Genomic DNA, 63305 nt, shown 5'->3' with positions numbered 1-63305 from the left:
ATTTCTATAACACCTTTCACGGTGCCCCAACAACCCTCACAGCCAATGACGCACATTTGAAATCTACTCGGTGTTGCAATGTCAGCAAAGTGGCAGCCAATTTGTGCACAGCAACTTTCCCCAAACAGCTTTGAAATCATATCCAAACAGTCTGTTCTTTTGTAATATTTTGGGGTAAATGTTGACCAATCTGCGTGGGGGAGGGAGGAGATGCAGGGACCTCCCTGCTCTTCCTCGAAATAGTTCCACGAACAGCGCTGAGCAATGTCATAACAAGTGGGCAACCCGCTTATTGGCTAAGAGATAAATACTAACTGGGACAGTGAAGGAAACACGTCTTCGAAAAGCTACTATGGGATCACTTACATTCAAGTGAGAGGACAGTCTGTTCAACATCTCATCCGAAAGATGTACTTTTAGCAGTGCAGCGCTCCCTCTGCACTGCACTGGGAGTGTCAGTGACCATGTCTGTGGAGCGGTGATTAGAACCATGTGATCTATTGACTCCAAGTTGAGGTGGCTATTCGCTGATATTACTAACATTGCCCTCTTAGCGATGGCCTTCAGCTGTGCGGCTACAGCCCGTCACGGCCAGTGGGGGTTAAAGTGACCTTCACCGTATTACCACAGAAGGGACAGCGTCCTGGGTGTGTTCGGTGGCACAGACTGGCAGATACTGAAGTAGCCCCTGGTATGGGGACACAGTCTGGAGGGGACTTCCTTCAGACCCGTGAGCGTTGAGCCCCCTGCCTCCCCAGCCCAAGGGGCGACCCCCCCCCCCCCCCCCATCGGTGGCAGCCGACACCCTAACCGGGCCCTCGCCCTGCTCCCTGGGGTGCTCCCACACCCCCGATCACTGGGGAAGCACTCACCTCCTCCGATGCCCACAGCGGCCATTGTGCCAGCTTCATTTTTAGAAATAGGTGTTCTGGTCAGATGGGCGGCCCTTCCTGCTAATGGGATTGAGATTGGCCTTAATTGGTGAATATCGGTTACTGGCCTGAGGATCCTGAGGAGCGGGCTGGTTAGATCGGAAACCGATCGGCGCTTGGCACGTTTCCTGATTTCAGACCCTCTCTGCAGCCTAACCAGCCAGCGGTTAGATCGCGTCAATTGTGGCAACGTAATGGAGGAAAAATATTAATATTGTTAATAATGTCGACTTGGACCTTTTGTCTATTTGCAGCTTACTTTAGACTTTACCTGTAAATAGAAGACTTTCTGCGCGATTTAAAAGCCCTTGCTCGGGACTGCAATTTTCAGGCTGTAACAGCCGCCCAGCATATGGAACTCGCTGTCCGTGATGTATACGTTGCAGGGCTCCGGTCTAACTATGTGGGCCAGCGATTGCTTGAAAAAGGGGCCCAGAACTTGGAGGACACTGTAGAGTTAGCTACAACTAAGGAGGTCGCATTCCGCAGTTTGAACTCATTCCCCGCGGACCAAGCAACCCCATCGTGGGCCCCCGACCAGCGAGTGCCCCAGGCCTGCGCCGCACGGCCACCCACCCACTATGCAGCACCAGCGTGCCATTTTTGTGGCCAGCCCCAGCACCCACGGCAGCGCTGCCCGGCCGGCAACGCGACCTGCAGCAGCTGCGGTCGCAAAGGACACTATGCCCGAGTATGCCTCGCAAAATCAAAGTCAAAAACTCCAAACCCCCCCGCAGTCCAGAGCACTCGCCTCCCAAACTCACAGGCCCCGAAATGCTGCAGCGTGTCTGCCGACTCCGCCCCCACCCGACATGTGCGACTCATGGGGGCCGCCATCTTGGCAATCCTCCTCCACGCAGCCGGCCACGTGCGACTCATGGGGGCCGCCATCTTGGATGCCATCTTCTTCAGCACCTGCCACGTGCGATCAACGGGGGCCGCCATCTTGGCCATCAACCGAACTGAACCTCGACGACTACGCCCTCAGAGGACAGTCATCGCGGGGCCACTCCAGCACAGCTGATCGAGCCGCCGACTACCCGCAACTCAGCGCAGTCACGTTGGACCAGTCGCGTCCGAAGCACCTCCAGAGCTCGACGATGTCCGTTCAAATCAATGGGTACAGGACACCGTGCCTCTTCGACTCCGGGAGCACCGAGACCTTCGTACATCCTGACCTGGTAAGACACTGTTCGCTCCCTATCTTCCCTGCACGGCAAACTATCTCCCTCACCTCAGGCTCACACTCAGTCCACATACAAGAGAGCACCATCGCGACCCTAACGATTCAGGGCGCCAGCTACTCTAATTTCCAGCTGTACGTACTCCCCGACCTCTGCGCCCCACTCTTACTTGGACTTGACTTCCAATGTAACCTCAAAAGCCTCACACTCAGCTTTGGCGGACCCCTACCTCCACTCACTATCTGCAGTCTAGCGACACTAAAATTCGACCCCCTTCCACTCTTCGCTAATCTCACTTCGAACTGCAAACCCGTAGCCACCTGCAGCAGGCGGTATAGCCTGCAGGACAGGGTGTTTATTAGATCCGAGGTCCAACGGCTCGTATGAGGGAGTCATAGAGGCCAGTAACAGCCCCTGGAGAGCTCAGGTGGTGGTCGTCAAGACCGGGGAAAAGTTCCGAATGGTGGTTGATTATAGCCAAACCATTAACCGGTTCACGCACCTCGATGCGTACCCTCTCCCCAGAATTGCAGACATGGTTAATCAGATCGCCCAGTATCGCATATTCTCCACGGTGGATCTGAAGTCTGCTTACCACCAGCTCCCAATCCGCCTGGAGGATTGCCATTACACGGCATTCAAGGCCGATGGCCGCCTCTTCCACTTCCTCCGGGTCCCCTTTGGCATCACGAATGGGGTCTCGGTGTTCCAACGAACAATGGACCGAATGGTGGACCAGTACGGGCTGCGGGCCACGTTTCCATACTTGGACAATGTCACCATCTGCGGCCATGATCAGCAGGACCACGACGCAAACCTCCACCGATTTCTCCAAACCGCCCAGAAACTCAATCTCACCTATAATACGGAGAAATGCGTTTTCCGCACTACCAGACTAGCCAACCTCAACTATATCGTGGAAAACGGAGTCCTGGGCCCCGACCCGGACCGTATGCGCCCCCTCTTACAACTCCCTCTCCCTCATTGTCCCAGGGCCCTCAAGAGGTGCCTGGGATTTTTCTCTTATTATGCCCAGTGGGACCCTCAGTATGCGGACAAAGTCCGCCCACTATTTAAGACCACACTCTTCCCACTGTCAGCTGAGGCCCGCCAGGCCTTCAACTGCATCAAGGAGGACATCGCCAAAGCCGCCATGCAGGCGGTGGATGAATCCGTCCCCTTTCAAGTGGAGAGCGACGCCTCAGAGGTCACTCTCGCCGCCACTCTGAATCAGGCAGGGAGACCAGTCGCCTTCTTCTCCCGAACCCTCTCCGCTTCGGAACTTCGACACTCCTCGGTCGAAAAAGAAGCTCAAGCCATTGTGGAAGCTGTACGGCACTGGAGGCACTACCTCGCAGGTAGGAGGTTTACCCTCATCACCAACCAAAGATCGGTTGCCTTCATGTTTGACAACTCGCAAAGGGGCAAAATTAAGAATGATAACATCTTGCGGTGCAGGATCGAACTCTCCACCTATAATTACAATATCATATATCGACCGGGGAAGCTCAACGAGCCCCCAGATGCCCTGTCCCGCGGCACGTGCGCCAGCGCGCAAGACGACCGCCTGAAAGCTATCCACAACGACTTCTGCCACCCGGGGGTCACCCGGCTTGCCCACTACTTCATAGCCCGAAATCTGCCTTTCTCCAACGAGGAGGTAAAAGCCATCACCAGGGATTGCCCGATCTAGCGCGGAGTGCAAACCGCACTTCTATAGACCAGACAAGGCCCACCTGGTAAAGGGATCCCGGCCCTTTGAATGCCTGAGCATCGATTTCAAAGGGCCAATCTCCTCGACCAATCGAAATGTGTACTTTCTGAACGTCATCGATGAGTTCTCCCGTTTCCCGTTTGCCATCCCATGCCCCGATATGACCTCCCACACAGTCATCAGAGCTCTGCACAGTATCTTCACCCTGTTCGGTTTCCCCAGCTACGTACACAGCGACCGGGGTTCGTTCTTTATGAGCGACGAGCTGCCTCAGTACCTGCTCGACAAGGGCATCGCCTCGAGCAGGACTACCAGCTACAACCCCAGGGGGAACGGGCAGGTGGAGAGGGAGAAGGCGACGGTCTGGAAGACCGTCCTACTGACCCTCCGGTCCAGGAATCTCCCGACCTCCCATTGGCAGGAGGTCCTCCCCGACGCGCTCCATGCTATTAGGTCCCTCCTATGCACCGCCACCAACCAGACCCCTCACGAACGATTATTTGTTTTCCCTAGGGGCACTACCACGGGGGCTTCACTCCCATCCTGGTTGAGGACACCGGGCCCGGTTCTCCTCCGGAAACACGTCCGGACACACAAAACAGACCCGCTAGTGGAGAGAGCGCTACTGCTTCATTCAAACCCCCAATACGCCTTCATTGAATACCCCGACGGCCGTCAGGACACCGTTTCCCTCCGGGACCTGGCACCTGCAGGATCCACCACCACCACCGCCGAGGTACCCCTCACACTACACCCCACCCAAACCCCCATGTCCTGCGCCTCCGAGCCTGTAGGTTCCCTGCCCACACTCGTCGCCCCCGCGCCTATAGGTTCCCTGCCCATGCTCGGCACCCCCGCGCCTATAGGTTTCCTGCCCCCCCCCCCCCCGTCGCCCGTTGCACCGGTCAGGAATGAAGCTCGGACCGAAACACCCCCGGAGTCCGCCCTCGTACCCACACCAATCGTCACCACCCAGCCACCCGAAGAGGCTGCAACCCCGGTGCTCCGCCGATTCCAAAGGACGACTCGGCCACCGGACCGACTCAACTTGTAGACCCGTCACCCCCGCCGGAATTGATTTTTTTACAGGGGGTGAATGTGGTGAATTATACTGTATGGTAATGTATTGCATTGCATTGTATTATGTCCTTGTGGGCTCTGTATGTGAGCCGTTGCGCGGCTCTGCCCATAGGGGGAGATGAGGAGCTTGTACAGGGTTCCACCCTTGGCTCCGCCCATGGCTCCGCCCATGGCCCCTCCCACTACCGGACGTATAAAGTGCTGCAGCCGTGAGCCTGCCCTCAGTTCCTCTGGTCGCAGGCTGGCACAGTTGTAAGACTATTAAAACCAAAGTTTACTTCCAATCGTGTCTCTAGTGAATTAATGGTCACATCATATCCCTGACTCAGACAGTATGGGAAAGTTTGGGCAGCCGTTCGCTTTTAGAGGCCATAAGTAGAAAACGATCACAAGTATATCGGGTGGCACGGTGGCAGAGTTAGCACTGCTGCCTCCCAGAGATCCAGGTTCAATTCCAGCCCCTACCCAGAGAGGGAACGTGGTACTCAGTACCACTGGGACTAGATGAATAATACATCTGTGTATGTAAAGGGATAAAGCATATGAGGGCGGAAGGAGATGAAGTATAGGGTGAGGTGAAATAGGGTGGATGGAGACTCGCGTGGAGCATGAGCGAGCACAAGCGTGGAGTTGTTGGGCTGATTGGGCTGTTTCTGTGCTGTTAATTCTATGCTCCAGCCCCGACCTAGCGGAACAGGAAAATTTGGAGAGCCACTAAAAGCGAACGGCTGCCCAAACTTTCCCGAACTGTCTGAGTCAGGGTTGGAAAGTCCCCGACCTATGTTTCTGCTACTCCAGTTCACAATGCAACGCACAGATTTATCTGGGTGGAGTTTCAGCGTTTGGTACGATGTGGAGGAGTAGGAGAAAGGGAGAGTGGAGCTTTATGGGGTTGGGAGTGTGTTACAGGGAGTCTAACAAAACTTGCGGTAAAGTAGCTGGAAGAATTGTTACAAGTAACTAGTGGAATTTTTTGCTCTTTGGCTTCCAATAAAAATATGACATGTTTGGAAAATTTCCAACCAATGCTTGTTGGAAAGTAATAAGAGGGGTCTGAAAGTTAAATCAGCTGTTGTTCATTTTCATCTCGCTGTTAATGTCGATGTCTTCCTCATTAACTTTTTTTAATAACATCACCTCCAGAGCAAGATCAATTTGATTGCAGGTTTGAAAAATTGTGCTGATGATATTGAAGCGGAACTGTATTTGTGTGGTCCCGGTGCCAGGAAACTATTCGCCTTGGCTGAAGTCTCGCATAGCAGAGGAGGCATCATGGAAAATAACATCAGTCACTCTGTACCTGCACTGCAGTTGACCCACATACAGAGCAATTGGCAGCATTGAAACATTATGGCCCTGCTCCATATCACAGTGTGATAGTCAACAACAACTCTTGGTTTGCAGCTAGCAACAGTATTTTTGACCGTCTGGCTATGTTTTGCCTTGAAAGCGTGTATAGGGCCTTCCAACACACTCTCTCCAGCAGAGGGAGATTCAGTGAGGCGCAGTTAATGATCTCACCCCATGCAATGTAAGTTATGTTTGCTGAATTAAAAGCAATTGATGTGTTGGGTATGCTGGGTCTGCGAGGGCTGCGTTTACCAGAGCAGTGAGAGAGACAGGCTACCAACACTTGTAGAAGTACAACTCTATTTTATTTAGCTAAGAGCTGTTAAACATACTTGCACTGTGGGTCAACACTATGTTAGGCTGACTGAAGACCTATGGCTAACCTGACCAGACTATACTGCTTAGCACATGGTAGATATTCGTGCTACTGATTACGAGCTCTGGCTGTCTCAGAGGCTGCATCCCGAATGAGCGGGAAAACTAGTGCCCTCTGGCTTTAGAGTGACCGTGCCCTATCTGGTGATTGGCTGCTGTGTTCTGTGTGTTGATTGGTCTTGCAGTGTGTCAGTCAGTGTGTGTCTCTGCACCATTATATACTGATGTGTATATTATGACAGCAATGGCTCTCTGTACCTGATCTGTGTCTCCTTTAAATACCCATTGTGATAACGGCGCTCACCATGAGGCAGCTTAGTGCCCAGTAATCAAATCCTCTTCCCTATATTATTCAGAAGTTATCCAGCTTGTTGCTTTAACTCTAGTCCCTAATGGTCACATGGTCACCACAATTTCTGATCTGAATGTGAAGTTTTAAAAAAATATATGTTTATTCAAGGCTTTTTTTTCCCTTGCCCCCCCCCCCCCCCCATTCCCCCTCCCAACTGCACCTCTTAAAATCCACCTTCATTCCCTCAGCCAATCGTACATTGTTTAATTTGTGTAGCCAAGCGCCCAGCTCTGCGCCACTTGGATTCCGAGATACCAAAATCTCTCTCCCACCACCCTGAACGTTAACTCCCCCAACCTCCTCTCTTGCCCTCTGGCATTGGTCGGGAACACCCCGCTCTTCCCCATGCTCAACTTGTACCCCTTCATCATCCAAATTCTCTCAAAATCTCCATTATCCTTTCAATGCCGTACACCGGGTCTGAGATACATAATCACAAATCATCTGCATATAGCAACGCTCTATGCTCGGTACCGCCCCCCCCCCCCCCCCATCCCCGCTCAATCTCTTTCCAATCTCTCGAGCCCTAAGCGTTACTGCCAACGCTTCTATCACCAAGGCAAAAAGCAAAGGGGAGAACGGGCAGCCCTGTCTCATCCCACGATGTAACCCAAAGCAACCCAAACTCATCCAGTTCATCCCAACACTCGCCATCGGCGCCCTGTACAACAGCCAAACCATATCCACAAACCCCTGCCCAAACCCCAACCGCCCCAGCACCTCCAGCAAATATGCCCACTCCACCCGATCAAAGGCCTTCTCCGCGGCTGTCGTCACCAGTACTTCTGTCTCCTGCCCCTCAGAGGGCATCATAATTATGTTGAGTGGCCTGCGCACATTCGCTAACAGCTGCCTTCCCTTCTCAACTCCCGTCTGGTCCTCCCCAATCATCCCTGCACACAGTCCTCAATTTGTGATGTTAGCACCTTCGCCAACAACTTTGCATCAACTTTCCGCAGCGATATCAACTGCTCTGGGTCCTTATCTTTCTTTAAGATCAGGGAGATGGACGCCTGCGACAATATGAGGAGGAACTCCCCCCCCTATCCCTCACCTCATTGCATGTCCTCACGAACAACTCTGCACCAAACCTCTTATGAAACTCCACTGGGAACCTGTCTGGCCCTGGGGCATTTCCCGCCTCCATCGCACCAATGTTGTCCATCACCTCCCTCAATCCAATCTGGGCCCCCAGCCCCTGCATCCTCTCGCCCTCCACCTGAGGGAACTCCAACCCATCCAGGAACCACCGCACCCCTTCCTCCCTGGCCGGGGGCTCTGACTCATACAGCCTCCTAAAGAAGGCCTCAAATACCCCATTCACCTCCTCTGGATCCGTCACCACCTCACCCCTCTCATCTCTCACCCTTCCAATCTCCCTCGCCGCTGCCTGCTTCCTCAGCTGAAGGGCCAGCATCCTACTCATCTATTCCCCGTGCCCATACACTGGCCCTCTGGCCCTCCGCAACTGCCCCACCCCCCTTCCCCATGGACACTAACCCAAACTCCATCGGGAGCCTCTGCCTCTCCTTTAACAGCCCCTCCTCCAGTGCCACCGAGTACCTCAGATCTCCCCTCAGAATCTCCTCTACCAGCCTCACCCTCTCCTCACATTCCACCCTCTCCATGTGCGCCCGGATCAAAATATATTACCCCCCTAATTATCACCTTAAGTGTCTTCCACAGTGTGGCAGCTGTGACCTCCCCTGTATCGTTCACCTCCACATAGCCCTGATTGACAGCCCTCACCCGCTCACACGCCCCCTCACCCGCCAACAGATGGTGAGATGTTTTTACTGGGTGAAGCTACCGAATATGTTGGCAGCTGCCCATGCAATCCAAGGGATTGTTGCTGTCCTTTAAGTCAAGGCCAATCTCCCTCCCTTTCCCGGTGTTTAGGGTTTGATGACCTGTCTTGTTTTGATATGTCTGGATGCAGAGCATCCCCCAGGCCCAGCTCCCAAGGCCTTCATCCTGGAAACAAGAGCAGAAATCCAACTGTTGGGACAGAGTCTCCTGACTTCTTGCAAAAAAAAAACAGTGGCCAGAAGTTCCCCAGTTCCCCACTGCTGAAGATTCAGGGTGGGTGGGGAGAGGTTGTAAAAATAAGGCACTTACTCGTTTGCCTTGCCTCGTCCTCCTCAAATCTGAGTTAACAACAACAACTTTCATTTATGTAGCACCTTTGCTGTAGAAATGTCCCAGAGGCGTTTCTCCCAGGAGCATTACTAACTAAATATCTGAGAGCCAGGCATGTGAGGAAAGACAGGAGGCCAAAAACGTTTTTTTGTTTATTCGTTCATGGGATGTGGGCATCGCTGGGCTGGGCCAGCATTTGTCACCCATCCCTAATTGCCCTTGAACTGAGTGGCTTGCTAGGCCATTTCAGAGGGCATGTAAGAGTCAACTACATTGCTGTGGGCCTGGACTCACATGTAGGCCAGACCGGGTAAGGACGGCAGATTTCCTTCCCTCAAGGACATGAGTGAACCAGATGGGTTTTCACGACAATCGACAATGGTTTCATGGTCACCGCCAGACTTTTGATTCTGGATTTTTGTTGAATTCAAATTTCAGGTCTCTGGATTACTAGCCCGATGATAATATCACTACGCCATTGCCTCGCCCATAAATTAGTCAAAGAGGGCAGTTGAAAGGAGCATCATAAACAACAGGAGAGGTGGAGAGGTCTAGGGAGGTAATTCCAGAGCTTGGAGCCAAGGCGGCTGAAGGTTGAACATCGACATTTTGGCATTTGCAAGAGGCCGGACTTGGAGGGGTCGAAGGGTTGCAGGACTGGACGGGGTAACAGACAGAGGAAGCTAATGGTCTTCTGGGCTCTCCTCTCTGTGCTTGTCATGGAAACGGTGGAGGTAAACCTGCTTTCCTTGGTGCCTTGTTTCAATTCTTCCCTCCTCTTCAAACAATGCCTTGAACAGATGACTGCATTAACACTAGAGCTTTGTGCGAGCTTATGGTTTAACAGGAAAAGGCACTGTACTGGTGGCTACATACAAGCTTGCCCTTGAAGGAATAAAGTCCCTGTTGGTATTGAATGTGCAACGTGAAAAGAGCTGAAGTTTGGAAAGACCTGTTATTGAGCTGTTTTGTTCTGGAAAGCCGTTTGATATTTACATCCTTTCTGCCATTCTCCCATAGCTATGTCTGCTACAGCAGACTCACATTGTTAAGAAAGAACTTGACATGTCTACAGCCATATCAAACACTTGGGGAGGTAACATGTTACTGGACTAACAATCCCGAATACTGGGAGACATCAGTTCATAATCCCAACAGCGGAGGGAGTTGAAATTCAGTTAACAAATCTGGAATTAATATGCTATCCTCATTAATAATGACCATAAAACTGCTGAATTGTTGCCAAGATAATGCCCCTTTAAGGAAGGAAATCCACTACGCCGTTTAAAAATAAGGGGTGGCCCATTTAAGATAGAGATGAGGAAAAACTTTTTCTCCCGACCTCAAAAGGCAATGGAAGCAGAGGCTTTGAATATTTTTAAAGGCAGAGCCAGATAGATTTTCGATAATTGGCTAATCGGGGGTCGGTGGGAATGTGAAGTCGAGGTTACAATCAGGCCAGCCATGATCTTATTGAATGGTGGGGTAGGATCGAGGGGCCGAGTGGCCTACTCCCGCTCCTGGTTTGTTTGTTCATCCTTGTTCGATCTGGTCTGTGTGTCACTCCAGTGGGTGACTCTTAACTGCCTTCTGAAATGGTCCAGCAAGCCACTCAATTGTTAACAGCTCACCGTCTCTTGCTCCTGGGCATTTAGGGATGGGCAATAAATGCTGGATTTACCGAGGGCAGCATGGTGGCCTAGTGGTTAGCACAACCGCCTCACGGCGCTGAGGTCCCAGGTTCGATCCCGGCTCTGGGTCACTGTCCGTGTGGAGTTTGCACGTTCTCCCCGTGTCTGCGTGGGTTTCGCCCCCACAACCCAAAAATGTGCAGAGTAGGTGGATTGGCCACGCTAAATTGCCCCTTAATTGGAAAAAAATAATTGGCTAATCTAAATTAAAAAAAAAAAAAATGCTGGATTTACCAGTGGCATCCACGTCCCAAGAATAAATAAAAAGCACCTTGAACAATCTCAGGGCATTCGGGCAGAGATTGAATACTTATGCTAACAGTAAATGCTGGGCCGTTATGTCGACAGATGAGTTGTCATTAAGCGTGTTAGTATGTGAACAATGGTGAACAGGAAAAGACTCTCTGATCCACATACTCTGGATCTCACAATCTAGACACTCCCCACTTCACCCAAAAGCCATGCGATCTCCAGGGAGAGTCAAGAAAAAGCAGATTTAAAAAAAATACTCATTTGTATTTTGGGGGGACGACAAAAATCTGTGAAATTCCTCTTCAAACTCCTTAGGCGATCAAGTATAGATGTCCTAACACCACCCCAGCCTTGGTCATTCTATAATGTGTCTGCTTCTTGTACAAGGTGATTGCCCCTCCAACAAGAAACAGCTCCAGCTCTCACTGGAGGGGATTCAGCGAGTTGGTGTCCGTTGTATGAGTTGGCAGCTTTTTCGAGAAGGCCTGGAATTTTTACTCAATAACTATAAGGATCTCTTGTTACTGTCATCTCTGAATTCCTTCAAAGTTATTTTTAGTTTAGTACTTGTTTGTGTGCGGGCTACAGACGGGGCTACACTTGACCTGATTGAATGGCAGAACAGACTCAAGGGGCTGAATGGTCAGGTCCTGTTCCGACATCATATTCCATACCATTGGGGCTGGTTTAGCACACTGGGCTAAATCGCTGGCTTCCAAGGCAGGCCAGCAGCACGGTTCGATTCCCGTACCAGCCTCCCTGAACAGGCGCCGGAATGTGGCGACTAGGGGCTTTTCACAGTAACTTCATTTGAAGCCTACTCGTGACAATAAGCGATTCTCATTTTCATTTCATTTCATTTCACATATTATTCATAGTATCCAGAAAACAAGTGATTTTCCAATGAAGATTCATTCTCAAAATAGCTGACTAGTGAAATATATAAAATAGTCACCGAGTGAAAGTCTATAAATGTCTAATTCCTCTCCCCCCCCCCCGCTGCGCCTTTGTCCTTCCTGGAGAAAACAAACGAGCAAATGGGAAATTATAACCGAGTGGGGATCCTTGTGACTTGCTGTTTTGCCTCATCTGATCCGTGTGTTATTTCTCCGAAGCAGGCTCGCATAAATATTTAGACGTCTGATCCTCGCATGGATTGCTCCCTGGATTAAACAAGCCCAACTCGTGTTTATAATCACTAGATTTCATGATCCAGATAAGACTCGAGGAGTGTGCTTCAAGCTGAGACAGTTAAGGAGATGGAATCAAATGAGCGGTGTTCGGACGAGCTGCGGTGAGATTGAGAGCTTGCTGGCCAGCTCAAAGCACACTGACGAGGGGAGATTTTCACGGTTTGATGTGTGAAATGCAAGAAAATAAGGTGCATAATAAACCGGTGACCGACAAAGACACCAAACAGAGTCTCTGGGGGAGATTCTCCGGCCCCCCCCCCCAGCCACGTGTTTCACCGCCGGACGCCGCTCGCTGGCGGCGGGATTCCCGCCACGTGTCAGTGGGATTTCCCATTGTAATCACCCCACACCACCACAAAACCCTCTGGCGGGAATGCACTCCCAGCGGGAAAAGTGAATCACAAAGACGGAGAATTCCGGCCTCTGACTTAGTTGGAACAAGCTTATTTTTGACATGATAAACAGAAGATAGTTTATTAGTCCACGGTTTCCATTTTGTTTATACTGATTGTGTCCAGATGAAAATGATATTTTACAGGTAAAATATATTATATTGAATCGCTACAATGGATAATTTTGATGGAAAATTATGAACCAAACAAAGTTTTAAAATTCCCCTCGCTATTCCAAGAGTTTTAGCCCCGGGTGTTTGTTACATATTAAGGCGACAGAATGGAACACCTTTTCCCATTTTGGACAAGCACCGTGAGACTCAGGCACTGCTGGGCCAGGGATAGAACGGACCTGACCCAGAACTATAACCTCACTTTTCTCTGTTCCCACAATCAACGTTAACTTCTGCCTCAGAAGAACATCTCCCACTGTGCCAGTGTGGCACTTACATTTCCCACACCAACCACCCTTGCCTCTTTCCAGAGGGAAGTGACTAAGTTGTGTGAGAAAATTGCGAGCCAGTTAATGCAGGAGCCTGGTGAGCACATATTCGTTGTGCGTGCCTGGAGTGTACCTTGCATTGGGTCCTGAAGGATAGACCTGCATTTCTATAGCACCTTTCAAGACCACAGCACGTATCAAGGTGCATCGCAGCCAATTAATTTTTGAAGTGCAGTCACTGTTGTAATGGACGACATGCAGCAGCTAATTTCTGCATCGCAAGATCCCACGAATGGCAAAATGATAATGGCCACATGCTCTGTTTTGGCGATGTTGATTGAGGGATGAATATTGACCAGGACACCAGCGAGACCTCCCTTGCTCTTCTTCAAAGTAGCACCATGGGATCTTCTGCATGTATGGGAGACAACATACAGACCCTTGGTTTAACATGCTCAATACCGCACTGGAATGTCAACCTAGATTTTGGAGCTTAATCCTGGAGTGCGACTTGAACACATAGCCTTCTGATACAGAAATGAGAGTGCTACCAACTGGGCAACAGCTGACACAAGTTCGAGTTCCTCTGATCAGTCTTGGGAGGGTTTTGAACCCATCCTCCAGGTGGACTGAGTTTTCAGAAATAGTGATTCCAAAATTTCCAGCAAATTAACCTCTGTACTGTATTGGAATTTGTGCTTTTTTCCTGACGTATTATACCTCTTCCTCTGGGAAACACGGACATCATTGGGTTTGAAATATTGAAAATGTTAAAACTGACGCTGTTAAGATGGAAAACAGAGGGCAGCACGGTGGCGCAGTGGTTAGCACTGCAGCCTCTCGCCGCCGAGGACTCAGGTTCGACCCTGGTTCGATCTGGGTCACTGTCCGTGTGGAGTTTGCACATTCTCCCCGTGTTTGTGTGGGTTTCGCCCCCACAACATAAAGATGTGCAGGGGAGGTGGATTGGCCACCGTGATCTGCAGACTGCCATATTGTGCTAAGTTGCACCTTAATTTGAAAAGATGAATTGTTTACTCTAAATTTATTTTTAAAAAGATGGAAAGCATTTGGATCGATGCACATTGCTTCTATCAGGAGGATCTTGTGTTGAGGTGGGTGGTGCTGAGTTCAAGACTCACCCAGCACCCAATGAGCAAGGAAGGTGTGCTCATAATGGAGCCTCACAGGTTGAGTATCAACCTGAAACTCTTTTCAACGCAGGCCAGTGGCAGACGGTAAAAACAAGATAGATTCCTGGTCAGCCATATGATGGAAAGAAAGCTGGAACCTCTACCATCTCTATCCGTAGCTCCGCAACACAATGTGCATGTTGCCACGGTAACCTGGACTCCGTGAGTGATCCGCAGACCACCATACTGGTGCTAATCGTAGAATGATACTGTACGAACGCAAGCTGTTCGGCCCACTCTGCTTGTACTAGCTCTTTGCTAGAGCTATTCCCGTACCAGCCTCCCCGAACAGGCGCCGGAATGTGGCGACTAGGGGCTTTGCACAGTAACTTCATTTGAAGGGCCTCACGGTAGCATGGTGGTTAGCATCAATGCTTCACAGCTCCAGGGTCCCAGGTTCGATTCCCGGCTGGGTCACTGTCTGTGTGGAGTCTGCACGTCCTCCCCGTGTGTGCGTGGGTTTCCTCCGGGTGCTCCGGTTTCCTCCCACAGTCCAAAGATGTGCGGGTTAGGTGGATTGGCCATGCTAAATTGCCCATAGTGTAAGGTTAATGGGGGGATTGTTGGGTTACGGGTATACGGGTTACGTGGGTTTAAGTAGGGTGATCATTGTTCGGCACAACATCGAGGGCCGAAGGGCCTGTTCTGTGCTGTACTGTTCTATGTTCTATGTTCTATAAGCCGACTTGTGACAATAAGCGATTTTCATTTCATTTCATTAACTAGTACCACTCTTTAGCTCTCTCCCCATACCTCACAAACTTTTATCATGTTTTTGTCCAACTTGGTTAATTTCATCTCCCCCACCCCCAATAGAAATAACTTGATAATTTTTTTTTTTTTAGAAAGCAATAATTTATAAAAGCATTACAGATGGTGACATTGATTCACATAACCAACATGGGTTTGTACATTGCATATTACCGGGACACCGTGAGGCACATTGATTAAAGTAGTGTCCCAGGTTTGATTGCTCCTTATTTTACTAAGGCCAACAGAACCTTCTGGAAATCACCGGACGAGTCAGATTGGACTGCCTTTGCCAAAGACGTCTTGTACATCTCCTGATACCGCTCCTTAATGGATGGAAGATCAACCTGTTAATAGAAGAAAGGAAATCCAGTTTCTTTCTATCATACGATCGCAGGATATCATTAACATAAGTGAACATTTACATCAAGACAGCATAACCTCCTGGTCAAGGGTGGAAATGGGCTGGATCTTGCTGTGGGGCATTTTTCCTGCTCTATGTTGTTATTTTGAATATCATCTCCACTCTTCGTCTTGAGAATGCTTTGTGCCGTAACTTGCTGGGAGGGTGAACTGATAACGGCGCAGAGAGGGCGTCAGTGAATAATGCGACCAAGAGTTTGTCTCCTTAACCGCTGAGGCTTAATGATTGAGGAAGAAACGGGGGCTTGACGGAGAAGCAAATCGGGTGAATTCAAATCAATTCAGGTCCAGAAAGAGAAATAAAGAGAGGGAAAGATTGGAATAAGAGGGAGAATAAAAGCCAGAGCGGAAAAGTAAGAAACAAAATAAAAACATTCAAAATGTATTATTATTGTAAAACAGAGAATGCCATTTGTGAAAATGAAAGGCCATTGAGCTGAAACGTTCACACTGTTTTCCTTCACAGCGTTTCTGACCTGCTGACTATTTCCAGCAATTTTCTGTTTTTTTTATTTCAGATTTCCAGGATCTACCGTGTTTGGGTTTTGTTTCAAGACTTGGGGAATCTCCAGGTAGAATTGACTACCTGCAGGAAAGAGACCGAGTAGTTTAAATTGTTCCCATTCGGGGCCAGAGAGGTTGAGCAGCTTTGCGTTGGCAATTATCATGTGGTTGAAAGGGTAGTTACGTTGTTAGGTTCCAAAACCAACTTCCTGCTGCAAATTCAATGGGCAAATACAGCACGTTTGCCAAAAAGAAACTGGGAGGCTGGGGGGTGAAAAGTCATTTGTGGAAAGCAAATCCTGAAGTTGTTTACATTGAGCCACATTTTCTAGGAATTCGCTACTCATGGTGTATGCCATCGTCCACTGAACCTGTTGGCCAATATGTGCATTAATTAAGGTGTGTATTGCTACCTTGTTAATATTTTAACAACGTTAACTTTTGGGCGAGGGTTTGGCTCTATTTTGAGGCGGCACAGTGACACAGTGGTTAGCACTGCTGCCTCACAGCGCCAGGGACCCGGGTTCGATTCCGGCCTCGGGTGACTATGTGTGTGGAGTCTGCACGTTCTCCCCGTGTCTGCGTGGGTTCCTCCGGGTGCTCCGGTTTCCTCCCACCGCCCAAAGATGGGTGGGTTAGGTAGATTGGCCATGATAAATTGCCCTTGAGGGCAGAGTTCCAGAAATAGGGCAGGGGAGTGGGCCTAGGTGGGGTGGTCTTTCCAAGTGTGGGTGCAGACTCGATGGACAGAATGGCCTCCTTCTGCACTGTAGGGATTCTATGATTCCATAAACCATTGACACTAATTACTCTGTTACCCACATGTAAAAGACACTCTAGGGGATTTTCACAGTAACTTCATTGCAGTGTTAATGTAAGCCTACTTGTGACACTAATAAAGATTATTACTATTAGTAGTAGTAATCTCAAGCCCTTGGGTGAGATTTCCTCCGCTATCGGCCTTTACAGATAACAGGGGGTAAAACAGAGTTCAGCCTGCCAACGAGAATGGTACCATATAGCTTGGTACCCCCGTCATATAGCTTGGTACGTTGATGTGAAACAATTGCAGGAAGGGTTCCACGATGTATCATTAGCGAACAGCCCCTGGTTCACCTGCCACGCCTTCAAATCAGCGACTCGATGATCCGGGTGCCATTTTTAAAGGCCTGCCTTGCACACTCTAATGAACCAAGAAACAAGCTTCACCCAGGTGCACGCCCCCTAATACCACCTTGGCACCCCTTGGCATTACCGTGGCATGACCCGCTCCCGCCTGAGCACCGCGCTCACCTCCGAGCTCGCCTGGGTGTGTTGCTCACGAGGTGCATGCCTTCTGCGTTCAGTCGTGCTTCATGCTATTTTTACATCACACTGCCACGGACCCATTTCCTGCCGTGAGGGGTACGATCCTGCCGTATGGGCCTGGTAGCCAGGCGTTAATTGATTACGATGAGGTTCCCGACTGACGTGGGAGGGGACAATCGCTTCCTGCTTTCATGCCGACCGGAAATTTGGCCTTCTCGCGATATTTTCTGCTTTCCTGTCTCCGAGCCTGCCCAACACGAACGGGAGCAGAAAATCCTGGCCCGGCTTTTAGTTACAATTATTCGCTGATGTGTAGGTTTAAAGGGAATAGACGATAGATGCTCATGGCAGGTAGACTGTATCTAAAGCCTCTCACTGGCCCTACGTCATCAGGGGTTAGCAATCAAGTGAAATCAGGCGTGGAATATGCGTTGTGCCCCACGGGAGCCTTCACATCGGAACCAGACATGAACTATTCAAGGTAGCCTGTGTTTACCATGTACCGCAAATTGTGTCGTATACGTCAATCCGGCCTATGAGACCACCCCAATTTTCAGGCTCCAACAATAATTTTTTTGTATATGGTTGGCATATCAGTCAACTCTCCCCTTTCTGCCATGACATGCTGTCCATGCTATTGATGGTCAGACTCTAATTTACACCTCGCAAGGGGGTGCGAGGGATCAGGCTAGTGATACGGGCTGTGTTACAAAGATGCGTGGAGTTTAAGACATGCCCACGCTTTGCACCAGATACCAGTGAATTTGGCAGGTTTTATATCGCTTTGATTGTGGGCAGCATGGCGGCACCGTGGTTAGCACTATTGCTTCACAGCTCCAGGGTCCCAGGTTCAATTCCCGGCTTGGGTCACTATCTGTGCGGAGTCTGCACGTTCTCCCCGTGTCTGCGTGGGTTTCCTCCGGGTGCTCCGGTTTCCTCTCCCTTGTTCCGGAAGACGTGCTGTTAGGTGAATTGGACATTCTGAATTCTCCCTCAGTGTACCCGAACAGGCGCCGGAATGTGGCGACTAGGGGCTTTTCACGGTAAACAGTTGGTTTAGCTCAGTGGGCTGGATAGCTGGTTTGTAATGCAGAACAAGGCCAGCAGTGCGGGTTCAATTCCCGGACCAGCTCGTTACCCGAACAGGCGCTGGAACGTGGTGACTAGGGGCTTTTCACAGTAACTTCATGGCAGTGTTAATGTAAGCCTGCTTGTGACAATGAAGATTATTATTATTGTGATTAAGAGTATCTTTGTGGAGTTGATCTATTCAATAAGCTGCGACACAATAAGTTAGTATAAATTACGGGAGTTGCGGTTCCTTTTGCTCACATTTTAAGGTGACGACCACCCACACCAATGTCCGTCATTCTCTTTTATATTCAGTGTGTAAGCCGGCCCCTATTTGGGGGGGGGTTTGAGGGTCCGAAGGTTGACTTTTACACCGATATCTAGGGTGCCTATCTGTACCTCGCAAGTTTAATTAAAATGTTTCTCCTGCACGGCAAGGACATTCTCTGAAACAAAACAGAACATTCCGGAAATACTCAACAGGTCAGGCAGCATCTGCGGAGAGAGAAAGATGGAGTTAATGTTTCAGCTCGCTGACCTTTCATCAGAACTGGAAAAAGTTAAGAGATGGGAGGGGCTTTGAACAGGTACAGACAAATAGGAGAACAGAACGCAAGTGAAGGTCTGCGATGGGATGGAAGATGGGAGAGATTAAATGAAAAGAGATAATGGTGCAAGGCAAGGAGAGATGGTACTGGGACAAATAATGAAACAATAGATGAGCCCAGAGGAGGTGCGAATGGCAAATTCAGAAATATGGCCAGCTCCTGCTGCCGGAAAGGAAATGGGGGCAGAGGTTATGCCCTAAAATTATTCAACTCAGTGTTGAGCCCAGCTGCTGCAAAGTGTCCAATCGGAAGATGAGGTGCTCTTCCTCAAGCTTATGGATCAGTGCTGGACGCCGAGGACAGAGGGGTCAGAGTGGGAGTGGGGCGGAGAATTAAAATGACAGATGGTTGGAAGCTCTTGGTAAAAACATTGGGCAGAATTTTCCCAGATTTTTTTCAGATGTCAGGCTCTGATTGAAAACCAACGTCATCTCTCCAGATGCCCAGTCGAGGTTTTGGATCAGATCCTCAGCCACGCCAAAAAAAAAATAAATGGGTGTGGTTTTGTGGTGATATGCATCACTGTAAATACACAAGGGGTTAATGTAAATACACGTAGACTGGCTAGACACTAGAGGGAGCACCAGAGACATGACACACAGACATTCAACCAATAGGTCAGTAAGATAGGACACGACCAATGGGTATTCACGATACACACAGAGGTGACACTACCACAGGAGGGCATTACACCAACCCATATATAAAGGGCACAGCACACATGATCTTCCTCTTTCCAGTGGAGACACTCAGTGAGTACAGACACAGGGTTGATTGAACATCACACCCACCACGTGGATTGTAGCAGACTGGTTCGTCAGTCTGAGTAGCTATAGAAGGATTAACAGTAGAGTCGAATCCGAGTAGGAGAATTGTTAATAGTTTAAGAAACGTGTTGAAGTTATTGCCACGCCTGAACCTTCCTTTGTCAGAGTGCACATCAAGGAAGCAGCTTATGCTAAGTCAAGAGTATACCAAGACATGGTAGCAGTGAGTGACTGTTTCAATCCATATCGTTACAACTCAGAAAACAGTGACAACCAGCAACAACACCCAGGCAAGATTCCGGTTCCACAGCGGCTCAAGTGCCACGGCAATCTCAGTGAAAACTGGCGTGCATTCAGGCAAAGGTTTGAGATCTTCCCGGTAGCAGCCGACCGACAAGACGTGGCTGATGCTGAAAAGACAGAGCTTCTGCTCACCATCGCCGGTGCCAGAGCAGAAGAAATCTTCAAAACATTCAGGTTCTCCAAAGGGCAAAACAGGAGCGACATCCTGGCAGTCCTGGACAAGTTCGAAAAATACTGCGAGGAAAACACAAACAAACCAACAGAAAACGGTAAGAGAGGCGCCAATACTCACCACGAGGCCGAGGTCCCGGATCAGAGAACGACAATTTTGATCGGCGGCCATCTTGGTAAAGGTGGCTGCACATGTGCAGTTGAGAAAAAGGCCCCAAGTAAAGAAACAGCGATCTGAGCATGCCCAATCGCTTCTTACAACCTACGTCACACACTTTGTGACGTCAGAGGCCCCGGACCACGCCCACTTAAAGAGGAAATGTCCCAAAACACGTACAAAAAAAATTTAAAGCCGTAAAACCTGATTCCTTCACCTGGAACGACAGCACAATGCCTGAAAGTCAACCAGTAGCTGAAAGTAACCTCTGCAGAACCCTGCAACAAGCAGTTAGCACCGTCCAAAGAGATTATACAGTCCTTGAATACTACACTCCGCCCGTTATTTCTTCTTCGGACATCACAAGCCCAGTGCCAGCTCCGATACAAAAAGTGATGATATGGTCCGAGAAGACTACGACTCAGATGAAGGTTTCATCATTTGAGATGGCGACCCCAATACCAAATCCGAACACAGACGCGGATGTGTTCTTCGGATTTGAGGATCTTCAGCCCAGCATATATGACATCCCGACTCGTGAGTGCAGGATTATGCTGCTGCCTGATGCCAAGGGACAGAGAGCGATACAAGCCCACAGTGAGCGGCCTGCTGCCACACAGAGAGTGGTCCATGCACCGCAAAGGGTTCCCGACTCCGCACAGAAAGCTATGCAAGACTCCACACCGCAGTCCTTGCACACACAAGAAGTGACTCAAGTCACAAACCTCCACAGTGAGCTCGTGGACAGCCTCCACGATAGAAGCAACGCAAGACTCCAAAGCGCAGTCCTTGCATGAACAAGGCCATGAGGGTCTCGCAACCTTCACTGAGCAACCAGCAGCAGACGATGCAAGTCTGCCACGCTCAAGTGAACAACAGAAAGACTATGACAGTCTGCCACGCTCAAGTGCACAGCAAGAAGACTATGACAGTCTACCACGCTCCAATGAACAACAAAGCGACTATGACAGTCCATTCACATTGTTTGAGCCATCAGAAGAAGACTCTGACAGTCTACCCAGCTCAAGTGAACAACAAGAAGCTACTGAGGCTCTATCCACTATATGTGAGACAAGTGACGACGGCTCCCACTTCCCATACAAGATGTGCAACATGACAGACCTCAGCTAGTGTGTACAGAGGCACTCGACAATCACAGTGAGACAACTGGTGACTCCGGTGACACCACGTTACTACAAACCTCATTCACTCGAGCCTCTCCACAAGCAAATGCATTCCTGAATGTTTTGACTCCTGACGTGGAGCATCAAGAAACCTCAGCTGACTCAAGTGAACCTGCAATGACTCCGGACGGGAAGCATCGACAAGCCAAAACTGACTCAGATGAAACAGACCAGACTCCAGACGGGAAGCATCGACAAGCCAAAGCTGATTCATGTAAGCCGGACATGACTCCAGACGGGAAGCGCCGCCAACTCAGTGACGGCACGCTCAAGAAAACAGAAGATGCCACAAAGCTGACTCGAGTAACTGTGTGAAGGACTCGTATTATCCACAGAGTGTGGTCCTTGAGCGCAGCAAACACGGCAACAAAACCAACCGACACAATAACACAACCTATGAAAACCATATCAAAGACAACGACATGACACGTACCAAAGGCAACATCATCGACAGCAAGCACGACAGAGACTACACCAATGGAACTATGACTGGTACGACATGGTACAACTCTGCCCATGAGGGACACTGTTACTGCTCAGCTCAGTACAATGACATACCATGGCAGGACAGTGCATCTTTCCCCTTCACATTTGCTGCACTACCAACAGGCAACCTGGCTTTCAGGACAGATGCCATCCAACATCGCTACCACAAGCATCGGAAGAAAAAAAGACTCCAAATCAGACAACAAAGTGATTTGACCACTTCTTGGTTCCTCACGCACAGGGACAAGGATGGCGTTTACAATGCAATGCCACCATCAACATCACCACCTCACCAACCCAACAAGAAAGACATTCGACCATAATAATTGATGGGTTTTGGACTCATACATGTGATTTGGACTTATTGTTTACTGATCACTGTTATCATAACTTGTACATAGCATCACTTATCTACCTGTTTTTGTTCAATTTTCTTTAATACTGTACAGAAAATCTGTAACACGCAAAAAAAGGGGATGTGGTGATATGCATCACTGTAAATGCACAAGGGGTTAATGTAAGTACACGTAGACTAGATAGACACTAGAGGGAGCACCAGAGACATGACACACAGACATTCAACCAATAGTCAGTAAGATAGGACACGGCCAATGGGCATTCACGATACACACAGAGGCGACACTACCACAGGGGGACATTACACCAACCCATATATAAAGGACACAGCACACATGATCTTCCTCTTTCCAGTGGAGACACTCGGTCAGTACAGACACAGGGTTGATTGAACATCACACCCACCACGTGGATTGTAGCAGACCGGTTCGTCAGTCTGAGTAGCTATAGAAGGATTAACAGTAGAGTCGAATCCGAGTAGGAGAATTGTAAATAGTTTAATAAACGTGTTGAAGTTATCGCCACGCCTGAACCTTCCTTTGTCAGAGAGCACATCAAGGAAGCAGCTTATGCTTTCGTCAAGAGCATAACAAGACAGGTTTATGATGTGAGTCTGAGTGGGGTCTGATAGAGTCGGCAAGGCCGGCTGCCCAGAAATCGGGGGCGCCAACTTTAGAGGGTTCTCCGAGCAGCACAAAAAGTAAACGCACCCCCTGCCCCCACCCAGGACCCCCACCACAGATTAGAGCATCCCCTCACAAGCATAGGGGGCTATCCCCCCAAACCTCCCAATGTCATAGCGCAAACATCAGGACTCGCCCCTTATACTTACCTTTGTGTCCATGGAGAGGGTCTCCTTGGCTGATTTAAGCCTTTATAAACCTGTTGCTACGTTGGCGTTGTATTAATATTCAGTGAAGGGAGCATGATGTGGCGGCGGGCTCGCTAATTATACTGTAATAAAACGTATTACAATGAGGTTCTTACCATTTGTGGGCGGGAACTTCACTATGTCGCCGGCGAGGAACCTGCAAAATCAGGAAACGGGATCTTGCCAGTGGGAGTCACATTTCCCGATTTCCGTGAGAATTTGTGCCCACGTTGCCGTTCTCGCTGATGGGAGACGCGGGCGCAAAATCGCCCCGGTTAACTTTCAAGTATCAGAAGGGTAATTGATTATTTTCTGAACCATTTGCGCTGATTTTCCAGTGGCTGGTTTCCGACGGCTAGCGGTTTGCATTTGAACTTGGTGAGCGGATTGTTGCAAACCAGCCGACGAAAGCTCTTCTCACACGTTTCTAACAATCTTGCTGGGAAATCAGACACAAGAAACCAAGTTATTTCTCCACTTTACCTCTGAGCGAGACACCAAGATGCGAATCAGTGTGTCCTCGTCCGTTCCTGTACCTTTCATCGCCTCGTGTAACAGCTCAGCAAAATACGCCTGGCAGTCCCTTGTGCACTGAACTGGTGGATGGAATGGGACAATGCGGAGTTATGGATCTGTCGGCTCATACTTAAATGAAATTCTTTGAAGGCATTGGCTGTGCTGCATCTCCATTCATTCCTAACCCTCCCCTCGATATTCATGAGGATCAATCATTGTTGAAGAAAAACCTGCATTTATACAGCGTCTTTCATAACCTCAGGATGTCCCAAAGCACTTCGCAACCAATTAAATACTTTTGATATGTAGTAAAGTAGGAAACGTGGCAACCAATCAGTGCAGAACAAGATGCCATAAATGGCAACATGATAACTTACAGTCATTTTTGTTTTGGTTTTGATTGAGGGTGAACTATTAGATGGGAAACCAGGGATAATGGGCTGGATTCTCCGGTCGCAGATGCCAAAATCGCGTTCGGCGATTGGCCGGAGAATCAAAGTTGCCGACTGAATCGGAGGTGGCGCCGCTTTCGTGATGCGCAGCCCCCTCCAAAGCGGCGTTCTATGCAAGTACTTTCCAATAACATTTGACGACTGCAACATAAAGAGGGAAAAACTTGAAAACATCTCGTGTGATCAGAGATCAAGCTAAGATTTCCTGTGTTGGCTATTTTTTTTTTAATAAATTTAGATTAGCCAATTATTTTTTCCAATTAAGGGGCAATTTAGCGTGTCCAATCCACCTACTCTGCACATTTTTGGGTTGTGGGGGCGAAACCCACGCCGGGATCGAATCTGGGACCTCGGCGCCGTGAGGCGGTTGTGCTAACCACTAGGCCACCGTGCTGCCCTTACTGTGTTGGCTATTTGTGGTTCAAAAATAATTGAGCGCTCTAAATAAAAATAAAAAAAATTGATAGATCATCGTTCGACGAGGGTATTACGGCATACAGAAACAAGACAGTAGATGGATTTAAGATCAGTCGTAATCTAATTGGATCATGCAACAGGCTGGAAGGGTTGAACAGCCTCCCCAGGACTTGTAGTCTTGCTGGGTATTCAGCTGGCATGCTGAGGATCAATATTTAAGGCTGTGATGCTCAATGTGACTGTGTATCAAAGAAAATAAAACTAATTTCACACGCGGTGTTTAAATTTAAAAATCCAAATTATTATCAATGTTGGCTCAAATCCTTACCGATCGTCAGATAGGCCTTCTCCACGTCGCCTGATGATTCTCTTTTAATCACTTCATCGATGGCTGTGCCATGAAGCTGCGTTAATAAGAGAGAGCGCAGTTACAGCCTCTGTTTAATAATCTACCGATAATCCCGACTAGAGTTCCAGAGGGAAGCACTTTGGCCCTTGAATCGGAACGTTGGGAGTTCAAATCCCACCATCCAGAGGCCAGAACACAAAATCCAAGGTAATGCTCCTAGTGTGGTACTGAGGGAGTGCTGCATTCCTGGTGCTGCTGTCTTTCAAATGAGATGTCAAATCGAGGCCCTGTCTGCTCTTGCAGGTTGGTGCAAATGATCCCACGGCACTATTTGGATATGAACTAGAGGGTTCTTTCCTGCTCGCTAATTATCCCTTAATCAATGCCGCTGAAACTGTGCGAGCTTCCTGTTTGCAAACTGGATGCTACATTATGACAGTGAAATGAAATGAAAAATGAAATGAAAATCGCTTATTGTCACGAGTAGGCTTCAATGAAGTTACTGTGAAAAGCCCCTAGTCGCCACATTCCGGCGCCTGTCTGGGGAGGCTGGTACGGGAAAGCAGGTCATTGGCTGTCGGGATGCCACGAAAGGTGCGAAAGAAATGCTGGTCTTTCTTTCAAAGGGCCAGAACAGGTACGGGCAACACAGTGGCGCAGTGGTTAGCACTGCTGCCTCACGGCTTTGAGGTCCCAGGCTCGATCCCTGCCCTGGGTCACTGTCCGTGTGGAGTTTGCACATTCTTCCCGTGTTTGCGTGGGTTTCGCCCCCACAACCCAAAGATGTGCAGGTTAGGTGGATTGGCCACACTAAATTGGCCCTTAATTGGAAAAAATCAATTGGCTACTCTAAAAATTTTTTTTTTTTAAAGATTCTACTGTGAGCTTACGCAGAAAGGAGGCACTGCATACGTGAATCTCTAGCGTTGATGTACTTTCTCATAACATTTTATGACTGCAACATAAAGAGGGGGAAACTTGAAAACATCTCGTGTGATCAGAGATCAAGCTAAGATTTCCTGCATTGGCTATTTGTGGTTCAAATCTCTGAAGCGTTACTCCAACCCGCAAACTCCTATTTCAGAAGAAAGGATACTTCTGACTGAATCCTCACCAGCCCCACTCACCACACTTTCCTCAGAACCTTTCAACTTTTTCCTGTTCAGGTATCTATCCACAGGTACAGGCAATCTGTGACACCTCTGGTTAAGTGGAACTGAAAACCAAAATCCTTGTTTGGGCAAATCAATGGCACAGGAGTTGGCAGTTGCCTTTTGCCGGCTTGACAGTTCCAGGTTCTATGTTTCAGTATCTCGGCCGAAGCACGATCCTTGAAGCAAGAGTTCAGGGAGCGAGCTGATTATACTGCAGCAGGGGTCACTTGCTTAAGATTTATTCCATCTCTAACTTCTCCCGGTTCTGGTGAAAGGTGATGACCTGAAACATTAACTCTGTTATTCTGTCGCCACAGACGCTGCCTGACCCACTCAGCATTTGCCATTAATTCAGGTTACCAGCATCCCCGGTATCTTGTTATTCTTGTTTTTTTTAAATCTAGAGTACCCAATTAATTCTTTCCAATTTAAGGGGCAATTTAGCATGTTCAATCCACCTACCCTGAACATCTTTGGGCTGTGGGGGCGAAACCCACGCAAACACGGGGAGAATGTGCAAACTCCACACGGACAGTGACCCAGAGCCGGGATTGAACCCGGGTCCTCGGCGCTGTGAGACTGCAGTGCTAACCACTGCGCCACTGTGCTGCTCTCGTATATTGCTATTCCATTAACAAATTTATAAAATGGTTATTGGAGTGAAAGAATGTATAATACTAAAATGAAAACTTTGCATTTATCTAGCACCTTTCACGGAGATCACAAAGCACTGTTAATAACTGTTGTGATGTGGGAAACACAGCAGTCATTTTGAGCACAGCAAGCTCCCACAAACAGCAACGTGATAATGACCAGAGTCGGTAATCTGTTCTGGTGACGTTGATTTGTGGGATAAATATTGGCCAGGACACCGGGGAGAACTGGCCCGCTCTGCTTCAGAATAGAGTCATGGGATATTTTACATCCCACCCAAGCAGGCAGCTCGGGGTTGGGTTTAACGTCTCACCCGCTGACAGTGCCGCACTCCCTCAGGACTGCACTCGAGTGCCAGCCTATAGATTCTTGTGCTTAAATCCAGAAGGACTGGAATCCAGAACATTGAAAGTCAGAGGGAAGAATACTAACAACTGAGGCGCCGCAAACATCAACTGAATAGATAACAGCAACAATTTCTTAACCAAGATCCTTTCTCCATTTCACTTTTCTTTTGTTTGGTAGTTCAAAGCTAAAGTAACAATGGAAATTTCCAGCTGGACTAACTGTTGAGTATCAATCGGCTGTGCAAGATAGGCATACCTCAATCACAAGGCTGTCATAGAATTATAGAAATTACAGTGCAGAAGCAGGTCATTCAGCCCATCGAGTCTGCACCAGCCCTAGGAAAGAGCACCCTACTTAAGCCCACACCTCTACCCTATCCCCGTAACTCCACCTAACCTTTTTGGACACTAAGGGCAATTTAGCACTGCCAATCCACCTAACCTGCACATCTTTGGACTGTCTATGGAGACAGTCCAAAGATGTGCAGGTTAGGTGGATTGTAGTAACAGGAGGAGGCCATTCAGCCCCTCGAGCCTGCTCTTGCCATTTTATGAGATGATTATTATATGGACTCCACCTACTTTCCTTGTCCCCAAATCTTATCAGTATCCATATCTGGCACACAAAAAAACTAGCTATTGTAGATTTGAAAGTTATTAATTGAGTGAGCATCTGCTGCATCTTGGGGAAGGGCAATCCACACTCCTACTGACCCTTTACACGTGAGGAAGTGTGTCTTTACTTCGCTACAGCATGGTGTGGTTTGAATTTTAAGGTTATGTTTCCTTGGTTTATATTCATCCCACAATTTTAATTTCAAGTGAAGGCAAATTGACAATAACTGATACAACGTTGGCTGGAATTCTCCGGTTCCCTGGATTCTCTTTTCCCAGCGACATGCTGCCAAACCTGCTGAGTTTATCCAGCATCCTCTGTAATGAGTAATACTTACAGCTTCATAGGCCTTAAAAGTAGCTCTTAACTGCATACAGTTCCTTTTGGTTAAGACAGTATTAAATGCCAGTTCATCCGTCCCCCAGCGATTCTCTCCAGCCTGTGAAAGGGAATAAGTTGTCAAATTGAAAGTCATCGCTAAGAATATCTTCGCATCGTCTTATCACAGAGAGGGAGACGGTGGCACAGTGGGAATGTGGTATGGCCAGCAAACCAGTGGCACCAGGCTCATGATCTGGGGGTTGTCATGATATGTATATTGACTGGGATGTAGAGTTAACAAGCTGTCATGAGAATGTCACTTTAAGAAATGGTTAGCCGCTCATGTTACTGCAGTGATGTCAGAGTGTGGGTGGAGCTGAGTTCTGGTTCTGCTTTTTAGTTTCATTTTGATAAAAAGCTTGGGTGTGTCTGGGTTTTCCAGTGAGCTGCAGCGGAAGTTAAACAAAGAGCTGTCCTGTTAATCTCTCTGCCATCCAATGACCATCTCTGGATCATTTGGTGAATTCAGAATTATAAATGTTCTCAATAGTGAATGTGAACCTAATGTGCTCCTGTTTAAAGGTTTATTAAGTCTTTTGGACGTTAAAAGGACAGCTTAAAGGATTACTTAGTGTTGTATTCTTTGGGGGTTATCTTTGAATTAATGGTTGCTAAGATATTCACTGTTTGTTTTAAAAAGGTTAACTTGAATTAATAGAATAAACATTGTTTTGTTTTAAAAAATGCTGGTCCATTTCTGCTGTACCATACCAGTAGAGTGAGCCGTGTGCTCCCCATACCACAATCTATTAAAAGTTGTGGGTCAGGTGAACTCCATGATACACTTTGGGGTTCTCTAAACCCTGACCCATAACAAAGCTAATGATAATGCTTCTTACCACTAGAGGGAACCACAGAACAGTTGTATATATATATCATGTGACTTCTGGGATTCAGGGAGAAGACGGTGAGGCATGAGACAGAGCAGTTGTGTGTTTGAGAGTTCTGTAGTTAGAGATAGGCAATTTAATATAGTAACCTTGTTCTCTAGGAATAGAACAAATCTTATTTAGTCGTGTTACTAAATTAGTTTTGTTTGTTGACAAAGCTCGTTGTTCTTTGTTCAACACTACACATCCAAGCCATCCAGGTAAAGTAAAGCAGAGAACACCACGGGGGTATGGATTCAAATCCCAACATGAGCGGTGTAGTTTAAAATTCAGTGAGTAAATCTGGAATGTAAGGCTGCTTTCAATCGTGAAGACCATGATAATTATCATCGATTGCTGTAAACCCGCCCACCCCCCATTTTAAGGAAGGAAATCTGCCATCCTTAGCCACACATGACTCCAGCAATATGGTTCACCCTTAACTGCCCTCAGCAATGGCAAGACACTCAACTCAGGGTGATTAGGGATGGGCAATAAATGCTGGTCTTGCCAGGGGGTGCCCACATCCTACAGAAGAATAAAGCAAAAAAAAAAAACATATGTTGCATGTGGTTTAATTACCTCATACAGCTCTTTAGCATCTTGCTCTGCCAGGCTTTCATTAACTTCGAACCCCTCGTCTCGATCAGCCTGCATTCACACAATTACCAACAACGTTAGCCAGGCCTCACGGTAGCATGGTGGTTAGCATCAATGCTTCACAGCTCCAGGGTCCCAGGTTCGATTCCCGGCTGGGTCACTGTCTGTGTGGAGTCTGCACGTCCTCCCCGTGTGTGCGTGGGTTTCCTCCGGGTGCTCCTGTTTCCTCCCACAGTCCAAAGATGTGCGGGTTAGGTGGATTGGCCATGCTAAATTGCCCGTAGTGTAAGGTTAATGGGGGGATTGTTGGGTTACGGGTATACGGGTTACGTGGGTTTAAGTAGGGTGATCATTGCTCGGCACAACATCGAGGGCCGAAGGGCCTGTTCTGTGCTGTACTGTTCTATGTTCTATGTTATCGCTATGCTTAACATTAGATTTTTAGTGAACACTGTGACTCTATGATGGGGGTTGGGGTGAAGGACTTATATTTATATCAGGCTTTTCATGACCTCAGCTCAGGATGACCTAAAGCCACAACACCCAGGAGGGGATCAAAATTCAACACTTCTCTTTTGGGAAGTCCTTCCTTTCTTGGTGAGCTGTGGATGCACAAAACTAAACTCAACAGTGCCTTAAATTGGAACTCAAGGCTCCGTATCCCCAGTATTATAGAAGGTAAGCTTAGCTTCATGCTTTTTTATATTCTGTTATTACTGATATCGGGAGGAATGTGGTCCAAGCAAACTTAACCAAAGCTTTGGGAGCGGTGTCGAGTCTGAACACTGACTTCAACAAAATCAGCCTTTAATCAGATTTCTTCTTTATCTGCCGGATTAACCAAATATTAGTCACATCCCACATTTTGGACTCATCTCTGTGTCCCTCCTCTTTCCTTTTGAAGTGTCAGCCATGGCTCGGTTGGTCGCACTCTTACTTCTCAGTTACAAATCAAGGTCCTCGGTTCCAGTCCCACTCCAGGAATTAGGATATAAGTCAGAGCTGGTGCAGTACTGAGGGAAAGCTGGATTGTCGGAGGTGCTGCCATTTGGATGAGAAGCAAAACTAAACCCTTTACGCCCCCCCCCCCCCCCACCCCTTTCAGATGGATGTGAAACATAGAGAGCAGGAGGAGGCCATTCGGCCCCTTGAACCTGCTCCACCAGTCAATACAATCATGACAGATCCTCGATCTGAATGCCACATTCCCGCTTTCTCCTCATGTCCCTTGATGCCATTAAAATCTAAAAAATGATCCATCTCTTTCTTGAATACATTCAGCGACTCGGCCTCCACAGCCTTCTGTAGCGGAGAACTCCACACGTTCACCACCTTCTGAATGAAGAAATGTTTCTGCATCTCAATCCTAAATGGTCTACCTCGTATCCTGAGACTGTGTCCCTGGTCCTAGATTCCCCAACCAGGAAAAACATCTTCCCGGCATCTAGTCTCTCCAGCCCTGTTAGAATGTTATAAGTTTCAATCAGATCTCCTCTTATCCTTCTCAACTCCAGTGAATACAGGCCCAGTCTAACCAATCTCCCCTCATAGGACAGTCCCACCAATCCCAGTATCAGCCCAGTGAACCTCCACTGCACTCCCTCTATGGCAGGTATACCCGTTCTGAGGTAATGAGACCAAAACTGCACACATTAAAAGATCCCATAGTGTTATTTTGAAGAAGAAGAACAGAGGACTTCTCCCTGGTGTGCTGGGCAATATTTGCCCTTCATTCAACATCAAAATAAAATGAGATTATCGGGTCATGACCACCATTCTGCTCATGGGATCCTGCTGTGCGCAGATTAGCCGCTGTGTTTCCGACATTAAAACCGTGACTACAGTTCAAAAGTACTCCATTGGTTGTAAACAGCTTTGAGACTTCTGGTGGTAATTAACGTCTATCTTAGTGATGTCTGAGTTTCCTAGTCCATCGCCTCCTCCCACCGTTCTCCCCCCCCCCCTCCACCCCCCCCCCCCCCATCCCCCTCCACCACCCCCCCACCCCCTCACCTCACTCCCATGCCCTGCCTGGTTACGATGTGGTCAGAGCCAATAGGTGGCTTTCGGGCGAAACTATTCCATCAATTCCACTTTGATCCGTAGATGCTGTTTTGATACATCCATTTTATTGGGGGGGGGGGGGGGGGTGAGGATTATTTTGTGTAACGATCTGGTAAATGCTGCTTAAGAGTGCAATGGGAGCAGATCCAATGGTGTCTTTCAAGAGGCAATTGGGTGAATGTTTGGAGGGGGAAAAAGTTGTGGGGAAAGAGCAGGGCAATGGGACTAACTGGATAGCTTTTTCAAAGAGCCATTACAAGGAGGATGGGCTGAATGGCCTCATTCTCTGCTGTATGATCCCATGATTCTACCCTACGATGAAGTTTCAGACACTCAATGGAATATTTCCAAACAATTCAATTCTAATAAAGACATGAAGCTTGTTGATTTTATAAATTATCCTTTTAGTTGAATGGCTAACCTATTCTCCCTTGTGTGTACATTGAAAGCAAAAATTGCTGTAGATGGCTTGAAATATCTTATTACATCTGTGACACGCCAGTAGGAGTTGAAAGTGGTATTATGCCTTACCTCGAGCAACAAGAGTAACAATTTTCTCAGCGTGTTACTGGTTTCACTTTGAACATCATTTACCAGATCACTTGGAAACACTGTACCAAAACAAATGGGAAAGGCTTATCGTGAACAATGTTGCAAAATAGAACACTATCGAAATTGAGGTGGAAGATTGGTGTGAATTACAAAATATCGCCTTCCATTTGTGGAGTCCACCCAAGTCAGAATCACAGCAAAGCTGCATGATTTGTTACACTCATGATTTCGTTTTTTCTCCTCTTCTCCCGCCTCTTTCCATCTGTGCCAGCATCCTTCCTTCTGCCTCTAGAACAGCTTCCATTTTCCTGGTCCTAACCATCTCCTCTTCGCCATGGACGTCCTGGGCTGGATTCTCTGATCCCCGACGCCGAAATCGCGTACGGCGACGAGGCGGAGAATCCCTGACGATGCCAGAACTGGGGGCAGCGGCACTTTCACGATGCTCTGCCCCCTGAAAAGTGGTGTACTCTCGGAGTACGCCGCACGCCGTATCCACGGCCTCAGGCCATTGCCTGAGGACCGCCCCACGATGCTCAGCCCCCGACCGGCCGAGTTCCCGTCCGCGCGGCACTTGTGTGGGCTCACCCGTCGGGAACTCAGCATGGCGGCTGCCGACTCAGTCCAGCGCTGCTACAGGCGGGGGAGAGCCGATCCACGGGCAGGGGGGCTGGGAGCAATGTGGGGGGGGGGGGGGCGGGGGGGTCCGGGTACACGCGAGGCGGCTGAAGGGGGGGGGGGGACTATTTTTGCAGTCCGGGTCCGAGGGCTGCGTCCAACATGAAGCACGGCCTGCCGCTGCAGGTCGCCGCTGCGCGCACGTGCAGCCAGCCACGGACCCAGCAATGCTCCGGACCGTATCGGCAGCTGGGAGCTCTACGTCGCCTGGATTAACTCAAAAACAAGATACTGGTGCTCATCATTGGCTGTCGATAACACTCCCCATTTAGGTTTGAGACCCATGAGTTCCGACAGTATCCGCCTTCCATACTAATTACCCGGAGCAGGGAATCGGTGACCGATTTGCGCCGTTTTCCTGGCGTAAAACACCACCGTTTTCACGCCGGTGTGGGGTTTAGTCTCCCAAATGGAGAATCCAACCCCCTGTCTCTCCACACCTCCAACCCCCACCAGGAAGGCCCAAGGCCTCCCCACTTCTTCCTTCCAGACCCCACTCACCACCACCCTCCTCCACCTTACACAAATTTGCTTTCACCTTGAAAAACTCCTCACTTAATTCATGTCCACCAAATAAATGTTGTTGCTTTGGGCTGCCAGACAGGGCCGAGTTATGGTTGCCTTTTGTGGGTTATATGGAAGTTTCTTTTGTTTTAGTTCTACCCCGCCCCCTGCTCCCTCATTTCATTTTTCAGCACATTAATGACTGTGTCAGTGCCATTTCTTGCTCTCGTCCGGAACTGGAAAATTTCAACTTTGTTTCCGTTTCTACCCTTCCCTCATCTTCACATGGTCTCCGACTCTTCCTTCCCTTCCCTTGACTTCTCCGTTTCCCTTTCTCGGAACGGGACCATTGGTCAATGTCCGCAATAGGCCCACTGACTCCCACAGTTATCTAGACTACACTTCCTCCCACTCCATCTCCTGGAAGGACTGCATTCCACTGTCCCAGTTTCTCTGCCATGGTCACAATTGAACTGACGGATCCACCTTCCATACTAATTATCCTGGTAAGTCTTCCTTTACCCTCAACCCAGGATTACCCCCCACCCCGATTGGGAGGACACTGAACTATACTCCCATTTCCAACATTTCTCCCATTTCCTGGAGTCTCCAGGAAGTCAAGGCTAATTCCCAGCCAGCTGCTGGGAGCAAAGCCAGAGAAGAAATGAAAACGTTGCGCGTGTCCTTTCCCTACGTTTTCTTTGAAACCTTTTTGATGATCCATTGCGAAAAATGTTGCGGGTGGGAAAATGGCTGTTTGACTGGCAGCCGGACTGTGTACCAAAGAGGCTGCTTGCTTCCGGATTGTCCGTGGGAATATCCGTGAGGATGGATGGGTCAGGTGATCAAAGGTGGGAGACTGGGGGAGGGGCTGCTGGCGACATGCGGTCATGTGCTGACCGATGCCTCCAGGAATACGTCCCAAAGAGAGTTGGCGCCCCCACGTGCCCTCCACTCGGATATTAGAATGGGTAGCCAAAAGCGGGTTTTAAGGTTGAGATGTTAAACTGAGGCCTTGTCCAGGGCAGCACGGTAGCATTGAGATTAGCACAATTGCTTCACAGCTCCAGAGTTCCAGGTTCAATTCCCGGCTTGGGTCACTATCTGTGCGGAGTCTGCACATTCTCCCCGTGTGTGCGTGGGTTTCCTCCGGGTGCTCCCGTTTCCTCCCACAGTCCAAAGATGTGCAGGTTAGGTGGATTGGCCACGCTAAATTGCCCTTAGTGTCCAAAATTGCCCTTAGTGTTGGGTGGGGTTACTGGGTTATGGGGACAGGGTGGAGGTGTTAACCTTGGGTGGGGTGCTCTTTCCTGGAGCCGGTGCAGACTCAATGGGCCGAATGGCCTCCTTCTGCACTGTAAATTCAATGATTATCTATCCCCCCAGGCGGATGGAACCATTTTCGTAGACCCTACGGGTCTGACCAATCATTACCCCTCAACCAACACATTCCACCTGGAGGTCACATTGCAGAGTTGCAAGTTATTGCTCCAAGTTCCAGGAACATTAGGATGTCAATTCATGCATCAGTTTGAACACTTAAGCTAAGCGGCGTCCCCCTGGTGGTATGACAGTTAGTTGCAATCAGTTTATTTTATTTATTCATTTGCAGGATGTGGGAGTCACTGACAAAACCAGCCTCTATGGCCCTGGGAGAAAATGGTGGTGAGCTGCCTCCTCCAGAGCTGAATGGCTTATTCAGCCATTTCAGGCAGCCAGCCAGGTTGAAGCAGGTCTGGAGTCACCTCCAGGTTAGACCACATAACAACAGCAGGTTTCCTTCCCTAAAAGGCATCGGCGAACCACCCGATGACTTCATGGTCACAATTGCCGTACTGTGCGCACCTTCCGAATTCCACAATTATTCAATGTACTGAATTCAACTCACAAACGGTCGCGGTGGGATTGGAGCTCCTATACCTGGGGTCATTAGTCTGATCACTGGATTACTAAACGATGCTGCCGCACTCGGTTCTGCCACATACTGCAAACACTGCAGTGAAACCCAGGCCATTGAGGTTTCCCCATTAGGCAGTGGAGGTCACAGAGAACAGTTCAGTTCGGGTTTACCCAGAGCTTAGTTGGCCAGTAGACCATTTGTGCAGGAGGCCATCTCTGATTCTCCCAACCTTAAAGTAATGGTGAAGATTTAAGGGGTGGAATTCCTGTTCTTTAGGTCAGTAAGGAAGATAATTGGGCGGCAGTGCAAAGGATTTATTATACTCCCCTGCCTCCTGATCCCACTCCACACCCAGGGCAGAATTCTCCAATATGGAGGCAGAGGACGCGATTCTCTGATCGCGGGACAGAGGGTTCACGCCGCTCCAGCCTCCCTTTCCGGCGCTAACTGGGCACCGCGCCAACCCGCGAATGCACGGGGGACTTCCTCAACGCACCGGCCCCGACGCAACATGGCGTGAGAGTTCAGGGGCCGGGCGTGTAACAAAATAGGACCGGGGTTGGAGAGGCCGGCCCGCCGATTGGTGGGCCCCCGATCACAGGCCAGACCCCATCGGAGACTCCCCCCACCCCGGTGAAGGAGCCCCCTCTCCCCCCACAGGCCGCGCCCCCGACGCTACACACAGAGTTCCTGCCGGCTGCGAGCAGGTGTGAATGGCGCCGGCGGGGCACTGCCGTTTCCACGTGGCTGCTTGACCCATCCAGGCCGGAGAATCGGCGGCCCAGCCACGGACAGCGGCCCGCAACCAGCAGCGCGCCAAACGCACCGGCGCAAATGGCGCCGATTCTCCACTCCTCGGAGAATCGCGTGCCGGCGTCGGGGCGGCGTGGCGCGGATGCGGCAATTCTCCGGCGCGGGGCTCGGAGAATCCCGCCCCCAGCACCTCAACCCACTCCCAGACTGATTTCACCCCCTTCGCGTGCAAACAATCTATATTCCAAATTAGAAGCAGGCAGCATCTAAGACTCACGGGACCACAGAACGGTTCCGAAACAGAAGGGGACCATTAAACCCGTTGTGGCCAGTCTGATTCTGAATGTCCCGTTCCCCCATCCTTTCTCCAGGTGCCTTGCAGGTTTCTTTCTATTCGAATAATTACCCAATTCCCTTTTGAAAGCTACGGTTGGATCTGCCTCCTCCACACTCTTATTCCAGAAGATAACCACTCACCTTGTCCTCGCCTTTTACCCTTCACCTTAGACTGGTGTCTTTGTTTCTCAAGCTTTCAGTCAATGGCAACGCGTTTTTTCTGCCTATCTATTCTATTTAGGCCCCCTCGTGCTTTTGAGCTCCTCAGTTAAGTCTCCTCTCAACCTTGTCTTCTCCACGGAGAACAGCCCCAGCTTCTCTAAGCTATCCTCACAAGAGAAGACAGGGACCTGTTGGCAGTACCAGAATAAATCACCTCTCCACCACCAGTGATGTGAACTTTTTTTCCACTTGTGCAGTATAACTGCGAACTGAAAGATACAGGCAGGTTTGGCACAGGAAGCCTTGAGAATTTAGAAATAGCTCTGCTATGTCGACACATGACTGTAGGAGCGGGTTGAAGGCAGGCCATTGTATATTTATGCATCGCATGCAAACTGGATTTTTTTGAGCGTGGTGGAAAGACGATTATTGTCTTTTGAACACTAAGGGCAGCACGGTAGCATTGTGGATAGCATAATTGCTTCACAGCTCCAGGGTCCCAGGTTCGATTCTGGCTTGGGTCAGTCTGTGCGGAGTCTGCACATCCTCCCCGTGTGTGCGTGGGTTTCCTCCGGGTGCTCCGGTTTCCTCCCACAGTCCAAAGATGTGCAGGTTAGGTGGATTGGTCATGATAAATTGCCCTTAGTGTCCAAAATTGCCCTTAATGTTGGGTGGGGTTACTGGGTTATGGGGATAGGGTGGAGGTGTTGACCTTGGGTAGGGTGCAGACCGGTGCAGACTCGATGGGCCGAATGGTCTCCTTCTGCATTGTAAATTCTATGAGAATCTATGATAATTTATCACGGCCAATCCACCTAACCTGTACATCCTTGGACTGTGGGAGGAAACCGGAGCACCCGAAGGAAACCCACGCAGACACGGGGAGAACGTGCAGACTCCGCACAGTGACCCAAGCCAGGAATCGAACCTGCGATCCTGGAGCTGTGAAGCAACTGTGCTAACCACTGTGCTACTGTGCTGCCCGCTGTGGATCTGCAGTCACGTGTAGGCCAGACCAGGTAAGGAGGGCAGATTTCCCTCCCTAAAGGACATTAGTGAACCAGATGGGTTTTTACAGCCAGCGATGTTAGTTTCATGGTCACCATTACTGAGACTCGGGGTGGGATTTTCCACAGGGGGGGTCTTTGGCGGGATTGCAAGTTCCCGTCGACAGGGAAAACTCGGAAAATGCAACCCAATTCCAAAGTTGTTCATTCAATTTAAATTCCACCAGTTGCCATGGTGAGGATCTGAACCCATGTCCCCGGGGTTATTAGTTCAGTGGCATTACCACAACACCACCAGAAGGAAATGGGAGTCAATTTCTTTATCAAAGTATCTGGAACACTTACTTTGTTTGTAGGCTTCCTTCAAGGCCTCAATTTGCTGAAAAACACATTATAATAGACAAATATTAATACGTGCTTATAAAATAAAGACAAAACTGTTTGGCTCAGGGGGTCAGAGAATATCTTGGAAGGCAAGAACAGGAACAGGCCATTCGGCCCCTCAATCCTACTCTGTGCCATTCAGTGAGATCATGGCTGGTCTGCGTCTTAACTTCATTCCCCCCCCCCACTGCGGTGGAGTGAGAAGCAAAGTTAACATTTCAGGTTTGATGCCCGAAGGAGAGACCTGGAAGAAGTTAAAGATAATTAAGCCATTACGAAGCCAGGGAAGGGTTGTCAGAGGAGGCAGAGAGCGTGGTGGCAGGAGAGGGGGAGTGCGGAAAAGGAGGGAAGCAGGTCAACTGCAAAAGAGCCTGATAAAAAAGACAAAAGGGATGATGGGGCATGCAGTATAAGGGTATGGTATATAAAGACTTGCTGTTAACATAGAGAAGACTATGAAGACTCCTTCAACCGGCACATTCTGAAACCAACACCATCCCAACAGTGCAAGGCAGAAGGAGATGGTATGGGACAAGTGAAGAAACAAAAGATGGGTCTGCCAGTGTGACATGATAGGACCCGAAATAAGTGTCAAAAAAATAGCGGGAAAAGGCAGCAGTGGAGCCATCAGGCCGTACACTGCTTTTCCCACAGGGGGCGACACTTAGTCCAACAATGATAAAATTCCACCCAGTGTTAGGTTTGGGGGGCTCTATAGTGCCCGCTTGAAAGATGAGGCGCTGACCCTCGAGCTTGCATTGACCTTCACTGAAACCACACAGGAGGACAAGGATGGAGAGGTTAGAGTGGGAGTGGAGCAGAGATTGAAAATGGCAAACAATGGGAAGCTTGGGGTCTTACAAGTGATGAAGAAGTGCGAAGTTATGATGAGAAGTCATTGACCTGAAACATTAGGCCAGCTGGAATACTGCGGACGCTGGGAATCGGGGAAAAAAAAGCGGAAAACGCCGGAGACGCTCAACAGGTTGTGCAGTGTCTGTAGAGAGAGGGTTATAGCTAATTGGCTGAAATTTCAGGCCCACACTGAAATGGGGAATGGAGGGCAGGTTTGGGGGATTTGGGGACAGGAGCTGTAAAGGAAACATTTGCAGGGCGATGGGGAAAGAGCAGGGGAGTGGGGCTAACTCAATGGCTCGTCCAAGAGTCAGTACAGGCAAGGGTTCCCCAATGGCTTCCTTCTCGATTCCATGATTCTCTGTGTAACAAGAGAAACCCTTCCAAAGGCAGTGTCCTTGTGACGGAGTCACAATGTCATCATAAATAAATAGCGTAGCTTAAATTCAAGCATACTGAATTAGCTCGTGTGCAGAGGATCTCAATGAGGACTTCTTCATGGGTTCCAGCTCCTTTCATTGCCTCCTTTAACAACTTGGCATCAAATTCACAGGGGCGGTCCAGCATGGCCAAGATTGTCTTTTCTAGGCAGCCGCTCAGGTCCCCTTTCAGCACTTTTTCCAAATCCTGCAGAAAAGAAGAAAATAAAGGGATATTTTTCTGTGTGTTGAAACCCCCGGTGGAGGTCCCGGGATCAGGACAATACGATTTCCCATAACCTCCCTGGAATATGAACATCCCCTTTAAGGCGTGGGGACTTCCCCTTTAAGGGGGAGAGGCTTTCCCTCTACAAGTAGAGCCCCAGTTGTATAAAAATCCCGGCCCAGGTGCAGGTGGGAGAAAGAAACCCTCAGGGGCGTGGACGAGCATTAGAATCGTATTGAAATAAACCTTGTGCGTAATTTATTTTTAAAAACAAATTTAGAGTACCCAATTAATTTTTTCCAGTTGAGGGGCAATTTAGTGTGTCCAATCCACCTAGCCTGCACATCTTTGGGTTGTGGGGGTGAGACCCACGCAGACACGGGGAGAATGTGCAAACTCCACACGGACAGTGACCCAAGGCCGGGATCGAACCTGGGACCTCGACGCCGTGAGGCAGCAATGCTAACCACTCTACTATCGCCTATGTGTTCTACTTATCGCGGATTCAACATTGTGTTTTTCCTCCTTTCTGTTTTTTTCAGGTGAATTCAGTCACATTGTTTACTTCCCAGTCTCCCTGGTTACCCACCATCTGTGGGTTGCTAGGGGACAAGGTGTGGACCTCCTCCATGGGAAAACGGCAAGCCCTTTTGTTATTCATTCACGGGATGTGAGATTCTCTGGCAAGGCTACTATTTATTGCCCGTTCCTAATTGCCCTCGAGAAGGTGGTGGGTGAGCTGACTTCTTGAACCCGCTGCAGTCCATGTGGTGTAGGTACACCCACAGTGCTGTTAGGGAGGACTTTGACCCAGCGACAGCAAGTATTTGACAAGTATATTGAACAAGTCTGAATGAGACAGATTTACATTTGGTAGCATCTATCTGAAGTGCAAAAGCATCCCAACTCCCGACTAGGTCAACTGGGGGAACTTAAAATCAATCAACAAATTTGGAATTGTAAACCTAGTCTTGGTAGGTTGACCATGAAATTGCCCATCCAAAACACGCACCATCCTGACTTGGAAATATATCGGCCGTTCCTTCACTGTCACTGAGTCAAAATCCTGGAACTCCCTCCCTACCAGCACTGTGGGTGTACCTACACCACATGGACTGCAGCGGTTCAAGAAGGCGGCTCACCACCACCTTCTCAAGGGGCAATTAGGGATGGGTAATAAATGCTGGCCCAGCCAGCGACGCCCCCATCCCGTGAAAGAATAAAGAAGAAAAAATGCAAATGAAACCGGGGTGCAGAGAGTAGAGTGATGTTCCACTGGTTTCAGTACCAGTTGCTCCCAATGTACTAAATTTCATCTGAGCCTTGTCACAATTGTACTTACTTTCCCATACAAAGCTCTGTACCTCTCCTTTATCTTCTGCCTCTGTTCTGTCGAGCGACTTGCAAGGATTTTGATAATAGTGACTTCATCTGTTCCTAAAAATATGATAACAAATCATGTGAATGTGTGAAATGGCAACGTGGGATGTAAATAGTGTCACATCTCAGAATGAAGATTAAGGGGTGGTGTAGTTGAGGGGTTTAAGATGATTGAGGGATTCAATGGGGTAGAGAACTTAAAACATAAGAATGTAAGCAACAGGAGCTGGAATAGGCCAAACGGCCCTTCGAACCAGCTCTGTCAATCAGCAAGGTCATGATTGACCATCTACCTCAACTCCACCTTCCTGTACTCTCCCCACATCCCTCAGTTGCTAAGGATGTGTCGATTTCTGTCTTGAAGATGCTAAATGGCGACTCGGCCTTTTGGCTCAGATCAAGTATCAGATCAAGCTCAATATCATTTTCATTTTCGTTCATTTTCATTTCATATCAGGTGCAACGCCTTTTCTTTAAAACTTGCATCTTGTGGGAACCATGAATTGGATTCAATTTGAAGTTGAATTGATTTTTGAAGCAAGCAAGGAGATTGATTAAGGCCTTGCCCTGTCCACTCTGCGAATTGGCCTTGTAACTCTGAGAAAGGAATAAAACATTTAAAAAAATGTCTTGAATATACTCAATGGCTGAGCATTTGTATCTCTCTGGGGTGCATGGGTGGCACGGTAGCACAGTGGTTAGCACTTCACAACGCCAGGGACCGGAGCACCCGGAGGAAACCCACGCAGACACAGGGAGAACGTGCAGACTCCGCACAGACAGTGACCCAGTGAGGAATCGAACCTCTGACCCTGGAGCTGTGAAGCCATAGTGCTAGCCACTTGTGCTACCGTGCTGCCTATATGTCTGTATGTTTCAATTAGACACCCTTTCATTCCTCTAATCCCCAGGAAATATAGATCTAGCCTACTCAAAGAGTAAGAAAAACCATGGGTTGGATTCTCTGCAGCCCCGTGCCGAAATTGTGTTTGGCGCGGGGGTGGCGAATCCACTTTCACGCCGTAATCAGGCCCGGCACCGGTTCAGCGATTCTCTGGGACCCGAAAATTGGCATTACTGCGGTGTACGCTGGTGTTTCGCCAGTACGTCGATGGTAGGTGTTTCATGATAGTGACAGAACGCAAGCCTTTATTGGGCCTTCTTTAAAGCAGGTAGGGCAATCTCCCCTATCGGCCCTGCCCGGATACAGTGTTGGGTCTTGTTACTGGCAGCTTGCCAATATTCCTCAGAGCACTGCCCTGGGATGTGAGTAGCCAACGCTGATGCTTTGAGTCTGCCCACAAGTCTGGCCCCCCTGCCTGCGAGAGAAGAGGTACCAGCGAAGGAGATCGAGGCATGGGCACAAAAGGATCCAATGTTATCAAAGCTAAAACGCATGATCCTGAACGGCAGGATCCATAGACAACCTTCTGATGAAATGAAACCAAAGCTGACTAAGAAAGCAGAGCCCAGTGTCCATAAGACCATAAGACATAGGAGCAGAATTAGGCCACTCGGCCCATCAAGTCTGCTCCACCATTCAATCATGGCTGATATTCTTCTCATCCCCATTCTCCTGCCTTCTCCCCATAACCCCTGATCCCCTTATTAATCAAGAACCTATCTATCTCTGTCTTAAAGACACTCAGTGATTTGGCTTCCACAGCCTTCTGCGGTAAAGAGTTCCACAGATTCACCACCCTCTGGCTGAAGAAATTCCTCCTCATCTCTGTTTTAAAGGATCGTCCCTTTTGTCTGAGATTGTGTCCTCTGGTTCTAGTTTTTCCTACAAGTAGTAACTGTGGTGATATGATCTGCATACTCGTCTGCCATTGGGCCAGAACGTCGGCTTACCATTGGCCCTGGTCGGTCATGTGCCTCTCGACCGATTGGCCGAGAGGCTGAGTTAACCACACCTCTATTAACGAGGTATAAATACTCAGACGCCTGACGATCTTCCCTTTCCACTGTAGACGATCGCAGAGCTGTGTTCTAGTCAATTAAAGCCAGACTTTGGTAAATCTCGCCTCGCGTACAATCGATGGGACATCAATTTAATTGATTACGACTTTGAAGATGGAGTTCCGCATCAAGCCCGAATGCCTCCGCATCAGCCCACAAACTCCGAACTCTGCAGAACTTTTCCAACTCTGGCTGACTTGCCTCGAAGGGTTTCTAGCATCTACAACCACCCCCCCACCGGGGCACAGAAGCTGCACGTCCTCCACTCCAGCGTGGGTATTGACGCTTACGCAATAATCAAAGAGGAAACAGATTATGATGATGCTATACAAAAGCTAAAAGGACAATTCATCAAACCGGTCAACAGGGTATTCGCTCGACATCTGCTGGCCACCAGAAAGCAGGTCCCCGGTGAGTCTCTAGACCAATACGCCCGGGCCCTCTATGCCGTGGGGAGAGGTTGCGCCTGTGTAGCGGTGTCCGCTACAGAGCACATGGAGCTACTCATCAGAGACGCTTACGTGGCTGGGATGCTGGAAAGAGACAAACTCAGTTTAACTGAGACGCTGACTCTCTCTGCCTCCCTGGAGGTCGCAGATCTAAACGCTTGCACCTATGACCCTGGCCAGGCCGCCTCCTGGCACGCTTCCCACCCGCCACCCGCCGCTCCCGGCCTCCCTCAGGCTTGTGCCGCGGGGCGACCCGATAAATCCGCGGGGCCCCGCTGCTACTTTTGCGGGTACGCTAAACACCCTCGCCCGCGCTGCCCAGCCCGCTCCTCTGCATACTCGTCTGCCATTGGGCTGTGTTCTAGTCAATTAAAGCCAGACTTTGGTAAATCACTCACCTCGCGTACAATCGATGGTACATCAGTAACATCCTCTCCAGTCCACTCTATCCAGGCCTCGCAGTCTCCTGTAAGTTTCAATAAGGTTCCCCCTCATCCTTCTAAACTCCAACGAGTACAGACCCAAAGTCCTCAACCGTTCCTCATACGACAAGGTCTTCATTCCAGGGATCATTCTTGTGAACCTCCTCTGGACCCTTTCCAAGGCCAGAACATCCTTCCTTAGATACGGGGCCCAAAACGGCTCACAATACTCCAAATGGGGTCTGACCAGAGCCTTATACAGCCTCAGAAGTACATCCCTGGTCTTGTATTCTAGCCCTCTCGACATGAATGCTAATATTGCATTTGGCTTCTTAACTGCCGACTGAACGTGCACATTAACCTTAAGAAAATCGTGAACAAGGACTATGTGCTTCTGATTTCCTAAGCATCTTCACATTTAGTCTATGCTTCCATTTCTCCTTCCAAAGTGCATAACCTCACACTTTTCCACATTGTATTCCATCTGCCACTTCTTTGCCCACTCTCCAAGCCTGTCCAAGTCATTCTGCAGCCCCCTTGCTTCCTCAATACTACTTGTCCCTCTACAGATCTTTGTATGATCTGCAAACTTAGCAACAGTGCCTTCAGTAACTTCTTCCAGATCATTAATGTATAATTTGAAAAGTTGTGGTCGCAGCACAGACCCCTGAGGCACACCACTAGTCACCGGCTGCTATCCTGAAAAAGACCCCTTTATCCCCACTCTCTGCCTTCTGCCGCGGACCTCTGGCAATGGCCCCTCGGTGGCGCGGCGTACACTGCGGTAACGCCGATTTTCGGGTCCTAGAGAATCGCCGAACCTGTGCCGGGTCCGATTACGGTGTGAAAGTGGATTCGCGTACCCCGCGCCGAACACAATTTCGGCACGGGGCTACGGAGAATCCAGCCCATGGTTTTTCTTACTCTTTGAGTAGGCTAGATCTATATTTCCTGGGGATTAGAGGAATGAAAGGGTGTCTAATTGAAACATACAGACATATGGGCAGCACGGTAGCACAAGTGGCTAGCACTATGGCTTCACAGCGCCAGGGTCAGAGGTTCGATTCCCCGTTGGGTCACTGTCTGTGCAGAGTCTGCACATTGTCTGCGTGAGTTTCCTCCGGGTGCTCCGGTTTCGAAGGCCTCTTCTTATGGTGCCTCCCAGGACTATTTCCGGTATTTCCTCAATAGGCGATGCACTGGCACCAACAAGGAGGCTAAATTCAGGATGAATTTCCCATAAAAATTGACTGGTCCCATGAAGGATTTCAATTCCATGGCATTTCGTGGGATAGGTGCTCCTTTAATAGCCTTGACCTTGTCCTCAACAGGGTTTGGGTCTTTTTTGTCGACTCTGTCGCCTTAGTAATAATAATAATCACTTATTGTCACAAGTAGGCTTCAATGAAGTTACTGTGAAAAGCCCCTAGTCGCTACATTCCGGCGCCTGTTTGGGGAGGCCGGTACGCGAATTGAACCCACGCTGCTGCCTTGTTCTGTATTACAAGCCAGCTGTTTAGCACACTGTTTAGATTTGATAGGTTGCTTCACTCACTGGAAAAACACACTTTTCTCTTTTAAGATGTATTCTTGCCATTGAAAAGTGCTGCAGGACCTCAGGTAGGTTTGCGAGGTGCTCCTGCTCAGTAGTCCCTGCAATGAGAACATCATCCAGGTACACCACCACCTTGGGTAACCCCTGGAGTATATTCTCTATAACCCACGGAAATATGGAACATGCCAACGAAACCCCAAAGGGTGGACGGGTATACACATACAGGCCCTTATGTGTGTTAACTGTGACCTATTTTTGGGAGGGTTCGTGCAGCTTAAGTTGGAGTTAAGCGTAACTCATGTCTACTTTTGTGAAAGACTGGCCACCTGTCAGTTTGGCATTTAAGTCCTCTATATAGCATGACGTACCTATCCAATTTTGAGACCTGATTAACTGTGAGTTTATAATCATGGCAAAGGTGAGCCGATTTGTTGGGTTTGAGGACGGGTACGACAGGTGCAGCCCATTCTGTGAAGTGCACGGGTCCGGGCGCCCAAGCTCAGTTTCTACTTTTTCTAGCAATGTTTCCGGAAGCGGTCGTGCCCAAAAATGTTTAGGCATGGCGTCAGTGTCAACACAGATTCTGACTCTGGCTCCCTTTATTTTTCCCAAGGCCCTCTTGGAAGACTCCAGGGTATTTACTGATAATTTCGTGAAGGCCTCCAATGCCCAATCTGAAAATCTCCCGTGGGGAGATCAATCGACAATGCCCCGTGTCCTTTGTGGTCGTCATGGCACTTGATCAAAGAGGTAGGTTTGAGCATGGTAGCACAGTGGTTAGCAAAGTTGCGTCACTGCGCCAGGGACCCAGGTTCAATTCCCGGCTTGGATCACTGTCTGCGCGGGTTTCCTCCGGGTGCTCCGGTTTCCTCCCACAGTTTAAAGATGTGCAGGTTAGGTGGATTGGCCATGATAAATTGCCCTTTGTGTCCAAAATGTTTAAGTGGAGGTTTCTGGGTTACGGGGATAGGGTAGAGATGTGGGCTTGAGTAGGGTGCTCTTTGTAAGGGCCGGTGCAGACTCGATGGGCTGAACGGCCTCCTTCTGCACTGTAAATTCTATGATTCTATGAAATGTCTTAAAGGAGGGCAGAGAAAGGGTCGGTGAGGTTCAACAACTCCAACGCATATAGCACCTTTAATGTTGTAGGTCATTCCAGAAACATTGTCAAACAAAATGTGACACTAAGCGACATTAGGGCAGATGACTTAAATCTTGATCAAAGTGGTAGCATTTTATGATAGTTTTGAGAAGGAAATCTAGAGTTAAGGGGCAAGACAGCACTGTCGCCTATGGTGGAGCGATGAACGTCCGGCTTGCTCAACAGGCTGGAATTGGAAGAATTCATCGAGAAACATTACAGAGGCAGAAAATGTTGAGATTGTTCAGAATGGACTTATTCTTCCCACATGGCACCAAGCTTAACCAGAAGGCAGCAGAGTGGCCAGCGGTGAACTCAAAAGTATCATTTTTAAACTTTAATATAGTTGCTCTCAGGTTTCCAGGTATTTTAGGAATTGACTGAAGAAGAGAAAGGTATCTGTATTTCTGTTTAGTTCTAAAGCGCCCAGATGCTGTGAAACTGCAAAAGATTAGTTTGGTAACCTCATGATTTTGATAAACTGCAGCATTTATCTACATTATTCCAGTTTGAAAAAGTTTATATCTTGGTTGTTCTGGACGATGCGGATTTTAAAAGTGATTTTTGCATAGCTTAGGAAGATCTGAACATATATTTGGCATAAACTGCACCATTAGCAAAATGAACCATTGCTGACCTCTGCTGTTCATTAAGCAAAATACAACTGCAGTTTCTTTCTCAAACCTGATGTTGTGGGACAATTAATACGCTTGTGCTTTTATATTGCGGATGTGTTAACTGCGTTTGCTAACGCTCAGAGTGATATGGCGCCTGTTTCCATTAAAGAAATTAAATGTTTGCAATTAAAAAGCACATTTCACAGCCTCAGGATGTCTCGAAGTACTTTAACAGCCAATTAACTACATTTGAAGTGTAATATAAGGCGTCATCTAACCAAAAGAAAAGAGCCCGTTCTTGGCACTGCTGGCCTGGCACACTGGCAGTGCCCATGCCAGCCTGGCATGCCACCTGGGCACCCTGGCAGTTCCAGGCTGGCACCCAGGTGCCACTGCCAGGATGCCTGGGTGGCATCAGCAGTTCCAGGGTGCCACCCTGCCCAGATACCAACCACTTGGTCCTCCAATCGCCTGGGAGGAGCCCCCAAGTGCCGTTCCACCTGATCCCTGATTGTGGGGGCCAGTGCTAAATGGTACCCTGCTGGGGTCTCCTCAGCGATGCCGGTAGACCCCGGGCACTGGTTCGATCTGGCATTGGCAGAATTAATCAATTAACTCTGCAAGTCAGGTTCCCACCCATTGTGGGTGGGATCCAGAATGCGACCTCTCACAGCACAAGGGGCGGCACGGTGGCACATTGCACCAGGGACCCAGGTTCAATTCCCACCTGGGGTGACTGTGTGGAGTCTGCACGTTCTCCCAGTGTCTGCGTGGATTTCCTCCGGGTGCTCCGGTTTCCTCACACAGTCCAAAGATGTGCGGATTGGGTGGATTGGCCTTTCTAAATTGCCGCTTAGTGTCTAAAAGGTTAGGTGGGGTTTTGAAGGAGTGGGCCCAGGTGGGGTGCTCTATCAGTGTCGTTGCAGACTCAATGGGCTGAATGGCCTCCTTCTACACTGCAGGGATTCTAAGATTCTCTGGTCTCATCAGATCTCGCGAGGCATAATGACCGAGGGGAATCCCGGAAAAGGCCTCAAACGGGATCTACCGGCTGCATCCCGTCTCGATTCCCACGGGACGTGGTCGGTAAATCAAGTCATAGCCACTGTTATCAAGGAGGAGGTTTGATAAAATGGCAAAATAATCCCCTCTAGTGATGCCAGTTGAGGGATATATATTGGCCCCAGGATGTCGCAAAGAACTCCTCTGTACTTCTTTGAAATATTGAAACTTTTCCATCTAGTTGAGAGGGCTTTGGCTCAATGTATCATAGAACATAGAACATAGAACAGTACAGCACAGAACAGGCCCTTCGGCCCTCGATGTTGTGCCGAGCAATGATTACTCTACTCAAACCCACGTATCCACCCTATACCCGTAATCCAACAACCCCCCCCTTAACCTTACTATTACACTACGGGCAATTTAGCATGGCCAATCCACCTAACCCGCACATCTTTGGACTGTATCATCGTCAGGAAGTCACTACCTCTGGCCCAGAAGCTGCAGGTTCAAGTCCGACCCCAAGATTTGTTGGCCTTGAAACGCGTGCTGATAACATGGTTCAGTGGGCTGATAATCAGCTCAGGAATCCTTCCTCCACTATTCCCCAAAGGGAAAACAGAGTGTGTGCGAAGATAGGCTAAAAAAACATGTATCATCCAGCAGAGGGCACCCCCTCAGGGCTACACTGGGAATGCCAGCCTAGATTAGTTGCTCAAGTCTTCAGAGTGGAACGAGGACCCATGACCTTCCGACTGAGTGCTCCCACTCACTCCTTGGCTGACAAATATCTCAACCGTTTATGAGCCAGTTCACTCTGTACAACTTTTTACTGGCCTCTTTGCCATTGTCGTCAGTGAAACAATCTTACCGTTGAGAATACTGGAGTGGACAATCACCCTGAACCATCCGGTGAAGATAGTGACTTGTTTTCAAAGGCAGTCGATATTTCAGAGGCAACATGATAAGTATTTGCTTTAAGTGCGCACTGTGTGATGCAAAGAGGGCGATGGAAATAAAACACTGCAGTTTGGTCACATGGATTGTGGTTGGTGGGTACTTATCAGCTCGTATGTCATTGGCCTATTTTCTCTGGAAATGAGGAAGCTGAAGGGTGAGAGAGGGTGAGCATAGAGAAGATGCTGTGGATGAGACCAGAACCAGGGACCACAAGTATAAGATAGTCACGAATAAATTCATCGGGAAGTCAGGAGAATTGTCTTTGCCCAGAGAGAATGTGGATCTTGCTACAATATTGAATGGGTGAGGTGAATATTTCAGGGGAAGTTACATCAGTGCCTGAGGGAGAAAAGAATAGAAAATATTGGGGTGAATGGTCTGTTCTTTGCTGTAAATACTTTGTAACTTTGACCAGGGGACCTCTGACTTCGTGTTTCCGTCTGGTAGTTACCAGTTGAGGGATTTCTCCTGCCTCTCCTTCTCTTTTATCCCTCCAATTTTGGGGAATGTTGACTCTCTATATAAGCCCCTTGAAATCTTGTACTTAAAAGGTTTTTGTGCCTTGATAGAAGGATATGGACATTTATCCACCGATTAGCAAAGAGAATGTGCAGGAGCTAAATCCTTATCTAGCCTCAGCTTCAGAGGCTAGGCTAGTTTCTTTGCTTTTTCATCGCATCCTAGAATCGCATGACACAGAAGGGACCATATGATTGTTGTATCTGTGCTGGTCCAGTTAATCTCACTTCCCTCCTCTTTCCCCATAACTCTGCAAATTGGTCCTCCCCAAATACATGTCCAATTTTCCCTTTCAGGTAGCGCATTCCAGATCTTAACAACCATTTGTATGAAGGAATTTCTCTTTTAGCCTCTTGGTAGCACAATACTTGAGTATCGCTGAATCATTCCCCGGGGCAATGCCTTGACCAATCAGGGTCAGGCTGCCTGGTTTAAATACCAAACATTGCTTGTTATCTATCAGTCACCATCAACTGGTGCATTTTCCATGGCAACCAATCAGAATTCTCTTCTCACGCAGAATAAATTGTTGTTCTTCCCTTATATCAGCACTCCTGGCGAAGGGTCCTGATAAGTGCAAGACAAAAAGCTTTGACGAGTCCCTTTAATCAGCAATACATAAATTTCTCCTTGTTTCCCAGCGGTTTTTGTCGCCAATTATTTTTAACTTTAGCTTCTTGTTGCTGACCAGCTTGTCAAAGGAAACATAAGGCCATAATACCATAAGATATAGGAGCAGAATTAGGTCACTCGGCCCATCAAGTCTGCTTCGCCATTCAATCATGGCTGATATTTTTCTCATCCCCATTCTCCTGCCTTCTCCCCATAACCTCTATCAAAACTCCTTTGGTCTGATACCTGCATTAAAATGTCAACTGGAATCTTTACTTCTTCCCAGAATGACTGGCTTCCACTGAGCTCTCGTCAGCCGAGAATTGAGGTCCGTGCCTTTCAAGTTCTGTACATGGCTTTTGGCAATGAAATATGGGAGGGGCCACCAGTTGGATGTGTGTCGGTAGGTTTTCCGATGACTCTTTGGTCTTCTTGATGGGCCGAGTGGCCTAATTCTGCTCCTATATCTTATGGTATTATGGCCTTATGTTTCCTTTGACAAGCTGATCAGCAACAAGAAGCTAAAGTTAAAAATAATTGGCGACAAAAACCGCTGGGAAACAAGGAGAAATTTATGTATTGCTGATTAAAGGGACTCGTCAAAGCTTTTTGTCTTGCACTTATCAGGACCCTTCGCCAGGAGTGCTGATATAAGGGAAGAACAACAATTTATTCTGCGTGAGAAGAGAATTCTGATTGGTTGCCATGGAAAATGCACCAGTTGATGGTGACTGATAGATAACAAGCAATGTTTGGTATTTAAACCAGGCAGCCTGACCCTGATTGGTCAAGGCATTGCCCCGGGAAATGATTCAGCGATACTCAAGTATTGTGCTACCAAGAGGCTAAAAGAGAAATTCCTTCATACAAATGGTTAAGATCTGGAATGCGCTACCTGAACGGTGGGCACCAAATATCCTGCAATGTTTCACACATTCAGGTACCCAGGTGCTGTTTGCAAGATAGACTCTATAACCCAAATGGTGTTGGGCTAGATAGTATTATATTAGATACCCTTTGTTCTGTTTATCTGTGAGCTTTCACGTTGGCCAGAATTTCCTGGCCCTGTTGCGGCGGGCACGCCGCGGGAGATTCGGCGGCCCAGCCAAAAGTCCATTGACTTTCAGCGGGAGCGGGCAATCCCAATGGTGGGCGGGACTGGAAAGTCCTATCCATTGTCATAATACTGCTAGGGAGGGCTGACTGCCTGTTACCTGTCCTCCATTACAACTATTGACATTACAAAAAAAGTACTTCATTAGCTGTAAAATGCTTTGGACTGTCCTGAACACAGTGATGGAGGAAGAGGAAGAGACCATTTAGCCCTTCCACCCGTGTTCCCTCACTAAATACGACCATGGGTAATCTGTGACCTAAATCCAGATACCCCTCCATTGCCCTCCATGCCTGACAAAGATCGATCAATCTCTGATTTAAAATGAACAATTGTCCTTTGAGACAGAGTTCCGAACATCTTCCGCCCTTCCCATTGGGCAGCACGGTAGCACAGTGATTAGCTCAGTTGCTTCACAACTCCAGAGTCCCAGGTTCGATTCCCGGCTTGGGTCACTGTCTGTGCGGAGTCTGCACGTTCTCCCCGTGTCTGCGTGGGTTTCCTCCGGGTGCTCCGGTTTCCTCCCACAAGTCCCGAAAGATGTGCTGTTAGGTGAATTGGACATTTTGAATTCTCCCTCTGTGTACTCGAACAGGCGCCGGAGTGTGGCGACTAGGGGGTTTTCACAGTGACTTCATTGTAGTGTAAATGTAAGCCTACTTGTGACAATAAAGATTATTATTGTGTACAAGCATTTCCTAATATCATTCTTCAAAGATCTGGCTCTAACCTTTACCCTATGCCTTCTAGTGATGAAGGCCTCAACTTGAGGTGAGGGTAGATGTTGATGCAGGTATGTCCCTTCTTTCCCTGGAATCAGCACAGTCCTATCTCTTCAGCAAAGGACTCCGATCTGATAATGCTTCTTCTACTCCCAACCGGACCACAACAAGCGACTCCACAGTTAAACTTGTGTGCATTTTTAGTCTAAGGTAACTGCACATAATCACAAAATGTTAGCTCAATTCAAATGAAATCTCAATGTCCAGATAGAACTATTTGATTACCCGCTCCTTTGCAAGCCTTTTTTATCCTCTTGGCATCTCCCTCTTCACTGAAGTGCACATGATATTGAGTACCAGGCTGCAAAACAAAATACAAATTATTAGTATTTGCACAGGGTGCTTAATTACACACAATGGCTGATGTAATAATGGCTCAAAAGAGGACCACTTTAAATCAGCCTAACCTGTGCTGTCCACATCCTAACGACCACCGGTTTTCTGTCACCCACCACCACCCTGTAGTCGCTGACGTCCATTGGCACCCAGTCCGGCAATGCCGTGATTTTAAAATTCTTATCCTTGTTTTCGAGTCCCTCCATTGCATCCACTTGCCCCATTTCAATAATCCCTTCCAGTCCCACAATCGTCTGAGGTAGTCGTAATTTGCCGCTGCTCCCAATTTAATTCCCGCAAACTGTTGGACATGGTAATTCCGCCAGATCGTCCCCCTTTCTTGCTGTAATGGCACATACATGTCAAATCTCACTGTTGAAACATATCAATGGACAAAAAACAGAATAACAAAGAGCAAAGAAAAGTATAGGGCAGGAACAGGCCCTTCGGCCCTCCAAACCTGCACTGACGATGCTGCCTGTCTAACCTAAAACCTTCTACACCCCCAGCGTCCCTATCTTTCTATTCCCATCCCATTCATGTATTTGTTAAGACGCCTCTTAAACGTTTGCACCTGTTGCCTCCACCTCCTCCGGCAGCAAGTTTCAGGCACCCACTACCCTCTGTGTAAAACACTTCCCTCACACATCTCCTCTAAACTTTGCCCCTTGCACCTTAAACCTATGCCCCCTAGTAATTGACTCTTCCACCCTGGGAAAACGCTTCTGACTATCCACTCTGTCCATGCCCCTCATAATTTTGTAGACCTCTATCAGGTCCCCCCTCAACCTCCATCGTTCCAGTGAGAACAAACCGAGTTTATCCAACCTCTCCTCAAAGCTAATACCCTCCATACCAGGCAACATCCTGGTAAACCTCTTCTGCACCCTCTCCAAAGCCTCCACATCCTTCTGGTCGTATAGCCAGGGGGGCTGGTTTAGCTCACTGGGCTAAATCACTGGCTTTTAAAGCAGACCAGGCAGGCCAGCAGCACAGTTCAATCCCCGTACCAGCCTCCCCGGACAGGCGCCGGAATGTGGCGACTAGGGGCTTTTCACAGTAACTTCGTTGAAGTCTACTCGTGACAATAAGCGATTTTCATTTTTCATTTCCTAGCCAGAATTGAACACTATATTCCAAGTGTGGCCTGACTTGCCAATTTTTATACTCAATGCCCCGACCAATCAGGACAATCAAGATGCCGTACATCTTCTTGACTACCTTCTCCACTTGCATTGCCACTTTCAGTTACCTGTGGACCTGTGCACCCAGAGCCCTCTGTCAATACACTTTAGGGTTTTGCCATTTACTGTATATTTCCCACCTGTATTAGACCTTCCAAAATGCATTACCTCACATTTATCCAGATTAAACTCCATCTGCCATCTCTCTGTCTTTGTCTCCAACCGATCTAAATCCTGCTTTATCCATTGACAGTGCTCATCGCTATCCGCAATTCCACCAACCTTTGTGTCATCCGCAAACTTACTAATCAGACCAGTTACATTTTCCTCCAAATCATTTATATATACTACTAACAGCAAAGTTCCCAGCACTGATCCCTGTGAAAAACCACGAGTCACAACCCTCCATTCAGAAAAGCACCTTCCACTACTGTCTTCTATGACCGAGCGAATTCTGAATCCATTAACTGTTCAATTTTATACCATAAAATTTACAGCACAGAGACAGGGCACTTACCCATCCCTATTATATTTGAGGGGAAGCAGAATAACATCACTGGATTAGTAATCTTGAGGTCCAGGAAATGCTCATGGGTTCAAAATCACTATGGCAGCTGATGACATTTAAATTCAATTAATAATAGTATGGAATTAAAGTAATAGTGACGACAAACCCATTGTTGTGAAAACCTATCTGGTTCACGAGCGCCTTTTAGGGAAGGAAATCTGCCGTCCTTACCCGGTCTGGCCTACATGTGAAAACCAGAGCCACAGCAATGTGGTTGACTCTTAAATGCCCTCTGAAATGGCACAGCCGGTCACTCAATTGTATAAAAGTGCCACAAAACCTAAAAGGTATAAAACTGGACTATCAACCTCGGCCCTGGAAACAACATTGGTACACACAGTCCTGCCAACCTTGGGAAGTTCCCCTTACTAATGTCTGGGGCTTGTGCCAAAATTGGAAGAACTGTTGCACAGTGCATTGACTAGTCAGGCAACAATATGACATTGTCATACTCACGGAATCATATCTTCCAGGTAATGTCCCAGACATCACCATCACTATCCCTAGATCTGTCCTGTCCCACCAACTAGACAGGCCCAGCAGAGGTGGCAGCCGAGTGGGTATAAAGTCAGGCAGGATTTGCCCTGGGAGTCCTCATCGTTGACTCTGGACCTCACTCACAGCTCTCAGTTCAGACATAGGCAAGGAAATTCTCCAGCTGGTTACCACCCACCGGCCCCCTCAGCTGATGATTCAGTACTCCTTCATGCTGAACTCCTTTTGGAGGGAGCATTGAGGGTGCCAAGGGCATACAATGAACTCTGGGTGGGGTACTTCCTTGTCCATCACCAAAAGTGGCTTGGTAGTACCACTATTATTCGGTCTGACCCGATCTTCAAGGACATAGCTGCTAGATTGTGGGAACCAACAAGAGGGAAAAACCTGCTTGACCTCATCCTCTCCAATATACATGTCTCATCTGTCCATGACAGTATTTGTGGGAGTCACCACCACACAGCCCTTGTGGAGACAAATTCCTGTCTTCACATTGAGGATACGGTCCCCTGGTGTTGTGTGGCACTACCACTGTGCTAAATGGGATAGATTTTGAACAGATCTAGTAATTCAAAATTGGACATCTATAGGGTGCTGTGGGCCATCAGCAGCAGCAAAATTGTACTTAACCACAATCAGTAACTAGGACTGAGTTTAGGAGGAACTTCTTCACCCAAAGGGTTGTGAATTTATGGAAATCCTTGCCCAGTGAAGCAGTTGAGGCTCCTTCATTAAATGTTTTTAAGATAAAGATAGATAGTTTTTTGAAGAATAAAGGGATTAAGGCTTACGGTGTTTGGGCCGGAAAGTGGAGCTGAGTCCACAAAAGATCAGCCATGATCTCATTGAATGGCGGAGCAGGCTCGAGGGGCCGCGTGGCCTACTCCTGCTCCTATTTCTTATGTTCTTATGTAACCTCACGGCCCGGCATATCCCCCACTCTACCATTACCACCAAGACAGGGGATCAACCCTGAGTCAATGAAAAGTGCAGGAGGGCATGCCAGGAGCAACACCAGGCCTATCCAAAAATGAGATGTCAACCCAGTGAAGATATAAACAGGACTACTTGCATGCCAAACAGCGGACGCAGCGTGCAGTGAACTAAAATATGTGATCCCACAACAAAAGGATCAGATCTGAATGGTGGTGGGCAATTACACAACTAAGGAGAGCAGGAGGCTCCACAAATAGCCCCATACTTAATCATGGCCCCATCCTTAATCATGGCCCCATCCTTAATCATGGCCCCATCCTTAATCATGGCCCCCCATCCTTAATCATGGCCCCATCCTTAATCATGGCCCACCATCCTTAATCATGGCCCCATCCTTAATCATGGCCCCATCCTTAATCATGGCCCCATCCTTAATCATGGAGGAGCCCAGCACATTAGTGCAAACGATGAGGGCGAAGCATTCACAACAATCCTCAGCCAAAAGTGGATGATCCATCTTAGCCTCCTTCGGAGGTCCCCAGCATCTCGGAAATCAGTCTTCAGCCAATTTGATTCACTTCATGTGATATTAAGAAACAGCTGAAGGCCCGAGATAGTGAAAAGGCTAGAGGCCCTGACAACTTCCAGCAATGGGATACTGAAGGCTTGTGCTCCAGAACCCTGAGTTGGTCCCCTAGACAAACCGTTCCAGCACAGCTACAACATGTGCATCTATTGTTACGAAAACGGCAGATCTTATTTGCTGAGCAAGCTAGGTCCGAGAGAGAAACCAGGTTTACTGACCATAAATCTTTTCCTTGTGTTCTGAAAATGAGGAGGAAGAGCTACTGACCCCAAAAGCATGGAATTCCAGTGACGCCTTTAGGGTTTTTACGGTTAAGAGATTTATTTAAAAAAAAGAAAAATAAACGTAACGACATGAGGTTAAAGTTACAGTTAAGACAAAAAAGGCGGGATTCTCCGATTCCCAGTCATGTGTTTCTTGGGGGGGGGGGGGGGGGGGGGGGGGCTGTTCGCTGGCGGTTAGATTCTATACTCCCGCCGCATGCCAATTGGATTTCCCATTAAAGCCCCCAAGCCACAGGGAAAAGTGAATCGCAACAGCTGGAGAATTCCGGTCTTTGTCAAAACACACAAACTGCCTTCTTGGCAACAACCCCCTTAAAGATTTCAATTATAAAACCCAGTGATATTTTCCAAAAGAAAGTAACTGTTGTCACTTTGGTAAAAGTATGCCGCACAACTCCTCAAACACTTCCACTCAGATGTAAATCCAAAAGAATGGTTCAGAAACCGACTTTCCTGGCTTGAAGCTGGGTGACTGCTTCAAAATAAAAAGCTTTTACCGCTTCTCAGCACACAGATTTGGTCTTCAGCACATTTCCCCACACAGCCACCTAAATCAGCTCAACATCTTTTCTTAAATATCCTTTTTCCTTTTTAAAAGAAAAAAAATCCAATTAAGGGGCAATTAAGCATGGCCAATCCGCCTACCCGCCACATCTTTTGGGTTGTGAACGTGAGTCCCACACAGCCCCGGGTGAATGTTCAAACTCCACACAGACCCGGGGCCGGGATCGAACCTGAGACCTCGGTGCTGTGAGGCAGCAGTGCTAACCACTGCGCCACCTTGCCACCCAGTAAGTTGTAAAAGTTGCTTGCCAGTTCTAAACTCGCCGTTGAAATTTAACAGCTGAGAAGTCAAGTCCCTACTCATCTCACAATGCAAATTTTAAATCAAACCTATTTGTCAAGTACAACCTTACCATAACCTCTCATTCCAAATGCATGAGCCTAACACTTTTACACCTTTATCTCTCGGGTCACACAGAAAGGCTGTCTCTCGTAATCTTTCCCAGGGCGCGTACCACACACACATACAAACACCTTTCTTTACAATATACCACCATAATCCTGAAAATATGTTAAAAATAGCATCCCATCCTGCAACAATTTGGAAAGTAGCCCAGGTATGTGCCCACAAAAAGCAGCATGGATCCAACGGCCAATTACTGCCCCATCAGTCAACTCTCGATCATCATGATGGAAGGGGTTGTCAACAGTGCTACTCAGCGGTATTTACTCAGCAATAACCTGCTGAATGAGTTCAGTTTGGGTTCCGTCGGAGTCACCCAGCTCCTGATCTCATTCTAGCCTTGCTCCATACATGGGCAAATGGGCTGAAAGAGGTGAGGTGTGAGTGACTGTCCTTGACATCAAGGCAGCATTGGGCTGACGTCTGGCATCAAGGAGCCCTGACAAAACTGGAGGCAATGGGAAATAAAGGGGTAACTTGCAGTCATTCCTTTGTTTTAAACTTTGTAATCATTTAGAACGCCCAATTATTTTTTTTCCCCAATTCAAGGGCAATTTAGCGTGACCAATCCACCTAACCTGCACATGTTTGGGTTGTGGGGACGAGACCCACGCAAACACGGGCAGAATGTGCTAACTCCATATGGACATTGACCTGGGGCCCTAGGCACCATGAGGCAGCAGTGCTAACCACTGTGCCACCGTGCCGCCCCACGTGTAATCATAACTGGCACAATGGAAGATGGTTGTTGTTGTTCGAGGTCAATCAACTCAGTCCCCTCACTGTAGGCATTCTGCAGGGTAGAATTCTAGGCACAACCATCTCTTTCCCTGTGTTCACTTTGCCATAATCTCAATTGCAGAAATTTTGTTCACTGCACTTTCTCTTTAAGGGGGACAGCCTGTCTTTAAGAAGAGCAGGTTGACTGCAAGATATGCTTGCTGAATGCTACTGGGCTCCCCCTGCTGAGTGTAGGGGCAGCCAGTAGTGTTAGCAAGGTGACCGCGGCACAGGACCCTACCCGTCAGGGGCTATGGTCATTCAGATGAGGTGGGTGCCCTAGAATTGTGTGTTGCCCACCTAGATCCTGAATTCTGTATTGATGCGGGCAGGTCACGAAGCATGACCCTTGCCCTCGTGTGACTGCCTCTGTCCCACTTTCCTTAATACTCCTCTGTTCTTGTGACACCCTTGCAAATACTTTTTGCACTTCTCCAGTGGCTCCATCTCCGTTTTATAATGTGGAGCCCAGGAGTGTACGCAGCCCAGAGACAGCTGCAAATAATTTGACAACCACTTTAAACCTGACCGCATAGGCGATGTCAAAATTTCCAAGTCGAAGTCTAAAAGATGAACATGTGTACACAACCTTTAACTGATTAGTAACTTGGGTAACTCCTTATCTTTATTGTTTAACAACACTGGATTGGCAAATACTTGCATGGGGGCTGGTTTGCAATTAGTTTGTAAAGTCGCTCTGGTACCATTCAGTGTCAAAGACAAAGATAAATTGCCTGGCCTTGGCTAATAGTGTGGAGACCCAATGGGAGGGATTTTCTGGGCAGCAGAGTGGAGGAGGCCCATCATTGGCCAGTGGCAGGATCTTCTGCTGCCGCCGTCACCAACGGGGCTTCCCGTTGAATGCACACCTCGCTTCCAGGAAACCCGTGGCGTGACGCGCTATCGACAAGACCGTAAGATCCCACTGGCATGAACAGCCAAAGGTTCTGCCCAATATCTTTCAATTGACGGGCTGTTGGAGTTCAGACCATCTGCACCATTTCTTCAGTTATTGGCCTTATGGGCGGCACGGCAGCACAGTGGTTAGCACTGCTGCCTCACAGCGCCAGGGACCCGGGTTCAATCCCAGCTTTGGGTCGCTGTCTGTGTGGAGTCTGCACGTTCTCCCCGTGTCTGCGTGGGTTTCCTCCGGGTGCTCCGGCTTCCTCCCATAGTCCAAAGATGTGCAGGTTAGGTGGATTGATTAATTGTAGGCTCGAGGAATGGTATGGCCTACTCCTGCTACTATTACTGCTGGATCAGTAAGACTCGTGTTGGGTAAGAATATCAAGGGATATGGAGCTAAATCAGGTAAATTAAATTGAGGTCTGCATCAGCTGTGATCTAACTGAATGGTGGGCCAGGCTCAAGAGGCTGAATAATCTGCTCTTATCCCACTCACTTCCCCAGCGAACTGAGGTCCATTTCCCGTGAGGCGTTTGCACGTTCTCCCAGTGTCTGTGTTGGTCTCACCCCACAACCCAAAGATGTGCAGGGTAGGTGGATTGGCCAGCCTAAATTGCCCCTGACTAGGAAAATTAAAATAAAAAGAATTGAAGGAACTCTGAGATCTTGGGAACTGGAGGAGACTATTAATATTAATAATAGTCTCTATTAATAAGAACATAAGAAATAGGAGCAGGAGTAGGCCATCTGGCCCCTCGAGCCTGCTCCGCCATTCAATGAGATCATGGCTGATCTTTTGTGGACTCAGCTCCACTTTCCGGCCCGAACACCATAACCCTTAATCCCTTTATTCTTCAAAAAACTATCTATCTTTACCTTAAAAACATGTAATGAAGGAGCCTCAACTGCTTCACTGGGCAAGGAATTCCATAGATTCACAACCCTTTGGGTGAAGAAGTTCCTCCTAAACTCAGTTCTAAATCTACTTCCCCTTATTTTGAGGCTATGCCCCCTAGTTCTGCTGTCACCCGCCAGTGGAAACAACCTGCCCGCATCTATCCTATCTATTCCCTTCATAATTTTAAATGTTTCTATAAGATCCCCCCACATCCTTCTAAATTCCAACGAGTACAGTCCCAGTCTACTCAACCTCTCCTCATAATCCAACCCCTTCAGCTCTGGGATTAACCTAGTGAATCTCCTCTGCACACCCTCCAGCGCCAGTACGTCCTTTCTCAAGTAAGGAGACCAAAACTGAACACAATACTCCAGGTGTGGCCGCACTAACACCTTATACAATTGCAACATAACCTCCCTAGTCTTAAACTCCATCCCTCTAGCAATGAAGGACAAAATTCCATTTCCTTCTTAATCACCTGTTGCACTTGTAAACCAACCTTCTGTGACTCATGCACTAGCACACCCAAGTCTCTCTGAACAGCGGCATGCTTTAATATTTTATCGTTTAAATAATAATCCCGTTTGCTGTTATTCCTACCAAAATGGATAACCTCACATTTGTCAACATTGTATTCCATCTGCCAGACCCGAGCCCATTCACTTAACCTATCCAAATCCCTCTGCAGACTTCCAGTATCCTCTGCACTTTTCGCTTTACCACTCATCTTAGTGTCATCTGCAAACTTGGACACATTGCCCTTGGTCCCCAACTCCAAATCATCAATGTAATGTATTGTCACAAGTAGGCTTACATTAACACTGCAATGAAGTTACTGTGAAAATCCCCTAGTCGCCACATTCTGGTGCCTGTCGGGGTACACAGAGGGAGAATTCAGAATACCCAATTCACCTAACAAGCACGTCTTTCGGGACTTGTGGGAGGAAACCGGAGCACCCGGAGGAAATCCACGCAGCCATGGGGAGAACGTGCAGACTCCGCACAGACAGTGACCCAAGCCGGGAATCGAACCTGGAACCCTGCTGCCATGAATCAACAGTGTTAACGACTGTGCTACTTGATGAAACCATGAATTCAGCGAACACGTGTAGTTGGATCTGAACAGAGGCTTTAATTCACTTACAATAGAGCCAGCCTATTCATCGTTGAACTTCAGGTGAAATGGCAGGCTGGCTCTAAGGCACTGATCTTTACACATCGATCCCAGGGGGAGGAGTCCTGGGCAGAGCCAAGGGAGGAGCCCAGAACAACTCTCGCGTACTCCCAGAGCGACTCCCCTGGTGGTTGGATAGTGCAACTGCACTTACAATGGGTAGATAACGAACATATATACATGGAGTGATATTGGCAACTATATATAGTGTGAATCACATTCACCACACTACTGTCCCACCCATACAGATTACAGAGATAGGGAGGGATGAGGCATTGGATGGATTGAAAACACGGCTGAAAGGCGAATCTTATTTCGTAGGTTTTCAGTAGAGGTTGCATATGCCTGACGTATCAATCATCATAGTTCCTGAGTAGAGTGGGCAGGATGGCTAAAATGTAGGACAGCTGATGAGCAGTGGCAGTTGTTTAAGGAGATACTCAATTCTTCACAACAAAAATATATCCCAGTGAGGAAGAAAGATGGTAAGTGGGGTAAAAAACATCCATGGCTAAACAAGGAGTCAAGGGCATTATAGAGACAAAAACCAAAGTATATCATATTGCAAAGGCAGGCTGGAAGATTGGGATACTTTCAAACATAAACAGAGGGATATTAAAAAAGTAATAACAAGAGCTAAGGTAAATTACGAAAGAAAAGTAGCGCAAAATATCAAAAAGGACAGCAAAACCTTCTCTCAGTACATAAAGGGGAAGAGAGTCGCTAAAGTGAATGTTGGTCCCTTGGAAGATTAAACCGGAGAGTCAATACTGGGAAACACAGAAATGGCAAATATGCTAAATCAATATTTTGCCTCAGTTTTCACAGTGGAGGACACTAGTACCATTCCTACAGGAACGGGCAATTCAGAGGTAATAGAAAGGGTGGAACTTGGAACAATCAGCATCAACAGGGAAACGGTACTCAACAAACTATTGGGATTGAAGGGCAGACAAGTCCCCCGGACCTGATGGCCAACATCCTTGGATGTTAAAGGAAGTGGCAGCGGAGATAGTGGATCCATTGGTTGTAATATTCGAAAATTCCCTGGACACGTGGACGTGTTATGGAGAACGGGCAGGACGATGGAGTTGAGGCCAGGAAGAGATCAGCCATGATCAAATGGCGGATCAGATTTGATGGGCCGAATGGCATAATTCTGCTCCTGTATCTTATGAGCTTCTGACTTTCCTTCCTCTAACTCATGCAACACCCAAGAAGTTCGGCATCATTCAGGACAAGGCAGCCCACTCGATTTCTACCACATCCACCATCTTAAACATTCACTCCCTCCACCAACGACATACAGTGGCAGGCCTGTGTACCATCAACAAGATGTACTGCAGCAACTCACAAAGGCTCCTTCAACAGCACCTTCCAAACCCACAACCTCCACCACCTAGAAGTACAAGGGCGGTCGATGCGCGGGAACATCGCCGCCTGCAAATTCCCCTCAAAGACACAAGCCATCCTGACTTGGAAATACATCGCCATTCCTTCGCTGTTGCTGGGTCAAAATCCTGGAACCACCTCCCTAACAGCATTGCAGGTGTACCTACACCACAGGACTCCAGCGGCTCACCCACCACCTTCCCAAGGAATGGACAATAAATACTAACCTTGCCAGCCTCGCTCACATCCCAACAATTAATAAATCGAAAAGACGTACTACCAAATGATTTGCTTAAATTATAAGCATAACAGGGCCAACAAAATAGGTTAAATCAATATAAGGATTTATAATAGGAAGCTTTAAAAACTAAATGACTTACAAGTTTCCCTGAACTGGTTTCTGCCAAACAATCGACTGATTAAGTTTAGGAGTCAGGAAGTTCAGATGTGGCAGACATTTTGCGCTTTGAAAAGGACCGATCAGCTTATTAACTTACATGAGAGTTGCCCATTTTCCCAGCTGTGTATCTTCTCCTGAGGCGCAGACAACTAGAAGATATTTGTGGTGCAATAATTATATGAGCAGCAATAAAGTCTGTCCGCGTGTTGATTGGTTATGACCTCACTGCCAGCGAGATGGGTTCCAGTGATAAAAGGTTTAATAAGTAATACCTGATGCATTGCCCTGACTTTGAGATGCTCGGGCACATAGAGTTCATTTTTATTGAGTTCTGCTTTCAAAATGTCAAGAATAAGTCATTGTTTCATTCATAAAGGAAAGGTGGCAAACCCAAGGTGTTATTATTAACAGGACACAATAGCGTGTCGTGCACCAAATCA

At 48.1% G+C, this 63305-nt stretch overlaps 1 protein-coding gene across 1 annotated transcript; it reads right to left on the bottom strand.

The window, feature by feature from the left end:
• Nucleotides 1–15120: 15120 nt before the first annotated feature.
• Nucleotides 15121–63014, bottom strand: LOC119972829 (annexin A13-like). The gene is made up of 11 exons (XM_038810310.1): nt 62963–63014; nt 52185–52260; nt 40787–40881; nt 39256–39426; nt 37906–37939; nt 32200–32279; nt 29587–29655; nt 28092–28193; nt 24963–25038; nt 23733–23845; nt 15121–15386 (listed from the first exon to the last, which is right to left on the bottom strand). The coding sequence occupies exons 1-11, from the start codon at nt 62975–62977 to the stop codon at nt 15267–15269; spliced, it is 951 nt and encodes a 316-aa protein (XP_038666238.1). The 5' UTR covers nt 62978–63014; the 3' UTR covers nt 15121–15266.
• Between the last annotated feature and the right edge of the window lie 291 nt (nt 63015–63305).

Source organism: Scyliorhinus canicula, chromosome 10 (genome assembly GCF_902713615.1).
Source record: "Scyliorhinus canicula chromosome 10, sScyCan1.1, whole genome shotgun sequence".
NCBI lineage: Eukaryota > Metazoa > Chordata > Chondrichthyes > Carcharhiniformes > Scyliorhinidae > Scyliorhinus > Scyliorhinus canicula.
This window is presented reverse-complemented; position numbering and strand designations above follow the sequence as displayed.

What these genes read in the sequence shown, in the direction of transcription:
- LOC119972829 (XM_038810310.1), bottom strand. An exon ending in TGTTACTCTTGTTGCTCGAG is followed by an intron (nt 29,656 to 32,199) that starts GTAAGGCATAAT and finishes GTGTGAATGCAG; the next exon opens with GCTGATCGAGACGAGGGGTT. An exon ending in CTTTTAAGGCCTATGAAGCT is followed by an intron (nt 25,039 to 28,091) that starts GTAAGTATTACT and finishes TTATTAACGCAG; the next exon opens with CTTCATGGCACAGCCATCGA.